Here is a 70,237-nt window from a genome sequence, read left to right on the forward strand (position 1 = left end):
TGCTCATTAAATGAAACAGAAAATTCCATCCCTTGATTATGTTCTTGCTATAATCTGCATCCTTGGTTTCCTCTTTATTATTAAGAGGAATTTTTAAAAATGTGTTCAAATGACTTAAGTGAGAAAGAGAAGGATGGATATGAGTTGCATCCCCAGGAGATGAATGAAGCCTCTGCCTCCTTCATCTGTCACTCAGCTCACCCTTGCTCTCGAAAATGAGGGGACCACACAGCTACGGATAGCCCTTAGTGTTAGAGCATCACAGATGATTACAGCAAACACCGAATTTGTCCCTCCTCGCTCCCTACATTTTCCCAGGGTTGGCTGTGATGTGAGTGGGTGTCACATCCGTCTCACGGGAAGTGGGAGGGCTGGGGAGGTGGGGGAGACTGCTTGAAAAAGACTATCTAGTTAACTATGTAAGTTTAAAAAGCTAAAGCTCTAAACATTCTTAGAAACGATGAACAGTACATATATGTAAATAAAAAATATGTGCAGTTAAAAAAAAAAGAAAAGAAGTGAGCTATCAAGCCAAAACTTAAAAGACGTATTACTAAATGAAAGAAGCCAGTCTGAAAAGGCTACAAGCTATACGATTCCAACCAAATGACATTGTGGAAAAGGCACAGCTACAGAAACAATAAAAAGATTGTGGTTTCCAGGGGTTTGGGGAGAGGGAGGGAGGAAGGGATGAACAGATGGAGCACAAGGGATTTTTTAGGGTTATGAAATGATTCTGTATGATACTATAGTGGTGGCCACATGCCATTATGCATTTGTCAAAACCCATAGAATGTACAACATCAAGAGTGGACCCTAATGTAAATTGTGGACTTTGATTGATGATAATGTGTCCATGTTGGTTCATCAATTGTACCAAATATGCCACACTAATGAGGGATGCTGAGGGTAGGGGAGTGTATATGTGTGTGGGGGGGGCCATGTGCGAACTCTCTGTATTTTCTGCCCAATTCTGCTGTAAACCTGAAACTGCTCTAAAAACAAATACAGTCTATTAGTTGAAAAAGACTATCTAGTGACTACTTAATTTTTATTATCTATAAACATCTAAAAATGTGCACAAATAAGCATTTATAGTGTGACTGAAATATGAAATTTCATCAGGATATTGCATGTGTGTGATGATCTCCGTACCTGTTAAAATGGTGATAAAAAGTGCCATCAGGCTGGCCTGAATCTAAGAAAAGTCCATCAGAATAGGTTTTGCATGACTCTCTACAAAAAAATAACTGCAGGGTCCTCATGAGCTATGTGGGAGGGAGTGATGACTGAATGGAAGGACGAAATGGGTGGATGGTAGATGAACTGATCTATGGAAAAGTAGGTAAGTGACTGAACGGATGAATGGCTAGGAGCCGCACAGATGGATGGATGGGGGATGTCAGACAACTGGATTTGCTGGGCTCCAGAGGTCCCTGGCCGACCCCAGCAGCGACCATATGACTTCAAAGATTATTCGTTTACCCACTGGTCTTCCCCAGGAGATTTTGAGGCCCTCCAAGGTACAACATTAATTTTTACCATTTTTTTGTATCCTGTGCTGCTAACTCAGCATCCTGCCCATTCACGGGGGCATTAGTTAGTTTGTACATTTACACACAGCATCTCCATCTGCACAACGGAACCCCAGAAAGTCTGCAATGTAGCCAGCAGGAAGGGAAACAGAGGAAGAGGAAGGCACATGTGCTTCCTTCAAAAGCAGGACCTGCCAGTGGCACGTGTCATTTGGGCTCTCGCCCCACACACCGGGACTCAGTCTTACAGCCGCATCTCACTGAAAGGCTGCTGGGCAGTCCCGTGTCATCTAAAAATCAGTGGTTCTAAAAACAGCAGAAACGGATATTGGAAGAAGTCTCTGTCACATAAGTAAACAATACATTCTTATTTGTTAAATGAATAAATCAACAAGTGAATCTAACTGACACTGAACATCTATTCTAATGAGAAAAAAGCACACTGAATCAGTTAAGTGAAAAAATCAAAGTAGGATTGACAGACATAGTTTGCAATTATGCTGCCCTTCTTTAGCAGGAGGCATTTTGTTGAGAGTGACAGTGGGCAGGGATAAAACATTCCACTCCCCAGGCTCCCTCCAAATGGCCATGTGACACCACTGTGGCCAATGAGCTACGAATGGAAGGCAGCCGGAGACCTCTGGGAACGTTTTTGCTTTAATACAGGCATCACTTTTCCCTCTTTCTTCCTGCTTCTTCTTGATGAGTGAAATACAGAGGTGAGCGTGAAGGTGGGATGAGCGAAAACCACATGTTGAGTTTGACCGAGCAGAAAGATGGAAAATAGCAAGACAATGGCAATGATGTCGTGAAGATGCTGCCTGGCCTTGACTGCCTGCCTCCAAGACCATCGAGAGACTTCCTGTTGGTGAGAAGCAGAAATTCCCCCTTGGTTAAGCTGGGATAGTGACCTTCTGTTTTATCCAGCCTAACCTATATACATACATACATACATACATACACACATACACACATGCATCGATCCTGAAAATTCATTGAGTACATAGAATATTCCTGGAGGGAAACACAAGAAACTGGAGCCATGGCTGCCTCTCTTGGGAGAAGTCATGAGTAACTGCAGGACAGGGGTGCACAAGAGACTTACTTTTCATTTCTAGTGATACATTTTTGAATGAAATCATGCCATTTGCAGCAACATGGATGGACCTGGAGATCGTCATACTAAGTGAAGCCAGAAAGAGAAAGAAAAAGAAAGAAAAAATAAGCCAGAAAGAGAAATAAAGATATGATATCACTTGTATGTGGAATGTGAAAAAATGACACAAATGAACTTATTTACCAAACAGAAATAGACTCACAGACAGAGAACAAGCTTACGGTTACCAGGAAGAAAGGGGATGGGGAGGGATAAATTGAGAATTCTGGATTTGCAGAGACTAACCACTATACATAAAATAGGTGAACAACAAGGTCCTGCTGTACAGCACAGGGAACTATATTCAATACATAATAGCCTATAATAAAAAAGAATACGAAAAGGAATATATATGTATAACTGAATCACTCTGCTGTACACCAGAAATTAACACAACATTGTAAATCGACTGTACTTCAATTTAAAAAAACTATAAAAGGACATCAAAAAGTTTAAAAAATAAATGAATTTTGGAAACTATTTATTCATAAAAATAAATTAGTAGATGGTACTTCATAAAAGCAGAGGGGTTTAGTTTGGGTTTTTGTTTTGTTTTAATCAGAAGGAGCTTTCATTGTCTCTCCAATGTGTCATCTCTTAAGCTAGGTGAAGAGTATACTGTTCTTTGCCTCATCATTCGCTGTATTTCTTTGATTGCCTGGAATATTTCCTAATTTGAAATTAATTCATTAATTAACCGTGAAAACTCGGAGTGCATGTAAGAATAATAAAGCACTCTCTCCCTTGAATTACAACACGCTTTCTTGACAAGCAGAGACGTGGCTGGTACAGTGAGCCCTCCGAAAATGCACACACCCCACAACTTATCTCAACCTCAGCTGGTGGCAATTAGCCCTGACTTGGCACCACGGATCGTCGTGGGGATTATAAACGATCTCAGTGCCTGTGAGTCCTGATTCTTACAGTTACTTTCACTTTCTTCTTGACCTTACCCATAGATAAATTCTTAATAGGGAAGGAGGCAGCGCAGGTGAATCAAACACAAAGGCTGCATCCACATCGAGAAGGCACAGAAAACAGTCTGGCAGGGGGATCACTTCTGTTAGGAACCCGGTGGCAGCGACGGTCACCGAATCAAACACAAACTGATGGTGCAAGGGCAGTTTGTCATGATCATGGTCACGTCGATGCACAGATTTAAATCCCCTTATAATTTTAAGTAGTAAAATAAGATGAACTCATATTTTTTCTGCAACAGCACGTATTTGTTGCTTTCCTAATATTCTCTGGTGTGAAGATGTGGGGAAAATAAAATTTATTAAAGATACATTTTAATTTAAATAGAGCTGCATATTTAAAAAATTAAGTTGGTTATAATTATGCACTTTTTCTTATAGAAAGACAAGGGTTTTTTTTGAGTTCTCTAAAGGGTTGATTTTACTACTCATATGTTTATGAAATGCTTTTATAAACAGCATGCCAAAAAAAAGTCTGAGGGGCTATTTATTTTACTTGTCTGCAAAATGTTTGATATTCCTCAAAAATAGGTTATGTCCATGAAAATGTGCCTTGTATGTGACTGTCCTTCATTTTGTATGTCATTAGGGTAAAAAAAAAGGCTGAGAAACAAAAGAAAAATCACTACATTATCAGTAAATTCTAAAAAAACTAATAAGATCAGCTATGAACAAAAGGGTCACTGAAGAAGATTAAAGCTGGATTTCTGAGTATCAGTGTGTGTGATAAATTACATAATTATTTTGCACCAAGTCCAAGACTCTTACCATGCAACCCACTAAGCCAAAAAGGGAGGAGGCGGGGATATGGGAATCTGTAGCATCTCATTTGGATGCAGCTTGCTAAGGTACAAAAAAGATATTTCTCCAGGGAACACTGATATTTTTGTTTGGTTATATATTGCTGAATAGACTTGACAATAAAGATGTGTGGGTCTTTTTGAAACAAAAAATCTATTTTAAAAACCTTCAAATAAACCCTAGCAGAATTTAAAAATAGGGTATCTATCTTCCAAATCATAGCAAGATAAAAGCAAACAAAACACAGTCTGCATAACAAAAGGCAGGAAAAAAATAAATATCGTAAGCATGAGCCATAAGCAAGGTTATCAAAAACAAAATGCATAATCAAAACAGTACATGTAAATGCGTTAAAACCCCCGATTAGAAGACAAAGACTCACAGTTTAGATTAAAAAGAAATCAACCGTATGCCTCATAAGAGACAGACTCAAAACAAAGTTATGCAAAAAAGGTTCAAAGGAACATAAATGCAAAAATTTAACCTTAACTTCATGTGAGTTATAAATCTAACTGTGATATTTACTTTTCAATGTTGGGGCGGTGCTGATAAATAACTTCTCGTGGAATAAATATAATGATTAGGTATGGACCTACCTGTTTGAGCAAAATGTTCATGCTTATCCTCTCATGCCCTCAAGACTTCCCTCCTCTTCTTTATGTGCCCAGAAATCCAGTGTGTGTGTTATGTGTGCCTGTGCTGGTGGATGGAGTGAGTGGGAGAGAGCTGCTCACGCCCATCTTTTGCATCACAACCAAATAGAAGGTCGCGTACAGAGCAAAGATCTTTAAGAATATGAAACTGGAAGTTGCACAGTCACCTCCATTCACATGCCGTTGGTGAGAGCTTAGTCAAATGGTCACACCAAGTAGTAAGGTGGGGCTGGGAAATACACTTTCTCGCTGGGTGGCCCAGTTCCCAGGATAGAGAGAACAGTTTACTCAGTCCACCGAAATGATCATCAATGGTCTGTGCAAGACCCCTCACTTGTTCCATTCATTCATTCATTCACTCATTTTCACAGCCATTCCACATACCCTCCCGTATTCCCCGGCAATCACTCTATTGTGTTTAAAGTACATACTTCGGTTTAAAATTTTAAAAATATGTAATTTTTAGTTTTGTGTGCATGTATTTTTTTCCTTTTCAATTTTATTGAAATATAATTTACATTCAGTAATAGTCAGCAGATCTTCAACAAAGGAGAAAGACAATTCAATGGAATAAAGGGTTGTCTTTTCAACAAACAGTGCTAGAACAACCAGGTGTCCACATGCCAAAAAAAAAAAAATCTAGACACAGACTTTACACCTTTCATAAAAACTAACTCAAAATGGATCATAGACCTGAATGGAAAATGGAAAACCATAAAACATCCAGAGGAAGACAGGAGAAAATCTAGGAAACTTTGTATTTAGCAATGACTTTCGAGATAAAACACTGAAAGCATGATTCAGAAAAGAAAAAAAAAATGGAAAAGTTCGACTTCATTGAAATTAAAACCTTCTGCTCTGCAAAAGATGCTGTTAAGAGAATGAGAAGGTCACAGGCTGAGAAAATATTTATAAAACACGTATCTGATAAAGGACTTGTATTCAAAATATATAAAGAGCTCTTAACAGTAAAAAAAGAAACAAACAAAAAAAGAAACAAACAACCCAACTAAACCATACGCAAAACTTCTGAATAGATATCTCACCAAAGAAGATAAACGGATGGCAAATAAGCACGTAAAAGATCCTCAACATCACTTGTCTTTAAGGCTATGCAATTTGAAAGAATGAGCTATATATGTGCATGTATCCTTAACTTTATAAGAAACTGTATTCCAAAGGGAGGCACCATTCTGCCTCCCTCCAGCTAAGTATAAGTTGCTGTGTGTCCTCAGCAGTAGTTGGCATTGTCAGATTTTTCGATATGAGCTTATTCTTCAGTTCAGTATTATCTCATGGTGTTAATTTCTGATTCCCTGATGACTAATCCTATCGAAGATCTTTTTATGTGCTCATTTGCCATCCATCCATCTTATCTGGTAAAGTGTCTGTTTAAACCTTTTCTTCATTTTTTTTTTAGCAGGTTGTGTGTTTTACTTGTTATTGTGTTTTGAGTTTTCTTTATATATTCTGGGTATAAGTCAGTATCAGTCAGGGTCCATTCAGGAGAATTATTAACAGGAGACTGGAGTCATAGGGAGTTGACTCATAAAAGTTCAAGAGAATGCTGATGAATACAGGAATAGCAAACAGGGACAGGCACTCCTGGCAGGGCTGAGATGGAGTGTCCAAGGAGAGGCTCCAGACCTTGCTGGAGAGAGCACAGTGTGGTCCACTGGATGCTGGGCGTGACACTTAGATGGCTCACCAGGCGATACTAGAAATTGGCCATTTGTGGGAATGGAATGTTGTCTACAGGGAGGCGCAGACCTTGGAACTTGCTACAAAGTCACCTTAGGAATGTTTGAAGAAGCTGTCCACAGTCAGGTGACTTGCCAGTGACATATCACTTTGAGAATGTGCTGAGGGAAGCTTCTAGCAGCTGGGCACTGCCCTGGGCTACCAGTACTGGGAGCTGGGGAAGCTGCCCTCTGCAGGAGCCAGGCAATGGAGCAAGCTGCACCCTGTGGGAGCCCAGGGCGGGAGATCCTGCACTGTGCCGGCCACAGGCCACTCTTTCACTGTCCTTCCAGCATCCTCTACTGGCATAACACCATACCAGTGATTGTATTAGTGTAGGTGAAATATTTCCACAGCACCTCCATTATCACAGAGCAAGCAAAGAAGGGTGAGAAGGGTGGATTTGGAGCTGAGAAGCAAAAAAAAAAAAAAAAAAAGAAAAGAAAAGAAAGAAAGAAAGAAAAAAGAAAGAGAGAAAATTAATGACTAGGACAAAATCCTTTATCGTATGTGTGTTTTGCAAATATTTCTCCCAGGCTATGGGCCACCTTTTCATTTTTGTAACAGTGTCTTTTAAAAAGCCAGTGTTTTTAATTCGGTTCAATGTATCAATTTTTTTCTTTAGCCGTTTATTCTTTTTTTTTTAATTCTAAAAAATCTTTGCCTAACCCCAAATCGAAGATTTTCGCCTATGTTTCCTTCTAGAAGTTGTTTTAGCTGCTAGATTTATTTAGGTTTATGATCCATTTCAAGCTGTTTTGTATATGCATTTTTAAATTTTTATATTTATCTTTTTTAAAAAGACTATTATGCTTTGAACAGTTTCAGGTTCACAGCAAAATTAAGAGGAAGGTACTGAGATTTCCCATATACCCCCTGTTCCCACACATGCCTAGCCTTCCCTGTTTCCAACATCCCCGACCAGAGGGTACACTTGTTAACAACTGATGAACCAGCAGTAACACATCATAATCAGAGGAAGGATATAGCTCAGTGGTAGAGTGCACACCTAGCATGCATAAGGTCCTGTGTTCAATCCCCAGTGCCTCCATTAAAAATAAATAAACAAACATAATTACCTCGCCATAGGAATTTTTTTTTAATTAAATGGAAATTGTTAAACACACACACACACACACACACACATCATAATCATCTAAGCCCATAGTTCACATTAGGGTTCACTCTTATTGTACATTTTACAAGTTTGGACAAATATATAAAGACATGTATCCATCATTATGGTTCATCATAACAGAGTATTTTCCCTGTCCTAAAAATCCTCTGTGGTCCACCTATTCATCACCTCCCCCCGCCCCTGGTATGCATGTTTTAAATTGCTAAATAACATACACACAGTATACAAAGATATATGAGTGTACTTTAACTTACAGGGATGGTATTGAAAAATTTATCTCATTCGACTTCTTCCTTTTGTCACTCAGCACTGTTTTTCAGGGCCATTCCTGTTGCTATGTAGGCATCGAATCCCTTGGTTCCCTAACTGCTACATGAGCATCTTCCACACCGTCCCCCTCTGCTCCTCCGCGGGTGGAGAGCTGAATGGGTATGATCGCCCCCTATCAGAATAACACAGCAGTGGACATTCTAATCCACATCCTCTAATGGACCCATGTGGACATTTGTTTGGTATATCCACTCAGGAGGAGATCTGCTGTGTCCTGGGCTATGTATACATCTAGTCTATGCAGTGCCAGACTGCTCCCCAGAAAGCTTGGCTGTCCTGCAACTCCTCCAGCAGCACACAAAAGAGCTCACGTCTCCACGTACCTGCTAACATCTGGCCTTTCCTAGCCTTCCAATTTTTGCCAGTCTCATAGGTGTAAGGTGATATTTCATTGTTGTCATCATTGAACTTCTCTGATTACTGATGGTTTTAAGTCTCTTCATAGGCCTGTCTGAGTTATGAGTTTTATAAATTGCCTGTTGATAAACTTTGCCCATTTTTCTCTAGGACCTGCTACCTTTTGCTTACTTTGGATTAAATTTGCTCTTCTTTTTCTAGTTTCCTGAGATGGAAGCTTAGATCACTGATTTTAGAGCTGTCTGCTTTTCTAACACATGCATCAATGCTCCAAATTCCTCTCTAAGCTCTACTGTTGCTGCATCACACAATTTTTGATTAGTTGTATTTTAATTTTCACTTAATTCCAAATAGTTTAAAATTTCTCGAGACTTCTTCTTTGACCCACGTGTCATTTAGAAGTGTGCTGTGTAATGTTCAAGTATTGTGGGATTTTCCAGCCATCTTTGTGATTGGTTTCTAGTTTATTTTCATCATGGTCTAACAGCAGACATTGTAAAATCTCTATGTTTTAAGTTTGTTAAGGTGTGTTTTGTGGCCAAGAGTATGGTCAGTCCTGGTGAATGGTCTATCTTGATGAATGTTCTATATGAGCTTGAGAAGAATGTGCATTCCAAATTTGTTGGACGCACATCAGTTATAACCACTTGATTGACAATTTGTGTTCAACTGTGTCCTTACTGATTTTCTGCCTCGTTGATCTGTCCATTTCTGAGAGGGGGTGTTGAAGTCTCCAACTATGATCGTGGATTCATCTATTTCTTCCTGCAGTTTTATGAGTTTTGCCTTGGATATTGTTAGGTGCATACATGTTAAGGATCATCATGTCTTCTAGGAGAACTGATCCTTTTATTGTATATAGTGCTTCTCTTTATCCCTGAAGACTCCTTGCTCTGTAGTCTTCTCTGTCTGAAATTAATACAACTTTCTCTTAATTGATGTTATCATCATTAACTTTCTCTATCCCTTTACTTTTTTTTACCCCCTTACTTTTTTCAACTATTTTAAAATTTATTTATGTATTTATTTTACAATATCATATTTTTTTAAATTGAAGTATAGTTGATGTACAATATTACATGTTACAGGTATACAGCATAGTGATTCAGAAATTTTTAAAGGTTATACTTCATTTATAGTTACTATAAAATATTGGCCACGTTCCCCATGTTGTACAATACATCCCTGTAGCTGATTGTATACCTGACAGTTTGTGCCTCTTAACCCTCCCCCTCCATCTTGCCCCTCCCCTTCCCTCTCCCCACTGGGAACCACTAGTTCCTTCTCTACATCTGTGAGTCGGTTTCTTTCCTGTTATATTCACTAGTTGGTTGTATTTTTGAGATTCCACATGTAAGTGGTATCTTACAGTATTTATCTTTCCCTGTCTGACTTATGTCACTTAGCATAATGGAAGTCCAAGTGCACCCATGCTGTACACCAGAAAGGAATACAACATTTTAAATCAACTGTACTTCAGTTAAAAAGCAAACAAACAACCCATTTAAAATATGGGCAGAAGAACGGAACTTTACTTTTAAAGTATTTGTGTCTTTATATTTAGAGTGGGTTTCTTATAGATGACATAACTGGATCATGTCTTTTGATCCGCTCTGACACTCTGTCTTCTAACTGGTATATTTAGACCATTGACATTTAAAAATGACGACTGATATAGTTGGATTAATATCTACTATGTTTGTTACTGCTTTCTATAAGTTACCTCTGGTTTTTGCTTCTGTTTTTGTCTTCTATTTTTTTTCTGCCGTTTGTGGTTTTAGTTGAGCATTTTATATGATTCCATTTTCTCTCTTTTCTTAGCATATCAGTTGTGCTTCTTTTCAAACTCTGTTTTAGAGGTTTCGCTAGAGTTTGCACTATACCTTTACAACAAATCTAAGCCCGCTTTCAGATCGCGCTGTACCACTTCATGGGTACTGCAAGTACTTACAATAACCAAGTATTCTTCATTCCTTCTTCTCATGACTTGGATTAGTGCTGTCGTTCAATCATTTACACATAAGCTATAATCATTGAATACATCATTTCTGTTATTATTTTGAATAAACTGTTACACATTAGATCAATTAAGAATGCAAAAAATGAACGTTTTGATTTTACCTTCACTTATTCCTTCATAATGCTCTTCCTTTCTTATGTAGGTCCAGGTTTCTGACCTGTATCACTTCCTTCTCTCTGAAGAACTTCCTTTAACATTTCTTGCAAGGTAGGTTTGTTGGCAACAACTTCCCTCAATTTTTGTTTGGCTGAGAAAGCCTTCATTTCACCTTCCCTTTTGAAGGATAATTTCTCAGGATACAGAATTCTAAGTTGATGGGGATTTTTTTTCTCTCAAGACTTGAAATATTTCACTACAGTCTCTTCTTACTTGCATGGTTTCTGAGAAATGAGATAAAATTCTTCTTTGTTCCCCTATAGGTAAGGTGTTTTTCCCCCCGCTTCCTTCCATATTTTTTCTTTATCTTTGATTTTCAGCAGTTTGAAGATAATATATTTAGATATAATGGCTTTGTTTTTTTGTGTGTCCTGTTTTGGGGTTTTTTGTTTGTTTGTTTGTTTCGTTTTTGTTTTTGGTTTTTGCATTTATCTGGTTTAGTATACTCTGAGCTTCCTGGATCTGTGTTTTGGTGTCTGATGTTAATTTTGGGAAATCCTCAGTCATTACTGATTCAAATTTTTTGTTTTTGTTGTTCCTTTCTCTCATTCTTTAGTATTCCTCTTATGTGTATGTTACACGTTTGACAGTTTCTCCACAGGCTTTGGCTATCATTTTCTATTCTCTCCTTTCAGTCATTTTTCTCTTTGCTTTTCAGTTTTGGAAGTTTCTACCGACATATCCTCAAGCTGAGAGAGTCCTTCCTCAACCATGCCCAGTCTGCTAATGACTACAGCAAAGGCATTCTTCATTTCTGTTATAGTGTTTTTGATCTTTAATAATTTCTTTTGGAGTCTGCCTTATTATTGCCATCTCTCTGCTCAGATTGCCATCTGTTCTGGCATGTCGTTTACTTGATCCTTCGGTGCCCTTAGCATGTTAATCACAGTTATTTTAAAACCTAGTCTGATAATTCCAGCAGCTCTGCCAGATCTGAGGCTGGTTCCGGCGCTTGCTCTGTCTCTTTAAACTATGCCTTTTGCCTTTAAGTATGCACGGTAATTTATTTTTTGAAAGCCAGACATGAGGTCCTGGATAAAAGGAACTGCTGTAAATAGGCCTGCAGTCACGTGGTCAAATGGGGGCGTGGGAAGGGGAGTCCTGCAGTCCTTCGATTAGGTCACAGACCTTTAGTGAGCCGGTACCTCTGGGCTGTGACATTTACAAGTGTTTCTCAGGTTTTTTGTTTTTGTTTTTTTTTTCATTCCCTTAAGTAGGACAGGATGGCTAGCACTGGCTGGAGTTGGGGATTTTCCTTCTCCACAGGTTGGTTAGACTGCTAAAACCCCAGTTGTTTAGGCTCAGGTAAAAGAGTTTCTTCTGGGGGTGTTAGGAAGAACGGAGCCCTCTGACATATTACAAAATGGTTACTTTTTCTCTCCCCCTGCTGGAAGCATGACCTGATTTTGTCTCTGACATTTGCCGTGAGAACCTGGTAGAGTTGCTGGAGGTTAAAACTCACAAAAGTTTGGGTGCCCCTATAAGCCTGGGCCCCCTGGCGTTTCGAAACCTCAGACATGTCCACGCGGAGCCTCCAGCAAGTCACCAATCACAGTTCAGCCTTGCCTACCCTGTAACTGGTTGCCAGGGAAGTTTCTGTTCACAGGTTTCCGTTCTGGTATGTTGTGAACCTCTGTCTGTGTCTCCAGTTTTTGGAGCAGTGGTTTGCTCTGTGTCCTCAGTTCTCTGACAGATCTAAAAAGAGTTGTTTCTTTTCAGTTTGTTCAGCTTTTAACCTGTAGGATAGAGTGCCAACTTCCAAGCACCTCACTTGCCCACTGGAAACTGGAAGTCTCTCTTTTGCCTTTTGGTGTGTATGAGTTACTAGTATGTTCTATGAATTAATCCCTTATCATTTTTAGATTTACATTCTCTCTTCTATTACATTCTCTCTTCTATTGTCCACAATATCCTCTTTTGAACAGAAATCCTTAATTTTCGTATCAAATTAATCCTTTTTTTTCCCCTTCTGGTTTGTGCTTTTGAAGTTTTGTATAAGGAGTTCCTTTCCCAATCCAGGTCCCGAAGAGACTCTCTTATATTTTCTTCTATTAGCTTTAGTGTTTTATTTTTCACCTTAAGGGCTTTTGTCATTTCGAGTGTACACTTTTATTTGGAATCAAGGAGGAATTCCATTTTGTTTCTCTCCATCTAGTAAGCCGGTTTTATTGCCCCTTCTTCGTTGATGTGTGAAGCTTCCCAAGCATATACTCATGGTCTGACTTTTGAGTTTTCTCTTCTGTCCCATGGTCTGTTGGTCTGGTTTTGTGCAAATCAGTGTTGTTGTTTTAATTTGTATGGCTTTTTATATAGCTTTCCAGTGTGCTGCTCTTTACTCTTGTAAGGCTGACTTCATCTTGTTCATCTATATAAATTTTAGAATGAGTTTATCAAGTTCCTGAAAAACATACCTGGAATTTTTACAAGAATTTCATTGCATATATAAGTTAATTCATAAAGAACTGACTCCTGTATAATATTAAGTCATTTCATCCAAGAGCATAAAATTTCCTACCATTTATTCAGGTTAATTTCTACATCCTTTTTTAGAGTTTTAACGTTTTCTCCAGAGGTTTCTTGTATATTCTTGGTTAAGTTCATTCCCAGGTTTTGTACATGCATTTCTGCTGCTATTGTAACTAGAGATTGGTTACTGCTGGTGAAGAGAAACGTTATGGATTTATTTTCTTAGGTTAGTATCGTATCTAGTGATTTTACTGAATTCTCTTTTAAAAAATTTTTTATTTTTTTCTCCTTTTACAGTTTTATTAGGTAGAATTATTACAGTACAACTGCACATACACATTATATTGCATGTAAATACACATATACAGTATACTGCACTTTTTTTTAGTTTACATAATGTACCAATTATTGTTTCTAGGAACAGATTAGATCTTTAGCTTTTTTAACTTACACAGTTATCAAAAGAATAAAGCCAACTACAAAATAAGAATCAACAGAATGCAGTAATCCAATTGTAAAGGACAGTCAGATGTGCTTACCCATATTCAAGAAATCAAAATAATAATTAGTTCATTTGTGTTCTTTTTATTATTGTTATTATTTTTTAGGTTCCTCATATAAATGAAGTCCTCTGGCATTTTTCTTTCTCTTTCTGGCCCACTTAGAATGACAATCTTCAGGTCCATCCATATTGCTGCAAATGGCATCATTTAATTCTTTTTTATGGCTGAGTAGTGTTCCATTGTATATATGTACCGCATCTTCTTCATCCAGTCATCTGTTGATGGATATCTGGGTTGTTTCCATGTCTTAGCTATTGTATATAGTGCTGCTATGAACACTGGGGTGCATATTGAATTCTCTTAATAGTTTTAACAGCTTATCTGTTGCTTCTCTTTGTTTTTCAAGATGAAAATATCATCTTTATATAATGAGAGTTTTCTCTCTTCTCTTCTAATTATTCTATTTCTTATTCTTTCTTCCCAATAGCTTTGTCTAGACTCTCCATTATTATATGTTGAATGGTAACAGTATAGTTGGAGTCCTTATTTTTTTCCAGACCTTAAAAAAAATGCACTTAAAGTCTCTTCATTAAGTATAATGTTTACTTTAAGTTTTTGATATATTTCCTTAACCAAGTTAAGAATGTCTCTCCTATATCCAGTTTCCTAAATTATTATTTAATCACAAATAGGTGATAAATTTTACCAAATGCTTTTTCTTCACCATTTGAGATAACTGTATGATTTCTGTCCTTTATTAATGAGGTGAATTCTGGTGCTCAGCCAACCTGAAACTCCTGGAATAAACCCTATTTAACTAAAATATATTTTTCAAAATATATAACTCGCTTATATGACTGGGTTAGTTAGCTGATATTTTATTTAGGATTTTTATCTCTACGTCATAGTTGAAACAAGCTTTTTTTTTTTCATTTATTGCTTTGTTCTTAATGACTCTGGAACCAAGATGACACTGGTTTCATAAAATGATCTGGGCAGCTTTTACTCTTTTCTCATTTTTTGAAAAAACTGATATAAGATAGGAATTAACTGTTCCTTGAAAGTTTGGTACAACTCCAGAAGTTCATAAACCTTTTACTATCATGATTCTTCCAGCCTCATTGTTTTCTACTGTCTACCCCATGTTTTGAAAGGTTTGGTTTCAGTGAATAAGAGTACAGCGTTTTCTTTCCCCAGGTAGCTTCCTGCTGTGAAGTACACCCAGCCCTTAAGAACTGTGCCATCGCAAACTCAAGGTCGTCCACTACAACTGGACTGTCAGCTCTTACTCTCTAGCAGTAAAAGGGTAGCATTCCTCAGCCCCTCAAGTCTCCTCCTTAGCCCTCACCTTTTACCTTTGAAAAGATGACTCAGCCTCTTACTTTATTGAGCAAAGGGGACTCCTAGGGACTAGCTCTCTTGAATCTCACCCACCTACTTACAGTGACCATATATCCACATCCATTCACACCTTTTTTCACCAGTCTCAGAAAATGAGGTGTCTTTTCTTAAATGCAAGACAATTCCTGTAAATGTGCTTCAAAATGTGCCATCCTTTCTACCAGGGACCTCACTCCTTTAGACCTCCTCTCTCTCCTGAAATTTAAACCCTCCCTCCCTACAGGGCTCCTTCTCCTCAGTCCAGCAACATAATCAAATCTCACCCATCCCCAAAAAATCCCTCCTTTGTGCGCTGTGGGACAGGCATTCCCACGCACTGCAGGTGGGAGGGTAAATTGGCAAGATCCTTCTGGGAAGCAATTTGGTAACTTGAATCAAAAGCCTGAAAAACATTTGCACCCTTTGTCCCAGTAATCCTACCTCCAGAAACCCCTCTAAGGAAGCAATCAGAAATGCTGACAAGGAGAGATGTTTAAAGATGTTAATCTCACTGTTATTTTAAGAGCAAAAATTGGAAACAATCTAAAGGTTCAATAATCGCAGATAGGTTAAATAAACTGTTCTTAAATATAATAAAATTGTGTGCAATCACTGAAAATATCATTTTTAAAGAAGAGTTGACATGGGAAATTGTTCATGAAGCAACACTGTAAGTAAAAACAGGAGCATATAAAAATACATATATAGTGTGGTGCTGAATTTGTTATATATATAAAATAGTGAACACTTCTGGAATGTTAGCTCTTATATCCACTCTCTCACTCAATCTTCAAATCATTCCTTTACAGTTAATACTGTTATTCACGTTTTGTAGAGAAAGAAAATAGCTAGAAAGAAAAACATCAATGTCTACGGGAAGGCAAGGGGATTACTGATGAATTTTATTTTCTTCATACTCTTGTATTTTCCAACTCTTTAACGAGGAGGCATTACTTTTTGTCAAACAAACAGTGTATCATTCTTTTCCCTTCTGGTGTATATATGTGAGGAATGAATAATTTGAACAATCCTCCCTCAGACTACTATTCCAACCACCAGAGCCCACTGTGGGCAGTCTGGCTGTTTTCTGTTTGCTTTTCATTTATATTTGGCTTTGGTATTTATATTTGCTTAGAAATTGTGTATGTAGACATATACACGTTAAAAAAGCAAATGTGATCATCTTACCATGTCAATACTTAAAACTCAGCAATGTCAGCCCTTTCAGCCACTGCATTTTGGTTTGCGCCCTGAGGGATGTCCAGGGACCCTCTCTGTTGGAGTGGCCCAAGTTGGACCATCTCCGAGTGTGTCTGGCTTCCCCAAGGGCTCCGGGTTTGCGTCCTGGAGAACTGAGTTCTTGTCCTATTTCTGCCATTTACTAGCTGTGCCACCAGAGGCCCATCACTTTTTCTCTCGGGGGGTGGGGGTGGGGGTGGGGGCTGTTTCCCCATCCTTCCCATGATTCAGGGCGGTAACAGCTCTTGCCAATTTCAAGTTGGCTCCAAATGGCAGATGAATGCGACTTGTCTTAAATGCTTCCCCCAATGCTTTGGGGCTCTTTGCTTTGGCTCCTTCCCACTCGTCTGCTGCCTCAGAGACACTTCAGCTCGTCTCAAGTAGAGACGGAGGCCAGGCGACAGCGATGCGAGGAGAGACATGTCTCCATACAAGTACCATAGGGCCCGGGGCTCGAGGCTGGCTTTGGAGCCCCTCTCCAGTTCACTCGAGAGACTTCTGATGGGCACCAGCAGGGGAGGAATCTCTGGAGGCCGGAGCAAAAAAGAAATGCCTGGTGTGCAGCGGCGTGTAGCCGGGAAAGGCACTGGAGGGGAGCTGGGGAAAGCGCTGGCGGGCTGCAGACGCTGCGCAGCGTCCACTTCCGAAGCGCCTGCTAAAGGCTCTGCAGGAGTGAGTCGGCGCAGAAGCCAGGATCTTCTTCCGCGAAGCTGCCGCCCCCTGGTGGCCGCTTGTGGACATTACAGCTGCTCCATAGGCCCCCGCCTCCCCGCGCAGGTGGGGAGGGGCTGAGTTGCCACTCACAAGTCCAGCAAATGAGAGACACTTAGCGGGCTCCTAACCTCCTGACACCTGTCAGAAAGGGAAGCCACGCCTCGGTGAACCAGCACTGTAACCCGGGACTCCAGATGTCCCACCCCATGGATGCTTACAACAACTTCTGGTAATCGTTAAAGCAAAAGGCACCAGGCAATAAAGGAGATTCTGTTCCGGCTATTGCACTAGGGAGAAGGTTCATTAACGTCTCCAGGGAAGAGCCCTGAGGTTTTAGACAAGCCGGTGAACCAACGAGTCATCAGCCAGTCTCGTGGGAATAATAAAAAAGGGTGGAGACGGGTTGTTTTCTTGGAATAGGTGAGCGCAAGGTGGTCCTTTGCAGTTAATTTCCCCAGAAGGGAAAGAGGTGGGGAAATGTCTTTTCTTTTTTTTTATCCTGCCTCAGGTTTATTTGTACAGGAGGACATGAGCCCCGCGCAGACAGCAGCCTGGGGGGGGGGTGTCACACCAGTCCTTATATCCTCATATCAGCAGATGAAAGCTTTAACTCTAGAGCCTTTGTGGTGGGCTGGGCGCATTTGAGACGCGGAGCCTGAGCTGCTGATGCAGGAGCAGCTGAATTTGTGGCCTTGGTTTGAGCCTTGTCCTTGCCCTTGGGCCAGCGGAGCCTGAGACCCTTGACGATGCCGCCCAAGCAGGTTTCCCGAGCTTGGGGTGAGCAATGTAGGCAAGTCAACTGAGGTTGGGGCTCTTGCCCTTTCCCTTTGGGATCTTGGGCTTGACCTCCTGGGCTTTAGGAGAGCCTTGACAGCCTCCTCACGTGCGCTCGTGGCCATGCCGTTGTTGACCTGCATCTTCTTCAGGCCCTTCTTGTTGTGCTTCTTGGCAAAGCACATGTTCTTCAGGAACTTGGGGTCCACCCCCTTAAGAGATTCATGTTGTTGTGATCGGGGTTTTTTTTTTGATGCTGTTTCTGTGCCACTTTTGGGACTGGTTGTGCGTGGTGTGGTTCTTGGACTTGGCCATGTCTGCACTGTGGCCAGCAGATCCTGAAGCCCCTATGACCAGAAGAGCAGAAATGGCTTAATTATCGCTGCCTTTCTGGAGCACAGGACTCAAATTAAGTTCAATATTGTCATCATAAATGGACCCCGCTGCAGGATGACCATGTAAGAGCTGAGGCCGGTGAGGTGATGTGGACACACTTCTGTTGGATCTGGGTGGACCTTTATAACGGCCCCAACCAACAGGCAGAAGTGACCCTGAATGATTTCTTAGGTTAAGTCATCAAAGTTAATAAGACTTCCACCTGGCTGGCTGGCTGGCTCGTGCTCTCTCTCTCTCTCTCTGTACTTGCTCTTGGAACTCAGCCCCTACTTTGTGAGGAAGTCCAGGCTCCACAAGATGCCACGTGGGCAGTTCTGGTTAACAGCCCTAGCTGGGCCCCAGCTGGGTGACAGCCAGCACCAACCAGATGTGGACGAGCCTTCAGATGATTCAGGCCAAGCTAGAGACTCAAGCTTTTGAGCCTTCCTGCTAAGGCCTCGGACATCATGGAGAAAAGGCAAGCCACCCCTGCCATACCCTGTCTAAATTCCTGATGCACAGAAACTGCAAGAGATTATAAATGATTATTGTTTCTGGCTGTTAAGGTTTTGGGGGGTAATATGTGCAGCTGTACTCACTGGAACATGCAGCATTCAATGTAAATAATTGTCATAAACATGATTAAAATTTGAATGACAAATTCCAATTGTTCAAAAAAGAAAATATAGCTTTTAAAAAGAGAGATGTGATAACTGAGCCTTTAATAGAGAGGCATGGCAGTAGGGAGCTGGAGAATTTCTCACCTTACATCATAAGGGAGGCAAAAATTACAGATTTTTCTTGAATCAGACAGTTGGAGAAACATGGGTCCAAGAAAGTGTTTTGCAATCATGAAGGTGTCAATGGAATTAAAAGAATAAGCTGTCCACTTTCCAAATCACAGAATAAGATAAAAATAGATAAATCGTATATATCACAGAAGGTGAGAAACAAGAGAAACAAAAAAGAGAAAGCATAGACTAAAACAAGAAAATAAAACCCAAACATTAAAAATAAGACCAAACGTGCCAGGATAAATATAAACGCATTAAACTCCCCACTAACAAAGACCTTCCAATGAGCTAATACAATTTCATTACTACAGTGCATCTATATTACTGTATATACGGTATAGCTAAATAAAAATATACCCTTTCCATCTGTAGCATCTTCACATTGGGCAGATGTATCTTCCAGACGGCCCCCTCGCCGGTGCCACCAGCTCCCTGCCTGGTGGGGGCTGAGTGATGGTCTCCAGCGGCACGTCGGGACTCGGGCTAACGGGGGAGGGGGCTGGTGGAAGTGACCCCCGCGGGCAGTTGTACACGCACGGTGGGAGGCACTGTCCAGTTTTCTGGCTGGAGCAACCCCGAACGGGACGTGCTCCCACTCTCACCTGCGTGCTTCCTGTCCGAAGGTTCTAGGCCAGTTGAGTGGGCAAGGCACGGGGCACCGACCGTGCCGCTCTGCCCAGCCCCACTGGCCCATCATTAGGGGAAGTTCCTCCGGGACTCCTGCCTGTAATTGACCGCTTTTTCTGAAAGGTTCACAATTTCTGTCTTTTCCTATGTCTGTCTTAGTAAGCTTTGAAATTGGGAAGCTGGGAGATGGGATATCAAGGAAGGTTGTTTAATGCCATCTTAAGTCTGAAGTCTTATCTGTCATTTTAACAGGAGAAGCTTTTTTAAAAAGCTTAAACAACAGGGGCTCATGGTCTGGGAACTGGGCAGGGAGGCAGACACCTAACTCTAATTCAAGGCAGAAGGAAGTAAGCGCTAAATATAGGCGCTGCCTGGCAAGAATAGGGAGGAGGGAGCAATAAACGCTGATGGAGAAATAAGAGAAGGTTCTGTGATGAATCTGCAGGGCCGAGCCTTGCTCTGAGCCCACAAACAGTAACTGTTAACGGAGGCAAGTACTCTCACCCACAAAATGCATGCTTGGCATTCAAAGCCTGGTCACCAGGGGGCAGCTGAGCCACTCTGAGGGCAAGGCCCCCTCCCCCGGGGCAGGGAGGCTGTGAGAGTGCGGAGGGCGCAGATGAAATGGCTCACATTGGGTTCAGGGGAAAGTAGTGGCCCAGGACAAGGGGGTCCTGGTGCAGGGGACCCCAGCCCTGCCCTGAGGACTTCAAGATTTCTGACGTTACCTAAGGTGAAATGTTGCAAATGATCGGGGGGTGAATTGTGGGCCTTCTCTCAGTCCCAGGTTGGAGAGGAGGCAGGGGCCAGATGAGGGGGCTGCATGAGTCCTGCCCCAGAAACAAGGGTGGGAGTCTCAGCTAAAAGGCGGGGGGAGGTGGGGACTAGAATTCATCACATGCCTCCTCCATGCCAGGCCATACAGGGCATTATCTTATCTAATCTTTGTAACCCTGAAAATGTTTCTTGAGCACCTACTGTGTGCCAAACCAAACAAAAATCATGCTCCTCATGCACAAGTAAGCATTTGACACAATCTCAGTGATAAACACCTATCACTGTTAAGTACTACGAAGAAAAATGAAAGGGAAAAGGATGAAAGGAAGTGCCACTGTCAAGAAGCAGTCAGGGAAGGCCTCCCGGAGGAGGTGACATCTGAGCAGAGACCCCACTCAGCAAGCGAAAGAGCCTTACAGCTTCCCCAGTCTAAAGATGAAGAAACAAACTGCAGAGAAGTGCAGTGGCTTTCCCTAGATCACAAAGTTCCTAAGACTTCTCTAGGGAGGGTGTTCCTCCCGAGATTCTGGGCTCAGGTGATGTCCTCAGAGGCTGCACCTGACCCTGAGATGCTCAGACCCTTAGACCAACCCACTCAGTAAGAAATCATCAGTTCTTTCTCTTTATTTCTTCCCCTCCCCCTTCTCTCCCACCCCAGAAGCCTTCCTGTGTTCCTTTCCCATTTTGGGGGCCATTCATGGTAACCCCTTCCTTGTTTTTCTTATCATTTTTTACAATCTGTATGTGTGTAAACAATATAGTTTAGTTTTGCCTATGTTTGAACTTTATATAAATAGTATCATTTCCTCCTTCCTGACGCCTGGAACTTGGAGCTCCTGCAGCCATCAGGGACCATGAGTTTTGGCCCTAAAGGATAACAGATCTTGCCTGGCTTTGTGACAGAGTGGAGCCATGAGACCAGACCTTGAAAGACAACTTGTTTCATGCAAGAGAGAAATTAACCTGTCATCTTAAAGCCACTATTCGGTTTTCTATTATATGAGGCACAATCTAAGCCTGATCCTTATGGAAAATAAATGTTTTCAGTTAATTATAAACATCGGTTTGCTTGAGCTAAGTTTTCTGCTTCCATTAAAACCACTTTTGCTGGTCAGCAAAATTATATTTAAATATCCACAAATTTTTCAAATAGCCTATTGGACCGGTATTTCATGCTGATATGAATAACTGAGATACAGTGTCTTTCGCTATAAAAGTAGATATCCCCTAAGATAGTAGATATTCCTTACACATAAGAAGCTCTCTGATTCATGACAGCTACAGGTAAGAAAATGTCAGGGTACTCAGGAGGTAATACATTCATCCTTTTTGAATGGAATTAGCAGCAAGTAGATCACAGAGAATTTCCTACGTAAGTTAGCCAGGTTGCCTCCTGTTCAAAGTGAGACTTTCAAGTCATGGTCCCTACCCTCCGTGCCTGGAAAGTGATAAAGATACGGGTTGTAAGGAAGTCACTGTCAGGTAGCAGGTTATTGTGTTTGGTCACGGACTCCAAAGGCAACAGTTTTGTTTTCTGTTTTAGAAGAGCAGAGCATGGGGAGTGCGTGGGGAGTGGTGAACACTTACACCCACCTACGCACTCACTAATGAGGGGGCTACTGGGGTTTAGGAGTGAACACTGTGGATTCTGACTGTAAGGCCTCATATGAGTCAGAGCCTCAGTTCTTCATCTGGAAACAGTGGCTTATAACATGGATGTATTATGTGGATTAAATGAGAAAACGCATATAACATAGTGGCATAAAGGAAGTGCTCCATAAATGTTAGATAAAGTGGATTTGTTTTATTTTTAACCTGTCAACAGGTTAAGTGGGGTCAAAAAGGACCAATGTGTCCCTTTGGCAGAAGGCCTTATTCCTTATTCCAGCCTCAGCCCCCAGCCAGGCCCCAGGCGGAGAGGCCGCTGAAGGCCTGCCCCTGCCACCCAACCCTCGAGAGGGTCCCAGGGCCCCTCACCTCCCAAAGGCAAGGACACTCCGCATCACCAAAGCTGAGAAGAGCTGGGTGTAAGTACACATGACATTCCCGTGTTTACTTAAAGATCCTAATCTCTGGGCGTTTATTTGGGGGATTACAGGGGTGGCTTAAGCTACTTTAAGACATTACAAGTTGAAGTCTTTCCTTCACTTGGCTGCTAAAGTTTAATTCAGTCTAATTATTTCATATAGCATGGACTATAATAGTTTCATAATTTCTAGTATATTAAGCACTTAATATGTTGTGTCATTTGAAATCACATATTAAATTCAGCAAAGCACATTTTAATGAGAGTTAAGTGGTGTGAAAATATTAATACGATGTGATGGTTCATCCTGGTGCTCATATTTTGTAGCTCTGTTCCTGACGCACAGACGCCTCGCTCACCAGGTAAGGGGAGCATTTAACTGCCTGGGGCTCCAAATGGGTGTCTGAGCAGACAATACTCGCTACCTTTTGCTGTACAGCACTTTACAGTGGGATTTCTCATTGGTGCTCAGGACCCAGGAGAGCAAGTAGGGAAATCATTATTTCCATTTTAGAGACGAGGAAACTGAGGCTTACTGCCAGGATGTCACTATGACCCTTCCTGGCTCAAAGCCATGGCAGTTTTTCCCCCTGTTCCACGGCTGCTGTCAGTGTAACCTGGGGGTGAGTGATGTCTGGACTCTGGGGCAGCAAGGATTTGGAGGTGTCACACGTCTCCGACTCCGTCACTCCACAGAGAGAAACTGACAGAGCCACAGACAAGCTGGCCGACTTTGGACTTGGACTTGGCATTTCTTTGTGCCCTCTCTTTCTGAGCACACCCCACATCACAGCGAAGCCTTAGACAGTAACAGCTCAAAATAATGATGCATCAATTGCAGGCTTTAAGGCAACAGAGAGAGAGAGAGAGAGATTTGAGAGAGCTTCCCTGAACTCTTCAAACTGTCTTCCCATATTCCTTCTAGGTGCAAAGTTAACCCTTGGAGTCAGAGAGATCTGAGAGCGAGCTCCAGTGTCACTGACCAGCTGCGTCACTTTACCTCTCTAGGCCTGAGTTCTCCCCATCAGTAAAACAGGAATAAACTCCCCTGTGCTTCCCTCTCAGAGACGTTACAATGAAGTAGGAAGAGGGTAACAGGTCAGTGGTAGAGCCCACGCTTAGCATGTATGAGGTCCTGGGTTCAATCCCTAGTATCTCCGTTAAAATAAATAAATGAACCTAATTACTGCCCCCCCAGTTTTACCATTAAAAAATAAATAAAATGAAATTGGACGCGGGAAGGCCCTGTGTTGATCTGAATTAAAGGGCAAGGACTCATCCTAAGCTGAGTGAACAGCAGTTAGCGAGTTTATGTGGTGTCCCTTCTCAGCAACATAAATGGGTTTTTAACCAGGGCCTTTAGTAAATCAAACCCAAAGGGCTAAGTCCCTCTGGGTGACAACAGTGCCTACAGCAGCTCAGAAAAGGAGGCAAAAAAAAAAAAGCACCCAAAAACCTAAGAAAAAAATTCTATAGTAGCTAAGAAACAGTCCCCATAGTAGCCTAAAAAAAGAGGGAAAAAAAAGGCAAAAAAAAGACACCCTCTCATCACCTCCCACCCTCCCTCCATGCTGGGCCTTCAGCGCTCAGGGGCAGCGGGTGTATGGTTCAGTGGGCCCCTGTGGACTATTCGTGGGATCTTCCGTGCTCCAAAGATGACCAGCATGCTCTGCTCTTCTGGAACAGAAAACAAAACTAGTGTTGAATTTTCACATCTGGCTAATTACAGTCTTGAAAAAGCCCTCATTTACCCGGATACAAAAATCACAAGGTCAAAGCTGACAAAGATGTTAAAGAGCACCTCTAGGGCATTTCCCCCACTTTGCAGAAGATAAAACAGGATCAGAGAAGTCCAGGAAGTCGGCTAAGGTCACACAGACAGGCGCAGGGAAGAATGGGAACTAAAATTCAGATCTCTCTCTTCTGTACCACAATTGCTCAATTAAAAAAAAAAACAACAAAAAAACCGACAAACAAAACCTCACCTCTGGCTGAAAATAACACACGCACATGCAGCCAGAAATGGTAAACAACCTGCTCCCTCTCCTGCTGGTTTCCGCAATAAGACAGTTATGAACCCACGAGCTGTACCTGTCACCGCGACACATGTGTGCATCAACTGTGTCGAAAAGGCTCGCCTTCTCAATAAATGAATAAAAACGTGGATGCTAATTGAAGACTAGCATCATCTCCCATCAATGCTAATACGCTTTTTGGTTATTTGCAATTCCCTTTTGTAAATCTGAGAGAAACATCATTGCCCAAATCAGCTCTTTTCGCTCACTAATGGCCATATTAGCATTCTGAGGTTTGTGTTTGCTGACTGCTTATTTAGAGAGAGGTCAGATGAGAAGCTGGGCTACCTACACCTGACTTCCATTTCACTGAAGACAGGTGGAGAGGTGGGGCTCCAAAGTCCCCTTGGAAGGCCAAGTTGGGTGCTGCCTGGCTGGGCCTGAGTCAGGCTCACAGGGCAGAGCCAGAGCTCCGCCTGGAACACCCAGTAGCTCCACAGTGGCTTCCCGAGGGAAGGATTGGCCCAGATGGGTGAAACTGACCCAGGTGGCTCCGAGGTCTTCCTCTGCCTGGAACTCTGACCTATCCTCTCAGGGCTGCATCCCTATCATCAAGTGACATCCCAAATGTCCCCTCCCTGCTGTCCACCCACTGAGTGGCCTTTATTCTCCAGCCACGCTGGATCCCACCCATTCTTCCTAGTGTGTCTCAGCACTGAGAATTCTTGTCCCTTGCTGGAAAGGAAGCTCCGTGACCCCAGCAACCCTACCACTCGTTCACTCCTGCAGCCCCAGCGCTCACGTCATAGGGGCTGGATATTTGCTGGAGGAATGAAGGCAGGAAGGAAAGCCCGAGCTGATAAGGCCTTGGGAGTATTGTTTAAGAGGAAAAGGGGCAGGCTACACTCCTGGTCCCAAAGCTTTTCTCTTGAGTTCCACAGTGAAGAGGAAAAGATCAGTCTTTGAAACCAGACTTACATCCTAATCCCAACTTCTTTCACCACTGGCAGGATAATTTTGGCCTTGAGAGTTTAACCAACTAGAACCTCAGTCTTCTAACCTGCCAGCTGAGGACGGGACACCGATCTGGCTTAAGTGCCTAGCCCAGGGCTGGATCAAAGGGTGGCGACTTTTCCCAGATCGCCACCCAGCCCTCCCCGAGTCACTCTGTGCAAAGCCTGGGCCCCAAGATGAACACCCTCCCTCTTCCCCTTTGGCTTCAAGAGCCGGGCGCAGGTCCTGAGAGCCCCGGGGGAAGCAGCGGCGCGCCCTGACCCCGATCGAGCTGAAGCCGCAGCCCTCGGCCGCCCCTGCCCAGCCCCTTCCGGTTCACGGCCGGCGGCTCCAGCCCTCACAGGGGTCGCCGGTCCCAGCCCGGCCATCTGGCCGCAAACGTTTTGGGGGTCCGGGACCGCACTTCCGTGGGGACCTCACTGGCACCGCGGCCCCCACCCCGCAAAAACATTCTCGCCGCGCAGACACTACCCTGCGCGGTTACGGGGGGCACTTCCCGGGGCGTTCTCCTCTGCCACGAGCCGGGAGGGCCCGGGCGGGGGGCAGGCCCCCGCGCGCACAGCCCGGCGGGCACGGAAGAGGCGCGCGGGGAACGCGCAGCACGTGACCCAGCGTGCCTGCCCGCGCTGTCCGCCAGGCGCACCGAGGTCGGTAGGGAGGAGGGCCAATTTCCCATGGTCCCTTCATTTGCATATGGGATGTAACAAGGTTAGGGAGACAATTAGATTTCAGCTAGTCGTAACTACAAACAGATAATGACAGCATGTGTGATACAGAAGGTAGTAACTTCTTAGATACTTTAGAATTAAAAATAAAGTTGACAGTAAGATCACCATAACCGAGAAGATTTTGATATTCTTAGCTTTATATACTTCACGAGCGAGCCTATTGGTCGTGCTCGCTTCGGCAGCACATATACTAAAATTGGAACGATACAGAGAAGATTAGCATGGCCCCTGCGCAAGGATGACACGCAAATTCGTGAAGCGTTCCATATTTTTGTCCCTGAGACTCCCTTAAAAAGTGTTTGCATTGAGCTGCAAGCTGAACAGGTTCTACTTTTTGACACAAAGGAGTCCCTGGAGATGGAATAAAAGTAAGTGTGGGTGGTCAGATTCATCGCTCTGCTGTGCTTTTTACGTTTGGCTCTTGGGCCTCAGTCTTCAGTCTTTCAAATCTTGCCTCTGCTTCCCTCTGAACTGAGTTCTGCACTCAGAAACGGCCTTGCTAAAGTTGATCCGTTTCACCTCCAAAACATAACAGGACCTTAGTGCTACCATAAACGTTAAGCTGTACTATAACAGGAACTTGGAACAAGACTGACTCCTCAAGCTGCCTCTGAAAAAGAAAGAAAGAAAAGAAAGAAAGAAAGAAAGAAAGAAAGAAAGAAAGAAAGAAAGAGAAAGAAAGAAAGAAGAGAGAAAGAAAGAAAGAGAGAGAGAGAAAGAGAGAGAGAAAGAAAGAGAGAGAGAAAGAAAGGAAGGAAGAAAGGAAGGAAGAAAGGAAGGAAGAAAGAAAGAACCCACTCCTTATTGAACATTACCATGTCCTTCACAGAGATCTCATTTTTAATACTTCCGACAGCCCTGCCTTGTGGGTATTATTGCCACCATTCACAGGAGACACTGAGAGGTAGAGCCACCTGGGCATGATCATATAACTAGTAAGTATCTGAAGCAAAGCCTGATAAGACCTTTAGAGGCATAGACCCTGAAAAGACCTGGGTCCTGCCCCCAGGTAATTCAACTGCAAATAGCACAGTCCTAATTCGTAAGATGAGAAGGGTGGGGAGGAAAGGCCAACAAAGTTCAGATTTCCTGTGATGCATTTGTCAGTGTTTTTGAGATGCCATTCTTTCCAGGAGAAAACTGCACATATACTTTCCTGGTGCCTGAACACGCACGCAGTCAGCCTGACAGTCCTGCAGTCACTGGGAGCCTGGTTGGTCTGCTCCAGCGTCCTCACAGCGCCCAGGCTCTGTGCTCACCTCAGTCAAGGCAGATGGACAGACATGGAGCCCCAGGACCTCCCCACCCAGAGCAGTGTTGGGTCCTCTGCTGGCGGGTGGTCAGAGCCACCCACCAGCGTTCCAGCAAGGATCCATTTCTGTTCTCTTAAGTGGAGGTAACAACCGAAAATAAGGATCTGTGGTACCTCTCGTTGCGCCTCCTCGGCTCACCGCCTCCAACGCATGGAGTTAGAGGACGATCTTGGTTTTCCTTTCTTCCCCCCAATATACCTGGTTCCTTGGAGGCCACTTGGGCAATTGGATGAGTAGTTTCAAAGGTTTCTTTCTGGGATGCCCAACAAGGAAATGACCAATGTTGGTTTGGCTCTCTCTCCTAAAGAAACTCATCCTTCTTCATCCTTCTTGACATAACCCTTGCCTCAGCAGAAATCAGGAAAGACACAGGAAATTCCTAGTGCTGTAAAAGCCAAAGACCCAGCTGGCTGTTGCAGTTCTGCACAGCTCTATGAGGTAGGTATCCTTTTTGCGTCATAATATTCATGAGGAAGCTGAAGTACAGAGATTCAACAACTTGCCCACACATCTAGTCAATGTCAGAGAAGGGACCAAGACCCAGGAAATCTGGCTCTAGAGCTTGTGCTCTTAACCAAACACTATATTCCCCCTGGAGGTGTGAAGTGGGAAATGAGACAGTTTAGAATAGTATAAAGAACATGCAGGTCTGGTTCTGCTTTTGTTAGTGTTCAAGGACAGGAGTCACATTTTTGCAAAGGATCAAGGCTAGACTTTATATCAGGGTAGCTGGGAATGGGTGGACAGGAATGCACCCAGTGACCTTGCAAAAGTAGATGGGGTGAAGGATCACCCTCTTTGGGATGCAGTTGGAAGGGGAAGAAAGCTTTCCTGTCCTAGGTTGACAATACTTTACCTGCCCCCTGCCCCCTAAAACTAATCCTATTAATGAAGGATCTTCTGAGCAGTAAGCCTGTATTTAATTAACTATGCCAACGAACTTAATTACTTCCCAGTAGCTATTGTCCAGAGCACCTAAGGATTCCTTCTCCCAGACATTGTCAGTACCCAGATGAACCACAAAGATGGAACCCATTCATCTACATCTGTTGAGTACCTGTGATGCACTGGGCCCTGTGTTGAAGGCCACAAGGAAGAGCAAGATGTGGCTTAGTTGCAGAGGCACCTACAGTCCTTTGAGAAACAGAAACACCCGACCTAGGTTAACTCAGGGAGGTGAGCACCCTATTAGCTTCATGAACCAAGTACCACAGTAACACAGAGGTTACTCCCAGGAATCCAGGGGTCTTCCAAGGGTCATCTGCTGACAGATTACCCCAATGTGCAGAGGAAATGGAGGTTGGGAGCAACTACTGGTTTCTCCCAGAGGAGTGAAAAATCAAGCAGCTTGACACTGTCTACGCCTGCTCCTCCCACCTTCGCTCAGTTTATCACCCTGGATTTTCCGGGACAGGTGAAGATAGAGACCACCAGCCCTACCCCAGCTCCTCATCAGGGGTCTGGAGTTCCTCTGCTGAAAAAGGAGTGGGAGGTTGAAGAGGCATGTTTACCTGATTCTTCACCCCCAGACCTCAGTCTCCAGATCCCGACCTCCTGTGGGCACCGCCGGGGCCGAGATGTGGAACAAACAGCGGGGAAGAAATTCTGTGCCCTATAGCTGGCTCCAGATTCCCCAAGCCCCACTCTTTCTCCCTAAAACAAGACGCCCCTAGTCTGAGGCCTTCGGACGTTGGCTGTAATGCCTAAAATGTGTCGCAAGGTGGCAACGTTGTGGCGAGAAATAGACTTTTTTAAAAAGCTTGGATTTTTTTTTCCAAAACATATTTTCCCTATTAATGTTTCATTTAACTTAATTAGAATCTGGTAAACTAATTAAAGTAGCTACGAGCCCCGCAATCAGCAATAATTCGTATAATTATTGATAATTACATCCATACCAATCGTTTGGTTATTAACATTTGGGGGGGAACAAACCACTTCTGAAGGGAGTCGGAGCCCAGGAGGGCTTTTGCGACAGAGCTTTCTGGGTCGCATCCGCCTACACCTCCAATCCACAGAGATTCCGGCAGATGGGTCGCCCTTTCCGGCAGGTCCCAGACGCCTACGGCGCTTTCCCCGTTGTTTGGGGAATCCGGAAAGGAAAGGTGAAGAGGAATACTTGCCAGGCTCTTCAATGTGGGCCGCAGCCACGGAACTTTCTGGGTAGTAACAGTTGATCCCATTTTACAGAGAAGGAAAGTGCCGCTTCCAAAGAAGCGGCCCCGCCCAAAGGGAAAAGGCGCGTGCACTCTCCCAGCCCGCGCTCCCCGCAGGTCCCAGCTCCGCTCGCCCTTGGTACGCCCTGGGGACGCGTGGCTCTCCTCTCCGGACCTGTTTCCCCTTTGGTACACTGAAGGAATGATCCCGTTCCCTGCAGGGTCCCTGTCGGGATAATCGCGTGTCCCAAGGCGATTTCAACCCTTGGCGACACCTCACGGATTACCCGGCGCCCGCACCGCCATTCTCTCTCCTGTCCCCTCTGGATCTAGTACCTCGGAATATCCTGGGACATGAGGGCTCCGAGCCCCAGCGCAGGGTGTCCGGGGCCTGGCGTCCTGCCTGTGCCCCTTGCGGGAGGCCCCGATGGCGCCCTTGCTCGTCGACTCCGCCCCGGGTCCTCTGGACGACCCGCCACGAAATTTCCGCACCCTCGCAACCGAGGGCTCCCGGGCCCCGAGCTGCTCGTCCGGCGGCCCGGTACTGAACGCCCGCCTCCAGGGTCTCCGTCCAGGCCGCCCAGCGCCGCCAGGAGACGAGCAGTGGGGACCCCGGGGCGTCGGAGGGCTGCGTCGTCGGGGTGGGGGTCCGGGCTGCGGAGCGCTGCCCTGCGCTGGCTTCCCTCCCACAGCGCGTCCACGCGCCGGCGGGGACAGAGGCCTGAATATTAATTTAGAGGCCGAAACGGAGGCCTAGGAAGAATTAAGGGCAGGACACAGCACTCCTGCTAGTCAGCTAAGGAGGGGAAATTGGAAGCCAGGACTGAATGACTCCCGCGACCATGCGCTTTCCCACTCGAGCCGCACTCTCCTCCCGCTCCAAAGAGCGCGCTGCAGTTTCCATCCTTTATCTGCAGCCCAAGCAGCAGGTGCGCTGTGGAAACTGAGGCCGAAGGGAGGAGGGGGGCAAGGTAAGGCCTCAGCAACCGCGGCCGTCCCCACGGACTCCAGCGGCCGGCGTATCTCACCTTCCTCCTCGGGCTTCTCGACGTCCTCTATCCCCCTGGGACTAAAATGGACGGAAACTTAAAAACCACCAGGGCTTCCTCCCTCCGGGTAGCAGCGAGGCAGGCGGCAGGGCATCTGCGCACAAGCGGAGAGTCTCCCGCGAGCCTTCCAGGCCTGCGGGACCCAGACCCACCCCCACGTACCCTGTCCCTCCCGCCCCTAGGCCAGGCCGACGGTGCCCGCGCCTCCTGGCAGTTCTGGTTGAACCTGGAACTTCGGGCTGGGCGAGAATTCGGTCCCTGACACCCTGGAGGTGTCTTCCCCGGGGGGGGGCAGGTGTGCAAATGGGCACAAGTAAACTCTCAAGAGTCAGATACTTGCGGTAGTTCCTTTTCCCGGCGGAGGCCCCAGGAAGGATCCTAAACGTGGGGCGAGGGTTGCTGCTGGGCAAGCTGGGTGTGCCTGGAGGACTGGTGGAGAGGTCGGGGTGTTCGCCGCTGCTCACCTGAGCCGGCGCGATTTTCAGCTTGAGCGCCCCTGAACCCGAGCTGCGGTCCGCACATCCCACCTGTTGCGTGGCCCTCAGCCTGCCTCCGCCCCCCGCCCCTCCTCCAGCCACACTCCCACCTCCACAGCCCCAGGAAGTGACAGATTCACTTTTTTTTTATTATTAAAAACAAAAGTCACGGATACAGGGTGGTCTCCCCAATCAAGGTGGTTTCCATCTTGTGAGTCAGTTGTCGCCCTTTTTAAAGTGCTGTTACATCAAGAGATTACAACAAAAAATAGACAAAGCAAAACCCAAGGGGGAATGCAAAATGGACTTGGAAGTAGGTCCAGGAGAAGGAGGCAAAATAATTTATAGCATAAATAAATTAAAGTGAACCCAATACTGAACCAAGAGACTCACAGTACATTTATATCCATTGCACATAGCCACTTTGTCGTTAGGAACAAGTTTCAGAAGTGGACGGGGCGGGGAGCGCGGGGCCAGAGAAGTTGCTACATTGTATTCACAATAGGGGTTCCGAAGCTGTAGGGGGGCCCCTCCCCTTTTTTTACCCCCTTCGGTCCAGTTAACCCCATGAAGTCCGATGCCCCGGAGTTCAACCGTGGGGCGAGGTGATATTTACATTTGGAAATGAAGAAGGGGTCCTGGGCTGGGTCGCCCGGGAGGGGGCGGCCAAGGCCGAGGCGCCCGGGAGGAGAGCGGGCGGGCGGGAGGCTGTATTTACATCGGTCCGGTCTGAATGGCTTGTATCTCGCTCTCGGCCGCCGCGGCCACAGGTATTTACAAGAAGAGAGCAGCATGGCTTGAGGGCGCGTGGGCGCGGTCGGGCCGGCCCTAGGGCAACAGCGGGGGCTTGAAGGAGCAGTTACCAGTGCAGTGCCGGGGCGTCAGCATCTTGCAGGAGAAGTGGTGCAGGGCGTCGTGGGCTTCTGGGGAGACAGCCGAGTTGGCCCGTTGCGCGCCTCGCCTGCCTTACTTTGCCTCGCCTCACCCGAGCGGTACACGCGCCACCCCTCTACCCGTCTATGAGGGTCTCACCCACCCGCTTCAGCCTCAGGAGCTCTCAAGGGAGCGGATCAGAAGATGGGAGGGCAGTGGAGAGATCCTGGCGATTCAGAATCACTGCTCAGGTTCAATAGCTCCATTTTACAGAAGAGGAAACTGAGGCACAGTAAGATCAGCCCAAGACCAGATTTGGAAGCGATGACCGACTTCCCAATGCCCAGAGCTCAAGGGCTCTTTCTCCCTAGCCCACCGTTCGAGAATCATTTCTCCATTAAAATCAATTCCCATTTCTCTCCTCTCAGCTTCTGATCCATGTAGACCTGGCCTTCCCTTTTCACTAGCCACGTCGTGCATTCATTCATTCATTCATTCATTCGCCGGCACAGCCAGCGCCTAGCACCCTTCCTATCTTTATCCCCCGGCTTCCGCACCTTTTAATTTCTGCTGGATGGCATAGCGTGCCTTCCGCTCTTGGTCAAGTTCGTTACACAGAGTGTCTGGAAGACATGGGAAGTAGCTGGTGAGGAAATGAGACCACCTTAGGGCCCATTGGGGTCACAGCCCGGGCCTCACCCTCTTCTCAGAGCTCAGCCCCTGGCAGAAACAAGTCCTGGGGACCGAGGGAGGGGGCGTCGAAGCTCCAAACTGCAGCTTGGCGGAGGGAGGAAATGGCCTGGGATGGCGCTTAAAGGCAGACGGATCTAACCAAAATTAAAGCAAACTTAGGCATTACTTCCCAGGTAATTTTACGCCTCGATTTTTAATTTAGAAACCATGGAAATTGCCGCGATAAGAAGTTCAATCACTCCATGTAATGATGCCTGCAAGCCGTTTGCTGGGCTCGCTTGCCATTCTGAGGCTAATCCGAGTATACAAAGGATATTAAATAAAAAAAATAATTGTTAAATTACCTTCAATTTAAATCCAAATGACTGAGCCAACATTGCGGCTCCTGCCAGACGAGAGGCAGTTACGGCCCGTGCACGCGCTCACCTGACTCCCGTCTTACCTCTGACAATTTGCAGCTGTTGCACCATTTCTTCTCGATAAGCCAATTCCCTCTTCATTTGATCCTGAAAATTATCTGTGCAAATTGATTAAGTGAGAGCTGTTACGCACAGCCCCCTCCCTCGGTCCTATTTCCCCACTCCCCACTCCCCAGCCCCAGCCCCACCCCCTCCGTCGTTGGCCTAGCGGGTAACCCTGGGAAAGGGGGGAGTTCGGCGGCTCCGGCTGCGCGCGCAGCGGCAGATGCCTGCACGGGGGTCCTGGGGCGAGGCCGGGGCGTGCGGGAAGAAGGCTCTGGAGATGAGGTTCGGGCGGGTTGGAATGGGGGTACCTTTGAGACTCTGAAATTCTCGCTCCAGCTTCTTTCGGAGCTCCATTTGTTCCAGGAGCAATTTTTGCAATTCGTCTGTGAAGGGGCCAGAGTGGGAGGTAAAGGAGGAGGGTGGTGGGACTCAGGGGGGCCTATAAGGCAGCCAGGTCCTGTCCTGGCCGGCAGCCCTGAGATGGGAGCTGAGGAGGGTGGGACTGGATAGTGGAGACCCTCAGCAGTCAGTTTTTCTATCTGCATCCAAAAGATTTTGCGCAGGAAATGGGGTTAGGGGATGAAGTTGCCCAGGAGAATCAAATTCAGGACAGCAGAACGCATGCTAGACTTCTAGGCCCTGGCCCCAGGCACTAACCAGCTTTGTATCCATTCTAAGTTGTTCCTAACTCACTAAACTTAGAGGTTGGCCCACAAAGACTCAGTTTACATCTTCAAATGACAGACCTAATCACTCCCTTCAACGATACAGACCAGGGAGAATCCAAAGTCTTGGACCCCCGCCCTGGAAAAATACACATATTCACCACAGTTTACAATTTCAAAAGGTCCCAGGACCCCACATCCATATTAAGAACCCTCATATACAGCACTAAGGATTTTGAAGGTAATTGCATAGACTGTAAACTCCATAATTAAGAAGAATGGAAGAGCAACAATGCTTCTCTCCCTCCTCACACCAATTTCCAAGTCCAACCCCGGGTAGGGGGGGAATTGGGTGTGGAAAGCCTCGTGGATGCCCTCAAAAGCAGCTCCAAAGGAGTGGCAGGGAGCTGCCCTAACCATGGAGCAGTTGGTATCTGGGTCCTCCACATGGGGAGTTTCTCTGAGAAACCCTCCCTTGGCAGATGCTCCAAAAACAGAAAAATGGGAGACAGAAGAGCAAAGTGGGGTGAGAGGCTCCTCTTTCTGTGCCTCAAGCCATCCTCTTTCCCTTGCTTCACTCCTAGGATCCCATTCCACCAACAAGCTCCATCCTCACCCCATTTAGGGTGGGGTGGAGTCATTCTGCATTAATTTCAGGGAAAAAAATTAACCTCTCAGACGTTCCTAAAGTAAATGCCTCCACAAAATCTTGCTATTCAGAAAATGTCATGTTTTCCCATGAGGTTGAGAGACCCAGATTGTCCCGTCTGATTGTCCACATGCATCAAGTTCTGAGGATCATTACTCATTGCTCATTCTCAGAAAGGCTCTTATCCAGAAAGTCTGGACCATGGGAACTCCAGGGTGGTTGACTCCCTCTCCCCTCCCCCTTACCCCCCCCCACCTCTGTGCCAGGATAATGTGTCCAGGGGAGTACCCTTTTGGCTCAGTGAAGACTGATTTCCCCAGGAGCCTTGTTGTCTCACACTCACTCCTACAGGAATAACACCCGCTACAAGAAGGCCCGGTCTCCCCCACGCACAGCATATACCCCATTTCACAGGGTTAACCTCACCTCTGGCCAAGTTCTCGATATCTTTCTCCACTAGTTGAGTTCCCGTGACATCTAGGGTGAGTCCATCTTCACCTGGGACACAAGGGCAAGCGAGAGGGGTTTTCTCCTGAGCGAGGCCTTAGGAGCGGAACCGTGAGCTTCCTGGGAACTGCACTAATTTGGGGACCAATTTCAGACTCTGCCTTCAGAGAAGACAGTTACAGGCATCCAGTATTACCCACCTTTCAAGGCCTTATTTTAGGGGCTACAGCCAATATGTTAGAGTGACCCACTGGAGGAGAGTGGACCCAGGGAAAACAGGCTACCTTAGGGCAGGAAGTGCCCTTTGACCTGTTTTATGTGGGTGATGATGCTTATTTCCTTCCATTAAGCCTCCTTGCCTTACCCGGAAGATCCCCGAAGCCACCAAGGAGGCAAGCAACTCAGAAGGAGTGCCAGAACCTTGCCCACGCTGTTTAAATATTTATCTGCCAGCCTCGAGAGGGGACCGGCAGCCCCTTAGGCTTGATGGGAAACCTTCCTCGCAAGCCGGAGCCAGTGCAAACCTGGGCGACCTGGGCTCTAGCTCTGGGGTGGGGGTGGTGCGTGAGGGTCCTAGGGCTCACCTCGGTCTGTATTTGCGGGACTTGGCTGGGAGATACTCCTTTGGTCTGGATAGGATTTCCTCGTTTCCAAATCGTCGGCGGTCGAATGATTGTCTTCCTTATCCGGCTCTTAAAGGCAATAAACCGAGTTTCAAGGAGAGGCAAAGAAACCGTGACCCCGATACAGAGCTGCCGCGGTCGGGGCGCCCGAGCCCTAATTAAAAGCTTCGTGGCCGCCGCTGGTTGCCGGCTGCGCGCCTGGGCCCGCACCCTCAGGCTTTGGGCCGGGCACCCCCCTCCTTCACGCGCGATCTGCTCATCTCCGGTTCCACGCCCCCTCCCCAGCCCCTCGGAAAAGAGCGAAACGAGCAGCCGAGCCCACCAGGGACGAGCGACCTACATCGCGCGCAGATACTGGGGCACCGCGAGCGCGCGTGGCCGCCAGGTCTACCTGCGCCAAGAACGCGGTCCAGGCGGCGACCCGCCGGGTAGCCTCAGCGGGGGAGACACCCTCCCGGGCTCGGCCTGCCCGGATTTCTGCGACCCTCAACCCCTCCTTTGAGAGCCATTGGGTCCCGCGCGCGCACGTGCTGGGCTACCGCCGCGTTGGGCTACAGCTACCACGGCGTTTCAGGGGTACCCAAGCGCGCCACCAAGCGCCCCCACCTCCGCCCGGACCAGGCCTCACCACAGGGGAACTTGGGGCCAAAACACTTGCTAAATAAACGAAAGGACTTTAAAAGGGTGCCAAGAGTGTCTTTTAAAAGGTTTAACCCAGTGAATGAAGTGTACGTGAGCGGTGTCTGTGTTCTGGGGAGGGTGGTCTGTTGTTAAGTAACCAAACGATGCAAGTTATTGGGAGTCCTCGCTTAGCTTCCTTTTTCTTTCTCTGGTTTTCTTTCCCTCTCCCTCTTTCTCTCGTTTTCTCTGCTCTTTCTTTCCTCCTCCCGTTTTTCCTCGCAGGCCTCCCCTGGCCCCGGCCCTCTGCCCGCGGTCCTCCTATCACGGTTGTCCTACGACCTTGGCAGGGGGGCTGGGGGCGTTACCGTGGGCCTCGGGGGTGCAGAGGTAGGAGGCCGCGGGCCCCAGCGCCGCCGCCGCGCTCTTCACGTGCTCGTCCCGCTCGGGCGCGTACACCTGCGGCGGCCGAGAAATGACAGGCGGTTAGGAGGGCGCTTGGCGGAGCCTCGGTGCCGCCCAGCCCTGAACCGCGGCCGGAAGGAAACCTGAGGAGGTGACTGAGGTCAGTTTGCCCGCGGGACCGGAGCACCCCGGGCGGCCGTGACGCACGCGGCATAGCCCTGCGCCCTAGCCCTGCGCCCTCTGAGGCCGCATCACCACTGTAGATCCCGAGTAATTATTACCGCCCTCGAGAAAATTACCCGAAATACGAAGCGGCTTCCAAGCCAAAGGCTGCTGAAAGCCGCCCCCACCCTCTTTGCCGGCCTCCTTTTCGTCATCTTCCCTCCCGCCCGCGCCCAGTCCTCGGCATAAATGACTCCTTTAGCATGCGGCTAATGATTCCTATTTTAATGGACCGAATGGAAATGTACAGGTGTGCGCACCCATTTTCAAACGGCCAACGATTCCAGCTTAGCAGCACACACACACACCCCACCCGAACCCGCGTCCCTGCCAACCCGAGATCCCCTCTTTCGCCCCGAAAACCGTCTCGACAGTTTTCTTCCAAGGAACCCTGAGGTTCCCAAGTTCGAAGAGACTCGGAAATCTACGACTTGGGTCAGAGGAAGGTTCCGGGTACCCTGTATTGCGGTTTGGGGGAAAGGCCGCCCTCTCCCCTCCTTTCCCGCTCATCTTCCCCTGAGCTCTGATCCCCATCCAGGCGGGCGTGCTACGCCCTTCTCGCTTTTCTCTGGCTTTTGGTCCCTTTCCCTCCTCCACTTTCTCCCTCCAGACCCATTGTATTTCTATCTGTCTCTGTGTGACAGCCTGTCTCTACCTGTCTCCCCATTCCCATCAACAAAAACACAGCACACACATTTCTATCTTATGAAACCCTCAGTCGGGGGGTCCATGGCACTCCCGAAGCTGGGCCTACCGAGAGCAGCCGGGGCCTACTGCTGTAACATCCGCTCAGAACTAAATTCCGGCTCCCCACCCGGCCAGGACTCGCCCCACATCCCCAAGCTGCCGAGGGATAAGCGAGGAGACACCACCAGCCGCAGGGGCGCGGGGCTCACCTTGGCGGGCGCGGGGCCCCCCAGCGGCCCGCAAGGCTCTCGCAGCTCATAGCCGCCGCTCGGCGGGCTCGTCTCAGGTCTCCGCACCATGTCGTCGGTCGCCAGGTCCCCAAATGCGGACCGGCTGGTTGGGGGTAGCCCCGGGCGGCGCCGGGGGCGAGGGCTGCCGCCGTCGGGAGAGTCTGTGGGGCCGTCAGCGCCTGAAGAGGTGGTAGACGGGGGCCCTGCGGGCTGTTCGCCGTCCGGGCCGCCTCCTGTGCTGGGCGCGCCGGGCACTCCGGGCTCGCCCTCGTCCGGGGCGCCCTCGTCGTCGGGAAAGCGGTTGGACTCCACATCCACCTCGGGCTCGTCAGCAGTGTCCACGTCGGGGGAGGCGGAGTGGTAGCTTGAGCTGCCCTCGCTCAGAAAGTCTGGGCTCACGTAGCCGCCGCCGGCCCCTGCGCCCGGCCCAGGCCCACGAGCTGGCCCGCCCCCGTACGCGTCACGGGCGCTGCCGTAGAGCTTCGCAATGCTCTCGGCGTCCTTGACCACAGGCCGGAAGGCCGACACGTACGAGCCTTTGCGTGTGGGCGGCGGGGGCGGCGGGGGCAGCGGAGCCAGCGGTGGCGGCAGCGCCTCGTCCGTGCCGTCCTCGTCCAGTGGCCCACGGGACAGCGCGCTCGGGCAGCGCTCCTCTGCGCCCAGGCCTCCCTCCTTGGCTGGCTCGGCACCGTCCAGGGGCTCGGGGCCGCCGCCACCGGCAGCCGCCGCCGCCGCCGCCGCCGCCGCCGCTACAGCAGCCGCCACGGCCTTGGCCTGACTCTGCGCGGCAGGATAGGGCGGCACCGGGAGGCTGCCTGCCGCCGGCCAGAACATGGGAAACGTCGGGTATACAGTGGCTGCAGCAGCTGCTGCAGCTACGGCCGCGGCGTCCTTGGCTGCCCCGGAGGGCTGGTGACCCCAGAACATGGCCCCGCCATTCGGGCCAGCCCCCGCCCCCGGCGGCAAGTGGCCGGTGCCTGGGCCGCCCGTGCCTCCGCCGGTGCCCCCGCCCCCGCCGCTCCCAGTGCCTGGGCCGCCCTTGGGTTCGCCAGTGCCTAGCACGGGGTCGTCCTTCTTGGGGCAGAGGCCGAAGGCCGTGGGGAAGCCGTAGGGATGAGGGAAAAGCGGCGGGGGCAGCTTCTGCAAGAGGCCAAAGCCCTTGCTGGGCACTGGGATCACCGGGTAGCTGCGTACGCCCGCGCTGCCACCAGGCCCACCAGGGCCCGCGGGGCCGCCGGCTCCCGCCGCCAGACCGAGTCCCCGCTGCGGGTGGGGAGGAGGCGGCCCCGGAGGCCCACCGGCCTCATCCTCGCCACAGCGCAGGCTTTTGTGAGGCGGCGGGCCTGGGGCCATCTCCGCGCCGCACCCCGGGCCGCTGCCGCCGCCGCCCGCACCACCTTTCCCCTGCCCACCCGACCCGCCATTAGAGCCGCCGCCGCCGCCTCCTTGCAGAGAGAAGGTCCGCTTGCGGGTACCTCCATTGAACATGGCCTTTACGTCCTCCCAAGCGTGGCTCAGCTCGTCTGTGGCCGACTTGTCACTGAGTTTGAGGTGTCGGCGCCACGAGTTAAAGTTGGCTGCGTCGGGCTGCGTGTACTTGGCGTCGGGTGTGCGATGCGAGTGGAAGATGAACTTGTTAGGCGAGAAGTACATGCTGCAGTAACCGCATTTGATGCACTTGGCACGAGAGCTGTTGTAACGCGCGGGGATGAAGCTGCCACGCGAGCCCCAGGCGCACTCGTGCACCACATCGAAGGCGAAGTTCTCAGGCAGTTTGGGTGGCTTGTGCTCGCCCAGGAACGACTTACACAGGCGTTCGGCCTCGCGCTTCGTGATCATGCCGCAGCGTCGCGACGAGATGGGCATGGCCCCGGCCCGACGCAGAATCTCCAGCTGCACCGGCGTACACTGCACGCACGTGATGCCCAGGGCCACGCGGCGGTTGTGTATCTCATTGTAGCTGTAGTTCTTGAGGAGAGTGTTGGAGATCTGCGCCAGGCATAGGCGCTCCTGGCCGTCGATGACCAGAGACACGATAGGCACCCCGTACAGCGACGTCTCGCCCACCTGGTTGGGTTTGAGAGCGCTGGAGCCCGAGTAGGGCTGCAGCTCCTGCTTGGAGTTGGGTGAGGAGTTGCCCTCGCGCCCCGGCCCCAGCTGAGTGGTGAGAGCCTCCATGCCGCCGCTCCTGCGAAACAGAGAAAGTAGAGAGCCGATAAGCCATTTTCAGAGCCTCCGCGGCTCGGGTCCGCCCAGCAGGGCACGCCGAGTTCGGGGCGCGGAGAAACTTGGCAATGGGGAGTTCAAGCTCATTCGCCCCCTAGACGGGGGCTTTTTGTTATTTAGACATATGTTGGCACCGGAACAAAAGCCCGCGGGGTTTGGAGGAGGAGGAGGGGTAATTGAGACCTCATGAATGCCCCCAGTAGCTAGGAACCCAATCCCGTTTTCGGATTGGGGAGAAGGTGGGGCCCAGAGACGGAAAGTGACTTGCCCAAGGCCACACAGCAAAGCCATCGCGGAACCCAGGCTTCCTGGCACCCAGATCTGTGTGCCTTCGGCCACCCTCGCAGCCTACCCTACCCGCCCGGGTCCTGAAGCCGGGACTTCGGGGACAGGCCGCTCCTCTGCTCAGCCGCGCATGCACGCGGGCGGGAGGGGGCAGCGCAGGGAGGAATAGGGAGGGGGGAGGGGCGGTCACTGCCCATCTCCAGACGGCAGGGGGCGGGGCGGGGGGGCAAAGAGAAGAGGAGGGTCTAGAGGCCGTGAGGGAGGCGGGGAGAGGCTGAGGAGACCGCTGTTCGCGGTGCTGAACCCGACTCTCTTCAAAGCATGCCTTATGCGCCCAGCCCCAGAGCTGTCCCCACTGCACCCAGCTCCGTGCCAAGGCGGCTCCCCGGGATAACAGCTACTTTCCACAAACACTTGCTTCTCCTCCTACGCTCGGAGTCCCGCGTTCGTTGAATAGAAAGATTCTGGCTGGAAGTGTAAACCGTTTTTGTTGTTTTTTTTTTCCCCAGCCATCAGTGGGATCAGGGTCAAGCAACTCCTAACCACATTTCCTGAATTTTCAGCTGCATTCCAGACCAAAGCTGGCTTCCCTCTGGGTCAGCACGTGGGACAGAGAGGTTCTCAAGGAAGTTTCTCAGAAGCCACTTCTCCTTTGCTTCTAGCCGCCCACTCCCTAAGTTTTCCTCCTTCAGGTATGCCTTTACCACTATGGCCAAATGCAGTCTCTCCAGACTCTGGGCTTCCTCTTTGAGGGAGGGGCCTCTCCTTTTTGAGTATCCTTCATTCCCGGCTGTCTTGATTCATATGGGCTGAGAGGAATCCTGGATGGTCTCTGAAGCCACCAAAAGGCTCCATGTCAAAAGTTACCGCCGATCCCAAGCTTTGCTTTCTGGCTGAGGCCGGGAGATAGCCACGACCGACGACATCAGCAGCGCGAGGACCTGGGGACTGATGCTTGGGGCCCCTAGGTGGCCCAGCCCCGCCACGTGTCCTCCGACACGGAAAGCTCCCATCCGGCCCATGGCTGCAGGTGCTCCTGCGGCCCAGGCAGCTCAGTCCTGACGACCCCTCCTCTAAACTCGGCAGCAAAGGCAAATTCATTTTCAGAGGGGCAGCTCCAGCAGGACAGGGGATCCGAGCTCAAAAGCCTCATCAAAGAGACTGGGATCTTCTGTCTCCCTACCTCCCTGTTTGTCTAGGTGCCCCTCATCTGTCGATCTTATCTGTCCCTGAGCTGTCTGTCTCTCCCAGGTCTCTCCTCTTTCTCCCATCTGTCTTCATACCTTCTTCAAGTATCAAGCTATTTATTTGTTACCTGTCTGTTTCATCTTTATCTCCGTGGATCAAATTGAAACTAGTTGACCCTCCTTTTGCGTTGAAGTCCCCTTTAACATTTTAGAAAGTAAAAACGCTGTCCTAACTCCCCAGCTGAGGGATCAGCAAGAAAAGCCCCACATCCCCGCTGAAGGGCTCTCGGGCAGGCCAGGTAAGTGGCTGGAGAGCCTTGGCCCTAGGAAATAACGAGGTCTTCTCGGTTTCCCGAAATCGGCAATTGTGTCCTGCCCGCGTGCAGTGAAGAGAGCGCCTGGAGCCGAGGGCGTCCTCCCCAAGCTGAGGGTCTGGAGTCCCCCCGGGGTTTCCCTGAGTGGGAGGAGGGGGCTCCGGAGACAGGAGAAGGGGGGCCCTAGGAAAGGAGTCGAATTTCGAGCGGAAAGCCGGGGCAAAGGGCTGTGTGCAGCGACAAGGAGCAGCGGCCAGGGTGTCTCGGGGAGCCCTCGCTGGCTGCTGGGGCTTGAGGGGTGAGCGTGGAGAGGGCAACGAGGCAGCAGGCAGGCAGCAGAGAGAGTGAGGCGATGGAGTCTTCAGGTATAATAATAAAAACAACCACCACAAGAACCCAAATCGGAACTAAACGAAAAAAAGCTGTAGGGACAGGGCGCGAGGGCAGCAGGCGACCGAGAGCGGGTACTCACCGTGCGGCGTTGGCGGCTGGAGCCGGGCGAGCGGTGAGCCGAGGTGCGCGGCGGGAGGAGCGGCGGGCGGGAGTCCGGGATCCGCCGGGCTCTCCGGGTGACGGCGCGGCCCCTCCCCGCGCGCGCGCACAGCCGCGCTCCCGGGCTCCCGCGCTCACACCCGCGGCCCCGCTGGCCCCTCCCGCGCTGCGCGGGCTCTCAGCAGGCGCGGGGCTCCAGGGCCCTGGGCGCGGAGACCTGTGCCCTGCGCCGTTGCCCCTGAGGCCCCGGACAGGCCCGAAACGGAGGCCGAAGCCTGGAGCGCATGGCGCGGCGACGGGCACGGCGCGGTCACAACCCGAGTGATGAGGCCAGCGCGGGGCTGGCGCGCCTGACAGCTGCGAGCCGGGGCGCCACACCCACTGATCGCGCAGTCACTCGCGCCCTCCCGGGGTCCTCTAGCCCGCGGGCCACGCGCCGCGCCCGCCGCCTTCCCGCAGCCCCTGGGCCTGCGCACCCCAGGTAAGCGGCCGCACACCTGCGCCCTGCGCCCGGCACCTGGGGCCCGAACAAGCTAAGGGGGCCAGGAGGGAGGAAGGACCCGGGGCCACAAAGTTTGCCTCGAAGAACAAAGTGGAGCAATCCCAGCGCTCCCCACTAAGGGGCCAGGAGCGAGCCGGGCTAAGGCTGAGTGTTGGGGCTAAGGAAGGCTCAGGACACGGGGAGGGGTACTGCAGAGTAGTGTGGGGAGCTGGGGCAGAGACCTGGGTGTGGGGTACTAGGGGATGGCAGCTGGGAAGGGGCAGAATCAACTCTCTCACAGCTTCTGACTTGGATGGGAGGTGTCAGGACAGTTCCAGCCTGGGGAGGGGTGACTTCTGCCTTCTTCACTGAGGTGTGGACTCTGGAACTAGGTTTGGGAGGTCCCGGGCTTTGAATCTCCCCCCACCAACACCAACCATCCAGGGCTGGAGCCAAGTCATCTCTGGGAGATATCTGGGGCCAACTATTAGTTGACGGCTAGATTACTCTCTTGCTCTCCTGTTAACTCAGTTTCCCCGTGGTGGGGGTCTAGCCCCTGACGCTGCAGACGCCTGTGGCACCTTCCCTCTTCCCAGAGCTCCATCTCTCTCCACCCTCCCTTTTCTCTCTGTTGATTTCTATCTTCACCATTCTTTCCCCTCAGTACCCCAGTAGGTCAGCTTCTTCTCCTTCTCTCTCATTTAAGTTGCCTTTACTTCATTTAAGTTGCCAGTCACACTCCCTCTCTCTTTGCCCGCACCCAGGCGCCCCCTCGCATCCACCCGCCCCCCACCCCCCGCATTAAGTGTCCTTAATGGACACGTTAATTAAACTGTAATTAATCATACTGTCCGGCCCAAGTTTGAACAATTACCCTAATCAAACAGAAGTTAATAATGGCAGGCATGGCCCGGGGCGCGGCGGGCCGCCCGGGCAGGGGGCGCAGCGGCCACGGAGGCTACCGACTGTGGCAGCAGCGACGAGCGCAGCCTGTCCTTGGAACTCGGGCGGCGCCATAAATCTTCCGCGGCCAGCGGCGCCGGGTCGCTCTCGCCCCCACCCCCTCGTTTTCTCTCTTGCTCCAGGTTACAGGCCCTCTCCCCTCCTAAACTCCGGTTCCTCTGGGGTTCGTCTCCCCTCTCCTCCACTTCTCCCTTGTGCTTTTTCCTTCTCCGGGGGCTCAAAGGGACCCTGGGAAACGCCTCTGAGGATGCAAGCGGATCTCCCAGGCCTACCTGCAGAGAGAGGGGGTGGCCAGGCCTGAGGACTCGTTTGCCACCCCCTTCTCACCTCGGCTAACGTGTTTTCCAAAGCCGAGAAAGCTACCCCTCAAGTTTGAGGGTTTTGTCTCTGCTGCAGGATCTCTTCTAGAGGGGTTCTTGCTCTTTCTCCTTCCTCAGTTCCGGGCTTTCTCCCTCTCGGATTTCCCCGCCTTTCTTCCCTCCCAGAGCCTGCTCAGCCCCTTTTCTCTCTGACTCTGGCCCCTCCATTGGCGCCTCTTTTCCAGGCTCTCCCTCTGTCCCGTTCTAACTCTGACGATCTCTACCCTCTCACCCTCACTTCCCTAGTAGCCTGCTAGGAAAACAGGAACCTATTTTCCACCCCAGTCCGGCAGCTGCCCCCAGCCTCCACCTGCTCATCTCCCCTCCCTCGGCCAGTCTCCCCACCCATAATTACAATCCCGTTCGGTAATTATTCTTAGTCTCCTAATGATTTTTTTAAAGGCATCTCAGAATTCAGTATGGTGGTGACAACGATCGCGGAGCCAGGACGCCCCGGGGGTAGTGGGGAGTGGGAGAGAAAAGAGGATGGGGAAGGTCCCCCTAAGCAGGGCCTGTCTGTCCTGCCTTCATTGTACTGTGAGGGCCAGCAACGCCTCCAGGGCATTCCCGGCAAACCGGCTTCGAGCCCTAGGGAATTCTCAGACAAAAGTTCCCTTGATGTGTTGCCGCACCTGGGCGGTGCAGGGTCACCCCTGCGTCTCCGTTCAGCACCAAGCTGCGGACAGCTCCCCGCGCCTCGGTCCGGCCTCGCAAACCCACCCTGCTCCCCAGGCCGGGTCTGGACCGGAGGAAGACCGAGGGCGCGCTGAAAGGGGCGGGGGAGGTGCCGCCGCCGCCCGCCTGAGGGGCAGCGACCTCCAGGGAGCGGGTCTTGGGGTCTGGCCTGGGCTCAGCTCTGGATCAGTGTCCAATGGGTTAGTAACACCGTGGAGAGCATTTTACAGTTTGCTGAATCCTTTCTCACAACGGCCCTTGAAATAGGTAGAGATTATTTATTCCCATTTTACAGGGAGGAAACTGAGGGTCAGACGGTGGAAGCCAACCCACTCAGGTGCCTTGGTCAATAAAAGATGCAGGCTGATCTCCCATACACCGTTGCCTGGAGGGCCTCATTTAGTGAAGGGAGTGCAAGGAATGTGCAGCGCCCTGTAGCTCACGAGGAGCTGCTATGACCGCCCTCGTAACACTCCAAGAGAAGGAAACAGGCCTAGCAAAGCCAAGTCATTTGCTCAGATGCAGGCAGCAGGTGCCGGGCAGCCCTGGGACTTGAACTCAAGCTCAGACGAGGGAGGGTGAGACTCCTCCTGCTCAGAGGGGGCTCTGAGTCCTGTGGCCTTACCCAGAGCCTGGGGAGCCCGTCAGAGTCGGTGCCCTGGGCCTTTCTGACCCCCACTGGCGCCGATTCTCTCTCTTTAAACCGCTGCGGGGTGCCCCAGGGTCGGAGGGTCAGAGGGCGGGACTCCAGATGAGGAGCGCGCCTGGCGTGCTCCCCCACCCCAGCCCCAGACGGGTCCGTGCTGCCTCCACGTCCCCGGCGTCGCGTCCACGCAGCCGGGCGGCCTGCGCCCATTCGGGCTCTGGCTTGGGCTTGGGCTGGGGCTGGGCGGCCGCGCCTCCTCCGCAAGCACATATCTTTTACCAGTTGAATTAACGGCAGTTTTCGTCAGTTAATTAGGTTTAATTTACATAATTAGTACAGTATAAAGAGGATTGGGGATAATCATGGGGTACGTAGCGCTTACTGTGTAAACACGTATTCTGAATTAAAAATCAGATGTAATTAAGGCGCGCAGGCCCTGTTTAGGCAGGGTTTTAATTGTAATGAATTTCTAATTAACACTCAATGATTGCCAAATGCAAAGGGCTGTAAAATTTTCTTGTAGTTTTGCTAATTTATTGTTTACTTAATATCTGGATATTAATCCGACGGCCGGATAGATCCTAGCCTCGCGCTGCGGCCGGCCCAGGCCCAGCAAATGAAGGTGGCTGGGCGGGGCCTGCTGGCCGCAGCCCTGAGCAGAGGAGAGGTTGCTGGGAGGCAGGCACCACAGATCTCACGCGAAAGTGCTGAGAGGTGCCCACCTCGCCCTGCTGCTGGCGGGAAGGCTGAAGATCCTGGAGGGCCCGAACTTGCCGAAGGCCACGCACTCCTGGTTCCTGACACCCAGACCCGGCTCTTGGGGATCAGAGGCCAGGCCAGCGCTCCTCTCTGCGGAGGACTCCTCACTCCTTGAGACATCAAAAGGAGGCAGAAAAGTCGAGGCCTGGATACAGTTCTTCTGCTGACCCCTTGAGTGACCATAGACCTCGACTTGGCCTCAGTGTGTGCATCTGTAGGATGGGCACACTGACCCGACACTTTGCCGGAGTGAAGGATTGCTTCACTTGGAGGCCCAAGAGCGCGGCAGGTGAACATCTCTCTCCTGCAGCCCTGAAGGGGTGGCTGGTGGGGCTTGGACTCTGCTTGAGTGTGGGTTGCTTAAGCTTGGGGGAGGGGAAGAGCCAGGGGACCCTGAGGATGATTGGAAGGCCTTTTGGTCTGACTCTACCCACCCTGGGGCAGACTAGGAGGCGCCCAGGGCAGACTTACTTGCCCCAACCAGACATAGAAGCCTCCAAGGCCTGAGCAGAGGTATTTGCTCTTCACCCTCAAATTTCTAGTTTAGTCCCAGCTGCCTCCCTTCTCCCAAGGGCTCCCCTCCTGACAACCCTAGCTTAGCCCCAAGGGGCTAATAAAGTCCTTAGCACAGGGGAACCTCTGGGTGGGCGCTTAGACATTCTCTGCCAACCCAAGGAAACACACCAAGGAAGTTCAATGGTTCCTAGAGGCTTCTGCCCCTTGATTTCTCTTCCCAGTGCCTGCCCTCAAGAAGCCTCAGCGGCCCCTTCTGGACACCACGCAGGGCCTCCTCTAAGCCTGCCTGCTTGCCTGGACCCCTCATCCCTGTCTGTCTCATGCTATTTTATTTTCATCAATGGATTGTTCACTGGTTACTGTTTCCTGATTTGTTTGTGAGTGTTATCTGTCGTTCCCACTGGAATGTTCTGTTTGCTATTGTATTCCCAGGGCCGAGCACACAGTAGGTGCTCAACATATTTCTTAAATACATGAGTGAATAACACTTGAATGTAAAGGCTGTGAGCTGGCTTGCTGGCCACAGTGATTGAATGGTGCCTTTGGTGTCCAGTGGCCAATCTGGTTCTTCAAGAGTTGAAGGCTCTGGGATCCCCGGGGGGAGCACAGTGGGTCTTGGGGTTCTCACCTTCCACACAGATGCGGGCCAGTCTACTCAGGCAGACCCTCCGAAGGCTGGTTCTCCCAGGAGGAGGGGTTAGGCTCTGGCAGGCAGGGGGGGAGCAGCTGGCAGGCTGGCTGGGCTCTCCCTGGTGGCGAGGGCTTCCTCCCCAGGGCTTCTTCCACATGCATGGTGGGGGGAGGGGGTGGAAAGAGAACAGACTTAAGAGCCAGCAAGGTTTGGGTTCGAATCCCAGTTCTGCTCTGAGTCTCCAAACTTGCACCTGTAAAGTAGTTCTTGGCCTCACAGGGTCAGAGATATCCTGGATCTCACAGGATGTCATAAGGATTAAATAAGGTGCTGGGTATATGGCCCATAGGCAGGACCAGGGTAGGTTGAGTGGCCAGGGCACACAATTTAAGCAAGGAATCAGTCTCAGGCTCCTAAAAATCCTCTCTCTAGTCCCAGCCCTGCACAAAGCAGATGGCACAGAGTAGGTGCTCGGCACCTGTTAGTCCCCCTTCCGTGGCAGACTAAGATCAGCTCTGGACAGCTGCCTGAACAAGGGTGGAGTCCAGTCTGCTTGCTGGGACAGCCTGAGCTTTTTTGGGATGTAATTCACATACTATAGAATTCACCTATTTAAAGTGTACAATTCAATGTTTTTTCCCCCCACATATCCAAAGAGTTGTGTACCATCACCACTATCAGTTTTAGAATATTTTCGTAACCCCAAAGAGAAACTCCACACCCATTACTTATCACCCTATCCCCCGCCCCCATCCCTCATCACCTGGCAACCACTAATCTACTTGCCTTTTCTGGACTTTTCGTATCATTTGGAAATGTGCAATATATGGTCTTTGGTGTCTGACTTCTTTCACTGAGCATGTTTTTAAGGTTCATCCACGTTGTAACATGTATCAGTACGTCATTCCTTTTTTATTGCCTAATAATATTTCACTGTATGGCTAACCCACATTTTGTTTATTCATCCACTAATGAATATGTGGGTTGTTTCTACTTTTTGGCTATTATGAATGAAGCTTCTATAAACATTAATGTTTTAATTTCTCTTGGGTATATACGTCTAGGTGTAGAATTGTCATGTCATGTGATGTACTCTGTGTTTAACCTTTTAGGGGACTGCCAGACTGGTTTTGTACCATTTTACATTCTCACCAGTAATGTATGAGAGCCCTGATTTCTCCACATCCTGGACAACACTTTTTAAAAATCTGTCTTTTGTATTATACCATTCTAGTGGATGTGAAATGGTATCTCTTGTGGTTTTAGCTTATATTTCTCTGATAAGTAATAATTTTGAGCATCTTTTCACAGGCTTATGTAGTCATTTGTACATCTTTTGAGAAATGTTTATTCAGATCCATTGCCCACTTTTTCAGCTTGGGCTACTTGTATTTTGATTATTGAATTGAAAGTGTTCTTCATATATTGTAGAAACAAGTCCTTTATCAGATATTTAATTTGCAAATATCCTCTCCTGTCCTGTGAGCTGTCTTTTCATTTTCTAATTGTGTCTTTTTTTTTTGATGGGGGGAGATAATTAGGTTTATTTATTTATTATTTTTAGAGGAGGTACTGGGAATTGAACCTGGGACCTCATGCATGCTAGGCATGCACTTTACCACTTGAGCTATACCCGCCCCTGCTATCTAATGGTGCCTTTTGATGCACAAAAGTTTTTAATTTTGATGACATCCAATTTATTTTATTTTTTGCTACTTGTGCTCTTGTTGTCATAACTGAGAAGGCTTTGCTGAAGTTGGGTGATAAGATTTATTCCTATATTTTTTTCTAAGACCTTTATAGTTTTAGTTCCTACCTTTCAGTCTGTGATCCACTTAGTTAATTCTGTGTGTACGATGTGAGGTAGGGATCCAAATTTATTCTTTTGCATATGGATAATCAGTTGTCTCAGCACCGTCTGTTGAAAAGATTATCCTCTCGCCATGAAATTGTCTTGGCTTTCTTGGTCTGGAGAAATGACTGTCTTCCTTTCCCCAGGAGAGATGGAGCCTCCCCAGAGAAGAGGCCCAGCCAGCCTCCTCCCTCTGCAGATGCTCACTGCTCAGGAATCAGGAACCTGCCGTTCCTCAGCAAATACTGTTGAGGACTTTCCCCTTCCCGCATTGAGAATTCTCTTCTCCCTTGCCTTCTGATGTGTGTGGCATGTGCCTTTATTATGGCTCGTCCTGGGGTGAAGTGACAATGGAATGGTCCGTCTCTCTTAGTGGCATAAGAGTTCTGACAGAACACTGTCTGCATCTTACAGGGAGGCAGCTATTGCTACAAAAACAACCTTCACTTAGGTCTGGGTTTAAATCTAATGGCTCCTACTTCCTGGTTGTGTGGCTTTGGGTGAATCGCTTCTCCTCTCGGATCCTCAGCTTCCTCATTCATGAAATGGGCATGCTGGCATCATAGGAATGTTGGGAACATCAAAAGGAGAGGGTCCAGCCCAGAGTCTGGCATGCAGTGGGGGCTCCAGTTTTCTTAGCCGGTATCAATGGAAATAGGAAAGTGACCCTCCTCCCAGCACCGCTGCTGCCACCCCAGCCCTAATCCTGAGCTGGAAAATACAGCGGAGACATCCAGTTTCTCATTGTTGTCATAACAAATGACCCCAGTGTTTGAAAACAACACGAAATGTATTATTTTATAATTCTGGAGGTCAGGAGTTAGAAATGGGTTTCACTGGGCTAAGGTTAAGGCATTAGCGGGGCTGCCTTCCTCCTGGAGGCTCTGGGAGAATCCATTTCCTTACCCTTTCAAGCTTCTAGAGAAGCCGCCCGCATCCCTAGTCTCCTGGCTCCTTCCTCCATCTTCAAACTCAGCAGTGTAGCATCTTCAAATCTCTCTCTGCCTCTCCTCTCCTCTCCTGTCTCCCTCTTCCACTCTAGAGGACCCTTGTGATTACACTGGGCTGACCCCGACAGTGCAGGATAATTTTACTTTAAGGTCAGGTGAGTAGCAATGTCAACTCTCCTGTGCCCTGTAACATAATATATTCATAGATTCTGGGGATCAGGATGTGCACATCTTTGGGGGGGCTGTCATATTCTGCCTACCATAGATGTCTCTCCAAAGAGAGGCCCTGGGAAGCTGGAGTGTGTGCAGGGAACTTGATTACAGTATCAGGATGAGAGCAGGTGTGCATCCGGGTGGCCGCCTGAGCTACTGCGGGGAATCCAGAGCTTTGCTCCTGTTGCATGTGGCCAAGGCTGAGCCTGGAGCGATTGCACTGGGCTGCACAGACCTCCTGGGGAAGCTGAGGCAGGCCTGAGTGTGGGCTGAGGATCACGCTGATGGGGGTCAGCGTGGTCACCCATAGGCAGAGCCGTTCGAGTCCAGAGTGCTCACGCCAGGCCCTCACATCAGATGTGCAGTGGCCCTCGCTGGTGGTGATGTGTCTGTCTTACATCCTCATCCCCTGTCCTTCTCCAGACCTGGAGGGCAGGGGTCAGATGAAAAAATGGGGAGTCCCAGGGATCGAGGAGTGGCTGTGTGGGTCTGTGTCTATGTGGGGCAGGGTGCCTGGCAGGAGGAAGGGGGAGGGAACCAGGCCTTGGGAAGTGTTTTGTGCATGTCATGGTCAGCCTCAAGGATAATTCAATGACACCAACCACCCATTTGATGGACACTGTCATGACCCCATTTTACCAATGAGGAAACTGAGGCTTATCCAGAGAGGTTAGGCATCCTGCCCAGGGACACACAGCAAGTCCAGGGAGGAGCCAGGTCTGTGTGACTCCAAGCCCATGCCTTTCATTGCTACATTCCATCGACTCCCACACAGGATTGCCAAAAAGAGGCCGTGGAGGGAGGAGAAGGGCTTGATTTGGGTGTCAGAAAACTTACAGAAGGTTGTCTCTCTCACCAGAGATTTAAAATACCTTTAACACAAATTATTCTTTTTTTAAAATTTTTTATTGAGTTATAGTCAGTTTACAATGTTGTACAAATTTTTCTTATAAAAATTATACATGTTTGTTGCATTGTGTTAGGAAAATGCAGCACCCCCACTCCTTTGCTGCACAGTGTTACCAGGGTCTTGCTCCTGGATGGAAGGATGGTGGAGGCCAAGTCACTAAGTCCTCTGAAGCCCCATCGGCCCTGCCAGCCTTCCTTCAATTTATTTAATCACGTTTCTTAAGCATCTCCGGAAGCTCGGCAGTGTCCCAGCTCCTGCCTTCCTGGGGCTTTCACTGGAACAATGTAGACAAAGGATGCAGATGGTGCAAGAAAACCCACAATGACGGGACCGTGAGGTCGGGCAGGGATAGGGAGTTCTGAGTGATGGGCCAGGTGGGGTGTCGGGGAAGGCCTCCCCAGAGCATTGCAGCCAAGTCTTGAAGATGAATAGGAGCTGGGCAGGGGAAATAGGTTTAGCAGGGAAAGGTATCTGGGGCTGAGGGAACAGCCTGTGTGATGGCTCAGAGGCGGAAAGGGCTCAGCTTACTCAAGGAGTAGAGCATCACCCCTGTGATGGGAACATGGAGTGGGAGACAGAGGTGGGACAACCAGCCCCCTGCTCTCGTAAGGGTGCTGGGAGGACCAACCAAGGCGAGTGTGAAGGCAGTTTGCTGCGCCCAGCTGATACTGCAAGACAAATTCTCTTCTCTCTCAGAACTCAAGTGATCTGGACACTAGAACTCCAGGTACCCGCCCTGCTCTTTTCCATCCTGCTGATCTCACTGCTCCTCTCAGTGTGCACCCATGCTGCTCTCCCTGCCACTTCCTCACCACCTCTCGAAGCGGGGAGGAAAAGATAAAATAAGATAAAAAGCAGATTCTTAGGAAGAACCAACAGTACAGGCTGGCTGGATGCTTTTAACTAAGTCTGTGGGCAGGAGAGACTTTTTATCCCTCGCAAGTTAATGCAAACTGTTAGGGAGATAAATAAATGTCAGAGCTGCCGATGGACTGTTGGGCTCAAAGGAGGGAAATTTGTCTCACTTTAGAAGAAGGACCTGGAGGGCTCAGCCCCATCGACTCGTTCATTGTGCTGTTATCTGCCAGAGAGGTGGTGACACCACAGCAATTAAGACAAACTTTAGTCTATAAGTTCGTGCCTGCAATCTCGTGGCTTCAAAATAAGATAAATGATACTGCCAAGGGAGGAAACGAAGTCTTTCTCAGACTCCGTCCAAAGTCACAGCGAATGTTTGTAGTTGTTCAGCAGAATATGTGTCATTACGAGGCCTGGGCTCTGCCGGCTCCCCCTGCCCCGCTTCATAATCCATCCCGGTGGCCTTCGCCGGCCTCGGCTGTCTCTGGGACTCCCCCTGCCCCCGCCGTCAGAGCTGTGCCCACCTGTCTGCCTCTTAAATTTTGGGCATCTCAGGTGGATCAGGACGGGGTTTCTGCCAACTGGAGAGGGGTCAGGACGAAGCCGGAAGTGCCATCACGCCCAGCCTTGCTGCGAGGGCTGGTGACCTCCTTCCAACCCGCACAAGCAGCCAGCGCCCGCCAGGACCAGGCCTGGGGCTCGGGCCCGAGCCGCTCACTGCTTCCGCTGGCCCCCGCCTGCCCCCTATCAGCACAGCTGTTGGCCTTCTCCCCATGCCCCTCAGAGCTGATCCTGGCCTCTGCCTCCCACCTGTGTTTGGGTTGCAATGCTTCTGGGGGCTCGAAGTGAAAGCACCCCAACCCCTCAATGTGGAAGTTGGGACCTGGCCCGGGGACCATCTTGGGTGTCTGTCTGGCCTCAGGTACGGAGCCAGGACCCCGCTGGCTGCCCGAGCTGCTGTGGGCTGTCGGCGCTGGCTCCCTTGCGCCCTCCTGCTCCCACTGCTCCACGCTTCTCTGCTGGCGTGCCTGGCGCTGCCTCCCTCCCCCATCCCAGGACTCGTGTTCTCCCTCCCACCCTCCCCCTGCTCTGTGAACACAGGCTCCCATCCTAGGACAGCCCAGACTTGGCTAAAGGATGAAGCTCCAAAGGGGAATTGGGGCAGCAGACAGTGGGGACGGAGGACGCCTTTGAGGCAGCATCACGGACCTCTCCGGGCTCCCCCTCCCCACGTGGATGTAGTTGACCACCCCTCTTCTAACCAAGCCATGTGGTAGAGGGGGTCTGGGGAGCTGCTGGCCTGTGTGCCTGGCACCATCCCAGGACCTCACTTTGAGGCTGTTCTGACCTTTAGCCCTGAGTGTGCAGAGGTCTGGAAGCACAGGCCTTCCCCCAAAGATTCGGGTCTGTTCAGCTCGAGCACGAGGCCCCAGGTTCCAGGCCTGCAGGCAGGGCACCCACAGCTTCCCCGGCCGGGCTGCAGTGTCCAGCCCGCCCTGCACTGGCCTGACTGCCCCCAGCTGGGCTGGGCCCTAGGTCACACCGCTTTGGGTCACAAGGCCTTTGTCTGACCGCATGTGGGGAAGAAGTGTCCCAGCCTGGCCCCCCTGGCCCCACTGAGGATGCTCAAAGCCCTGGGGTCCCACAACTGGTACTTCTCATTGGGCAGGAGGGCAGGACAAGGAAGGTCCAGTGGGCTGAGTGCTGAGGGACTCCTCGCCTCCACGTCTGAGCAGCGCCCACCTTCCAGCATGACCTGGGGGCTCCATGAAGCCCAGCCTGTACCACAAACAGCCCCCTCCTGGCTTCCCTGAAGGTCTAAGAGGCCCAGGGCTGCATTCCACGGGGATCTGGTCTCCAGGAGGCTCTGGTTAGAAGGCCAATGGGTGTCACTGAGGCTTGGAGTGAGAGGACAATGATGAGGCCTGGGGAGGCGGCCTGCGGGCCTGACCCTCCCGCCCTGTCAGCCCTCCCTCCGGCCCTCCCGTACCTCAAAGCACCTTCCACATGCTGCTCTGGCCAAGCCCTGGGGTGATGCACCCCAGGAGCCTCACAGTCTGTACCTGAGAAGGTAGAAAAGAAGCTTCCAAGAGGAAGTGCCCTTTGAGAGGGTCCTCGAGGGAGGGGTGGGAGTCGGCGCACGGGCAGGGGGATGGTGGCTGAGGTGGCATCCTGGGCAGCGGGAAGAGCTCATTCCTGCCCCTCTGTGTTCCAGGTCTCAGTCCTCCATGACCCTGAAGGCAAGGGCAGCTTGGCCTCGGGGCTGTCAAGGGCAACTAGGGGGATGACCGAGCCTAAATGGGCCAAAGAGGGCCCTGCCCACTAGGCAGAGGTGTCTTTGCAGGAGAGCCCTCAGGGGTCGCCCAGCTCCCCATCTTCCCAAGACTGAACCACAGAGGAACTTAGACCTTGGGGCCAACCCAGAGCTGGGGTGTTAGGCCTGGCGCCCACCAGTGAGTGGGCCCCAGGGGCTCCATGAACCATAAGTTGTGGACAACACTGTGCGTTTGTATGTGTGTGGGTGCACATTATTCTCGGGCAATGGTCTGCCACTTCCGTGGGATGCTCGTGGTGGTCCATGGCCCCAAAGGGCAAGAACCCCGGTTCGGGAACATCAGGGCTGGGAGGAACTCCAGGATTCCGCAGAATCAACCCCTGCATTTACCGATGAGGAAACCGAGGCTCAGTTGGAGGCGTGCTTTGTCCAAGGTCACCCTGGAAGCTGCTCTCCAGGTCCAGGGCCTCGACACACCCTCTAGAGCAGTGTTTCTCAGTGCTGTGGGAGGGGGCCCTGCCTCTGTGTCCCGGGGGTGCCCACCGAGCAGATCCCTCGGCTTCACTCCAAAGGAACTGATACATCAGAGTTTGTGCGCAAACTGTTACAAAGGACAGGGTACATGTGTACTCACATATACACATGCAGTGCTTGTGGAGCTGACTTCTGGAGCCACGGTTAAGAGTGTGGCTCTGAGTTCCAAAGGGTACTTTGCTACTAACTTGCTGGGTGTCCTTGGGCAAGTCTCTTGGCCTCTCTGTGCTTTGGTTTCTCCATCTGTAAAATGGGCAGATTAATGATACACCTACCTCGTGTGATTGATGCAGAGATTAAACAAGACAAAGTAAGCTCTCAGCACAGGGCTGGCAGGGGACTCCTGCTCATTTTCCTTCCTTCCCCTGGCTTAGGGCTGGGGGACAGGCTGGCTGGGCATATCTCCTCAAAGCAAGGATGAACTTCACGTCTAGGTGGTGGCTGGCTCACGTTCTGGGCTGGGCAGGCCCTGGGGAGCACCCTTCCTTGAAAAGTCTATAACACATGCCCCTTGCAGCTCTCTGTGAGCACTGACCCAGGGAGCAGCCGCCTTGATGGGCCGGGCCTCACCCACCCTGGGACCTTCCCAGCCCCAGGGACGCAGCAGGCACTCAGTAAGGGGGTGGACGCTCTGCCTGATGCCCAGGGGCAGCTGGAGGCCTCTACCACCTTGAAAAGCGTTACCAAGAACATGACAACTCTGCCCCACGAAACAAAAGGATGCCTCACGTGGGCTGAGCCCTTCATGGGCAAAGTACTGTGCAGCGCTGGGAATCACAGCCCTGCCACTTGCCACTCTGCCCAAAAACGCTTACTGGGCACCTGTGAGGTGAGGCTCTATTCTTGGCACTGGGACGGGGGTCGGGGGGTAGTAGGTACAATGTGAAGAAAACAGAAACAGACCAGAGTCTGCACTTGTGCATCTGCAGCTCAGCCTTCCCCCAGCTCCCGCCACGGTCATTTTTCCATTTGGCAGGAGGATGGGGAGAGGGGTCGCAGAGAAGGCACACCTGCATCTTAAGCTTCTTGGCCAGGAAGCAACGCACCATCTGCTTCAACTGACAAGAACCAGTCCCGTGGCCCTTGTGAAATGAAAGGGGGCCTGGGAGGTGTGGTCTGGGGCCGGTCAGAGGCTTCCCCACAGCCCTACACTCTGGAGGGAGCGCTTCAGGGGTCAGTGGGTATCTCTGCTGTGGCCCTGAGCGGGGAGGGTGCTGGGTTGTTCAAGGACCAGTAAGGGGGCCAGGCGGCCAGAGTGCAGCGGGAGTTGGGGGTGATGGGAGCTGAGGTCAGAGATAATGGGGCAGACTGCACAGGGGCCATTGCTGGGTCTCTGACTTGTCTTCCGAGCCAGCTGGAGTCCCTGGAGGGGCCACGCCGGGAGGGCCATGACCCGCCTCCTTTGAACTGGCTCCCCCTAGTGTCTGTGGAGAATAGACCGCAGGGGGCAGGTGGGAGCAGGAGCCTGGTAAGGAGGCTGCCGCCGCAGTGGTCCAGGCGCCTTGGATGCGGTTGGGAAGCAGTGACATCAGGACACTTTGAAGGCAAAGACAACAGGACTTCCAGGTGGGCCGTGAAGGACAAAGGCGGCAAGGCCACGCCCCAGGGTGTCAGACTGGACCCTGGGAGGGTGGAGATGGGAAAGTGGTGGAGGAAGTGAGCTTCTGGATGTGTGTGTGGCATCCGGAGGTTGCTTCTGGCTGTGCTGGGAAGTCACTTAGACCTCCAAGCGGGAACCTGAGCCTCACTGAGACTCAGTTCCTCACCTGTAAAATGGCGGTAACACACTCACCTGTCGGCTCACTGAGAGGGTTACCTGACAGGATGGCTGTGAGTGGCCGGAGGTGAATGAGGTTCGCTGGGTGTGGGGTCAAGGGCAGGGAGGGGCAGCCTGCTGTGGAGAGGAGAGGTGGTGGGGTGTGGGGGTGGCAGGGAAGAAGGGCCTCTCAGAACCACCTGGGGCCTTTTGCCAACTCTTGGTCTCCTTCCTCACCCACGGCCCCAGGTCAGATCACTGCTGGGACTTCCTGGCCCTAGAGGGTGGGGACAGACCAACTCCAGCCCAGCAGGGAGCACATGCCGGGGGTCCTGAGAGCTCAGCTCCCGTGCTGGCTTGGCCACTCCTCGCGGTGGGTGGGACTTGGTTCAGGGGCCTCCATGCCTGAGTTTTTCATCTGTCAAACGAGCCAAGCCAGGCCACGGGCCTCATCATGGAACTGCGGGAAGCACTCCCAAAGCTTGCAGGTCCCCGGGGAAGGGCAGGCCCGGCCCAGGGGGCTGGCACTGCCACACACATTCCCACTGAAATGAGGTCCCCCACCCCATCCCCGCCCCTGGGTGGGTCACAGACTCCCCGCGCAGCCCAGCCCTCATGGGGGGAGGCGGTCACAGAGCAGTAACACTTTTATTCCCATCAGCGATGCCGACGGGGCCTGACCTTTTACAAACAAGAATGTTAGGGGAAAGAAAGAGGCGTGAGGGCACAGGGGCCTCCGTTCTCGATGCCCCGACGCCTCTGCCCACCCAGCCAGCCAGGCCTCCGGACCTGAGGCAGGTGAGGGCTCCCTGGAGGGCTCCCAAGGCAAGACCATCTACCAGCCGAGTCGAAGGTGAGAGCGGGGAGGCCTGGGTCCAGCAAAGCTCTTCTGGCGCAGACAGCAAACGGAGAAGGGCGCAGAAGGTGGCGTTTCCCTTGGTAACCAGTCCTGGGCTCTCGGGCGCCCCCTGCAGCCTCAGGGCGGGCCCTGCTGGCTGCGCCTCTCCTCCAGCGCCCTGCACACCCACATGGACACCACGGTGGCATTCCCATCGTTGAACTGCACGATGAACGGGTGGCCCTGTGGGGAAGAGGAGGAAGCGGTGATACCCATTCCCCTGACTCTGCACCTCACACTTTCCAAGGCCTGTTCTCAGCCTTCCCCAGCGGCCCTGTGAAGTGAGGAGGACAGCTCCAGCCCCGTTCCACAGCCCAGACGACCGAGGCCCGAGGCGGAGCATGGACAAGCCCGTCTGGGGCGCTCACTCAGCCTGGTGCTCCGCTACCCTCTCCTGAAACTCCAGCCGGCCTGGAAGGTCCCCAGGACTGTGGGCCCGTCTTAACTCCTCACCGCCTGGCCCTTCCTCAGCCCAGCATCGCTGTAACAGCCGGCCAGCGAGGCCTGGCTCCTGAGTTGCCAGCGGTCCAGTCCAGCTGCTGCCCAGAGACGAGGATCACCTGGTTTTCAGAGGCTGCATCAACCCCTCCCAGCTTTCTTTTTTGTCTCAAGCTCTCCTGGGAACAAATCACCATCTCTGGGGTGGAGGGAAGGTAAAGAGTCAGGGAGAGGAAGGATGTGCTGGCTTAGCTCCTGGCGGGAAGCTGGGGACCGGGGACAGGATTTTGGAGGGCGACGCAGTCTCCCCGAGGCCATCTCGGGCTCCAACCTAATCAGCCCGCAGGCAGGCCAGGTTATATACTTAGTCAGCCCCCTCCCCTGCTGCCCTGGAAAGGAAGATGCCTGCTCCCAGTCTGAAGGCCTCCTCAGCAGATTCCAGGGAAGGTCGGAAGATAGCAGGGGTAGCCGCGGGCTCACCCTGGCCACAGGTCAAAGGTGAAAGGAAAATGGCAAAGCATTCTCTTCACTCTGCTTCCCCAAGTGCTTCTCTGCTAAGGAACGCACACCTGGCAGCCTCCTCCCCTACCAAAAGCTTTGTAGCCTGAGGCTCAGGGAGCCACGGTGGGCGGGCGAGCAGAGAGAATGGGGGACCCCCAGCCCCTTCTCTCCCTTCCATCCAGCTCCAGCTTCCCCGCTCCCTCCTGCCTTCTGAGCCCTCCTTGGGTCCCCTCTGGCCTCCCCTCTGGCCAGGCTGGGCTTTTGAGGCAGCTTCCCTGTACATTCCAGTCTTGACCTGCAGCCCTGGGGACAACCAGCCCCTGGCAACCTGCTTGAAGCCCCCAGCTGTCCCGCAAGGAGCTCGTCACACGGCTGGAAGCGACTGGGCCCAGGGCCCAGATGCCCAGGGTGCCCAGACCCTACTGTCTTTGGGAGCAGTCAAGGACCAGGGGAGGGGAGGGAAAGGCATGGCCAGACCTGAGCTGTCTCTGAGGACGGGAAGGAAGGACATCCAGGCGTCCTCACTCGGGGCTGATGCCGTGTCCCTTACCCAGTTTCCCCAATTCAGACAAGGAAAAATCAGCCCCAGAAGCATCCTGCACGGGTGTGGCTCACAGGCACACGGAACACTGTCAAGGGAGCAAGGAGGAAGGGAACTCGGCTTAGAGGATGCAAAGGGCACCCAGCCCAGGGCAGGGCCTCACCAAGGCCACAGGGGAGCTGGGCCCGGTGCCCGGCTGGGTGTCCCGTGATCTGCACGAGGCTCCCAACACACCTGCAGGCCCCCCCCCGCCCCCGGCAGGGAGCAGGTGCCCAGCGCAGGCTGCCGCGGGGGAAGGGCGCTGGGGGTCAGCTTGGGTGGATGCCCCGCAGGAGGCGCAGGCCTGGGTGGGGCTCCGTCTCGTTTCTCATATGCTCTCCCTCCCCCCACCCCAATATACATAACCCCACCTTGTGTGTGCCCCCCTAAACCGGGGCCTTGACAGAGGGGGCTCTTCCTGAAGTCAGTGTGCACGTTTCCTTTCCAGGAGGCTCAGAGGAGGCGACCTTGCGCCCTTCTGAAGAACAAAGGGAGAAGCTGTGCTCGGGAGCCGACGGGCCCCTCCCCCCCAGCCCGGGGTAGCACAGTGTCACTTTCCCAGAATGCCTGGTGACTTTGGGGGCCATATGCTCCATCTCTGTTATCATCTGTTCAGCAACAAGCAGAGCGGAACTGCAGGAGGGGAGAGAGGAGGCTCCTCCAGTTACGGGCAGGCTGCTGGCCGCACGGCAGGGAGCGCTGTGCCCAGGTGCCCGGGGCAGGGGAGGAGGAGAGGGTCGGCCTCCCCCGCTCTGGTGGAGACTCTGCCCCTTTCCTGCCCGCCTTGCCTGGGAGGCGACCCTCGTCTCCTGTGTACCCCTGATGCTCTAAACCACCCTGTACGGGAGTGACCTAGACAAGCGGTTTTGTCCCCAGCCGCTGTTGAGGGGTTCGGGGGGCTGGGAAGGGGAACCCCAGCGGGAGGAAGAGAAGGGAGAGAGTCAGACACGGAGGGGAGACCCCAGCCTCTCCAGGCATCCTAGCTGTGCCAGGTGATCTTGGGAGCTGTAGGCTCCTGGCCCACTATGTGACAGACACACTGAGAAAGCCACTATGTGGGGAGTGAGCACGGAGAGTTGTAGAGAGGGAAGCAGAATGGAGATGGCACTGTGGACCCCAGGGGCCAGGCCTGGCAGCATCTCTGTTCCAGGGTCCCTGTGCACCTCACGATCTGGGGTGGAGGCACTGAGTCACATAGATGGGCACGACAACCCCCACTTTGCAGAAGAGAAAGTGGAGACCGCAGGCTCATGGTAGACCCGCCTGGGCTCCCACAGCTGGGACTGGATCACAAGTCTGTAACCCAAACCCACCACCTGGGGCTCTCCCTGGGCTGAACTGGGGCAGGCAGAGGCAGGAGAATCAACATCCAGGTTGCAATTCCCCCTCGCCTTATTTCTGCCACGTGATTCAGGCCCGCCTGGCACGAGACAGGGTCCTGACCTCTGTGAGCACCACCCTTGGGACACCCTGGGAGAACACTCTGTCGCTCTGACTTGACTCCCTCTCCTCCCATCAGCCCAGCCCTGTGTGGGAAGCAGGGAAAGTATACCATCACCCCATTTTACAGACGAGGAACCTGAGGCCTGGGGAGGGGATGTGACTGCTTAAGTGCTGGGGCTGAACTCCGGTCTTCTGGTTTCTGCTTTAGTACATTCTCAGGGTACATCACCTGTGACCCTGACGTGGCCCCATCTCCCTGGAGCCAGGACACCCACATCCTGCTCATGAAGAGCACCCCCCACGCGAGGTGACCACCCAGGACACCCAGGCCTCCGTCTTCTGCACAGACAGCGGGTTAGCCGCTCCTCTGCAGAGGCCGGTGGGGCGCGTGCCAGGCTGGAGCTGCTGAACCATCTCACTGGCCTCGTCACCCGGCAGTGGGAGCCACTCTCATTTCCCAGATTCTCTCAGGGCCAATTGCGACAATTAAACCGGCGAGGGTTGAAGTATAATGGTCCACAAACTTCGCCACAGAAGATGGAGACATAATGAAGGGAAAAGGATGGGATTGCAGGAGGCAGGATGGAGCCAAAAGTGGGACACAGGGGAGAGCGAGGGAGGCGACGCAACCCCCCCACCGCGGGCCGAGGAGCTGCCGGGGCTCGCCAGTAACTCGCGAAGAAGAGGAACCGGGTGGTCAGTCCATCTCCTCTCCTGGGCTGTAGTCTCACCAGAGTTTGGCTCCCCACTTCCGTAATAACGTCTCCAAATGATGCCTGCCCGTTTCATACGAGATGCCTTCCTGACAACTGACCGCAGGACCTCCCTACGTGGACAGCAGCCCTTGGGCGCACAGGAGGTGGAGGCGGGGAGCCATCCGCCGGGGTGGGGGGCAGGTGCGGCCGGAGGCTGAGGCCAGGGCTCCTTCACTGACACCTCACTCTCTGCCCGTAGCTGGGCTTCGAGTTCCTTCCCAAATGGGAACTGACCTATTTGGGGTCTCTGCAGTTTCTTCTCTTGCACAAGCCCCTGAACAACTCTGTGCATGTGAATCACTTCATCACTTGCCAGTGTGGCTGCCGGCCTGCTGGAGCACCTGGCACGTAGTAGGGCCTCAATTAGCCGGAGGCTTGCGGCAGGGAAAAGTCACCTGCCGGTTCTGTCGGCATCTATTCACCGCGCCCTTCTGGCTGCCTTGGTTACAATGGCCTTGAACCGACCCAGCAGGCCCATTCACTGACAGAGCAAGCCAAGACACCAGTAAGGGCGACCTGGGGCGAGGTCTCAGAGCGCAGAGTGGCAGAGCTGAGGCCTGAGCCCAGGACGGCGTTCTGCCACGGGGACACTGCACTGCTGTGCCCAGCGAGGTCGGGCACAGTGAGTTTTACATTTCCACTTCTTAAAAAGAAAATGTGGTTCATTATTTTTAACTAGTCATTTTTTAACCGGCAAACTGAAATTCTGCTGGCAAAAAGGCACACTGTATCCTCCCTCCTCAAAGTTGTGCCAGGTACTGCTAAATCAAGTAATTTATTTAATACTCATCAACTCTATTAAGAATTATATCGCACCCATTTTATAGAGGAGGAAGCTAAAGGCACAGAAAGATGAAGGAATCTGTCCAGGACTGCAGTGCCTGAACGTGGCGTTTTCTCCAGAGCCCAAGCCCTCAGCTGCTATTCTGTCCGGCTTCACCAGCGCCAGGGCCGGAGGATGGTGGCGTTCACCCCGCAGGACAGCTGACCCTCAGAGCCGCAGAAGCAGGCAGCCAATAGCCCCAGCTTCCCTGGTTTTCAGTGGGTCTAGAATCTAAAGAAGCACAGGAAAGTGGAGGGAAAAATTTCCAGGGCTACAGAGACTACATACCCTAGAGATAAGGGAGGGAAAAAACAATGAGAAATAGGATGCCCGGCAGGCAGCACACTGCACCCCAAACCCAGGATCTGCTCGGCGGGGCCTTTCTCCACATCTCCTTCCAGCAGGTGCCATCTCTCCCAGAACAGAGCCGTCCAAACAAGAGCACACTCTTGTTCTGCCATCTTAGCATCATCTGAGTCCTTCTTATCCTTGCACGAGACTGGGAGCCACCTGAGGGCAGGGCAGTGCTAATCACAGAGGAACCACCAGGGGAAGTTGGTTGGATGGACGGGTAGGTTACGGTGCTTCCCAGGAGAGATGCACTGTGGGTTGGGGTGGGAGGGCCCGGAGAGAAGGCTCCACGAGCGGAGGCTGCTCTAGGCTCCTCGGGGGCCTCTCTGGACCACAGGACTCCCCTCCCTCAGGACGAGCTCCAAGTCACCAGGCACCTCCTCTCCCACCAAGGATGCTGCAGGGGACAGAATGCCAAGGACCCACGAGTCCACTGAAGCAAGAAAGCCCAGCCCAGCTGCACCCTGGCCAAATCAAAACCAAGCAGAGACCAGCAGGCACCCCAGCGAGGAGCAGGGCCAGGCCCGCCATCAGCAGACGTCCGAGGCAAGGCAAGAGGCACCTGAGAGGCCAGAGGGCCCGATGCCCACGCACTGCCCATCACTTCGCCTTCCCGCGCTGGGCCTGGGAGCCTTACTCGAAGGCTCTCTGTGTCCCTTTGGGGGTCCAGCCTTCGTGGCAGGGGTAACACTTTGTTCCTCTCTCGGCAATAGTGTAGGCTTGGCAGGATTGGATGGGACCCCAGAGACCAGCAGGGCTGTAAGGTGTGAGGTGTGTTGGGGCTTCTACAGATGTTTGACTCAAATTATTAAGATATTTTAAGCTATACTTGTTAAAAAAACTAATTAAAAAAGAACATATACACTCAACTGTGTTCAACTCTAAATGTGACACTGAACAGTGGTCACGTGTCGCCCGGCATTGCGATGTTAACCGGTTTTCTGCAGCCCTTAGAACAGTCAGCCTGCTTGTGAGATCTCTGGGAATGACTGACTTGCTTATCCCCGAGCTGGCCCCTGGGAAGACTGTGGTGGTGCGCTGGGCATCTGACAGAATGCAAGGCTGTGATGTCCACGCACATTGCACGTAGCTATAAAACTGTGCGTACCACACCGGGGCCGGGTGCACTGAGCCCACAGCGCATGTGTGTCTGCCCAGCCGGGGGTGTGGGTCAGGCCCGCTCTGGAGTGTCCAGTGGCGTCAGCTTGGAGTCTCTCTTGTCTGACCTCCTGATTTACCATAAGCAAGTCATAAACAGCCACTACTGCTGCCAGCAAGGAAACTCTACCATATCTTTCCTGCTCTTCCTTTTTCAAGCTTCTATATGAGTTTAACAAATGCCTAAGCTGAGAAGGCAAGCAGGTGAGTCAGGATTTCTTTGCTACGGGGCTCCTGAGACGGCATCACAGAGAAGCAGAACGCTGGTGCGGGTATCAGACTGTGTCCATCACCTATGACGCCGGCTCCCAGATTTGTGTGTCCTTCAAGAGAAGTCTCACGGATGCCTTTATAAAGAAGTGTCTACAACGAATACTACCACATTCATGCTAAAAAACACCCCCACTTCCCTCCGCTATGTTGAGTTTCTGTATCCATTTTACGTAAAAAGCATTCCACTGCAAAAGTTTCCATACTACCCATCTAATCCCTACCTACCCCGGAGAGAACATCGGATCAGAGAAGTTAAATAATGTAGAGAAGGACGCACAGGTGTCCAGTGTGTGCCAAGCTGCTGACAAGTGGCGGGGCAGTGGGCAGCCGTCCTATTAATCACACGAGCTAGTAAGTCACGACCGTCCCTGGGGTCGGCTCTTCCTTCCAGGCTGGGCTCCCCTGGGCTAATCAACGGGGAGTCAGGGAAGGAGGGGGCTGGGGTTGAGGCTGCAGGGGAGCCCCCCAGGGTGGCTCTACAGGGAGAAGCGAGGCCCCTCCACAGCAATCCTTCCACCTGCCCCAGTGTGGGGTGAGGAGCCCCGGACTGAGTCAGCAAGCCTTCCCTCGCCATCCCGGGAGTTGTGAGGGCTTGGGAAGGGCTAGAGGGGAACCCCGACTCCCCGGCTCCATCCTTCCCCGGGGAGGGACTCACGCCGTCATTTCGCGTCTAAGCCCCGCCCCCGGCGGGGAGTGGCCACGCTGGGAGCGCGTTCCCGCAGGGAGGCTGCTCACCTCCCGGCTCTGAGATCAAGTCCCAGCAAGGCCCGTCAGGCCACACCCCTAAGCACACCCTTCAACTCAGATTTCGTCGAAGTAAAGCTGACGCTTCCTCTCCGTCATGTCCTGAGGCTTCTCGCTCAGCTTCTCAGCTGGTTTTGAACGCGGGGAGGTTGCTTGCTGGCCTCCCCGCTCCCACCGAATACCCTTGCTCGCTCTGCCTCCTGGGTGGGTTGGGGGATTGCCTGTCGGCAGACACAAGCTGGGCGTGAGTGATGGCTGTTACTCCTCCACACAGAATGCACCTGGGGGAGCTGCCGTGAGATGTGGGCGTGGAGCGTGGCCTGTGAGCCAGCGTGGCATCTGCCCACCTGCCCAGCCCGGCTCACCTGGGCCGATGCCCCAGATGCAAAGCTTTCTGGGGCACCACGTTTGTTTGGAAAATGTGCCTGCTCAGCCTCTGATTCCTAAGGCTTTTCCATGGCTGGGGGTCGGGGCCCCCTTCCAGCCCTTCATTCATTTTCTTTTTAAGACCTCAGAAACGGTTTGCAGCTGTGACATGCCATTTCAATCAACCTTCCTGAGTTTATTCTGCACAATGACTACCGAAATAGATGTTTTGTCCCAAATATTCAATTATTAGCAGCGAATTGCTTACCTCTAGCCATCCTAGACGGTACACAGGCATCTGTGGGGGTCAAGGAGCTCTCTCCCTTTCATCTGGGCAGATCTATGTGCTCCGACACAGAGCAATTGGTCAGAAAATGGCCCATCGGGAGAGCAGAGGTCTCTGTGAGTCATTCTGCGGCCCGTGTGTACAAGGCAGCCACAGGCCCGGAGCAGTGGGGGGCGGGGAGGGGGCACAGGATGATTTCAGTGGCCACCGTGAAGAGGGTAAACACTGGGACGCCAGCACTCATGAGTGTGTGTCGGAGGAGCTGACTCATGTGAGTGGCTGAACGGTGCCACCAGCCCTGTTAGGGGGCCTGTGGTGGCTACCTTGTAGGGGACTCAGATGGGACTGGTGGGGTGGGCAGGCAGCAGCCTGGGACTGAGCAGACACCCAGGCAAGTCAGGATGTGAGGGTGCCAGAAGGAGAGTGGGGGCCTTGCTCCAATAATGCTGAGGACTCCTGTCCGAGAGGCCGAATCTGCAGCAGGTCCAAGCAGTGAATACGGGGGCCAGTTATAGGCATTTGAATATTCACAATTTATCCTTTGGTGTGATGGTTACGGGGTGGGGAAGGTTTAAAGACACAATGCTCAGAAGGATGGATTCTCTCTGCCCTCTTTTTTCTTCCTCTTCCTTTCTTAAACTCTGAGACCTGGGCTGTGTGTGTAGGTGCATGTGTGTGCACGCACATGTGGGCATGTGAGTGTGCAGAAGGGGAGGGAAGAGACGGCGAGCCCCAGCAGTTTCTGGCCACATAGTGGGCGCTCAGTAGGTTTGCTGAACATAACAGGATGGAGTAATTCCGACAGCGAGTGAATGAAGAGATGACAAGAGACTGAGACAGCCTAAAAGCCCTCCCCGCGACAAACTCCGAGCCATGCCAGATAAAATGGAACTTTTTTGAAAAAAGCATAATAAATGAACTCGTAAGAAAGAAGGAGATCTACAAGTGCCAAAAATGAAGAGGGAGCTGAAAACCAGAAGTAGAAATGTGTGAGTGGAGATCTTGTGCCCTGAGGGAGGCTGTCGGTCCCAGGAATGTAAGACGTGGGAAGTGTGAAGAATTAAGTGGAAGCAGGATGCAAGGCCCACCTGGGGAGCTGGCCTGGGACCCTGAGCAAGGCTGAAGCTGCAGTGGGAGTGAGTGAGCAAAAGTCTGCCCATCAGCAGAGGGGCTGCTGTGTAAGGTGGCTCTGAGAGGGCCACCCCAAAATACAGAGAGCAGGCTGAGCCTCGTGCACGGTGGGGTCCCCTGGACCACTGTGGCAGGATGAGGATGAAAGGCCACAAACTAGCGTAACATTGATGCTGATCCAGCAACAGTCTGGAGTGTGTCTCAGGAGCCTGTGAAAAACCACTCCGGGGCAACACTTCTGGAATTCAGCTGTTGCCTTGGTAATAAGCCCCACCTAGCATAAGCTTAAAATAGAAATTCCAAAATGTGAGGAAACAATTCACCATGGACAAGAGTCAGCAGCCATGACACACAGATGAGAGCTCTCAGAACTGAGATAACAGAAAAATAATTGGGAAGAAAATGTTTTAAAAAGTACACTTGAAAAGACTGAAGATACAAAAGAAGAAACTGAAACACTAAGAATGAGATATTATGACAAAGAGAACAGAGATTTGAAAAAAAAATCAAATACACCTTACAAAAATAACACATATAGTGACTGGAAAAAAACAAAAGAAACTCTTCATACAAGAGGCAGACAGCAGGTTGGACACAGCTGAGGAGAGGCTTAGCAAGCTGCAAGAATGGCCTGAGAAAATTACCCAGAGCAGTACGAAGTAGCAAGAGATAAACTAACAAAACAAAACAAAAAATAAAATAAGACACAAATTTTTTTTAATGTGAAAGAGAAAAGGAGGAAAGAACGGGAAGTGCCCAGACCCAGCAGGGTAGGGACAATATCCAAAGAGGCAAACAGCTGAAAATTCTGAGAACTGGTGAAAGACATGAATTTTCAGATTCAAAAGTCACAATGACCCCAAAGAGAATAAGTAAAACAAAACCTACACCCAGACAAATTGTGGGGAAACTGCACAAAACCAGGAACAGAGATGCTACAAGCAACTAGAGAGAAAGACAAATTGCCCAGAAAGGGCAGCGGCTGGACAGCCAGCAGATTCTCACCAGCAAGTGGAGAAGCCAGAGGACAACGGAGTATCTGCCAGGCCCTGGGAAAAGCTGTCAGTCTGAGCTTCTCAATGCAATTTAAATAAGAAGCAAGAGTTAGGGCGAATCCTGGGACACAAACTCAGACAGTTTTACCCTCACTGACAGAACTCTCAACGTACCTCCAAAAGGAAGAGAAACCATAGCAGGAGGAAGAAAGATCGGACAGGAACGAGGAGCACGTAACTGGTAAACATGTGGATAAATTGCAGCAGGCCCTGATTATATAAAATGCCAACAAGAGAAATGGCTAAGTGGGAAGATCTAGAAACAAGATGACAGTGAGGTCCTAGGCTCTGATGATGTGACAGAGGAAGGGACTGATCAGACGCTTGTAGGGTCCTTCTGTCCGGGGGAGAGAGGCTGTGGCAGAGGCTGCTAGCTGCCTCTCAGTATCCACTCCCCCTTCCTCCTGAGTGATTCGAATCCTCATTTTAACAAGGAGCAGTGTCACCCAGCAAAGCAGCCATGTGCCCAGCCTCCCTTGCAGCTAGGTTTGGCCAATGCCATATGAGCACATATGCTGTGTGCCAATCCTAGAACTGTCCTCAAACGAAGGGGTGTTTCCACCACCCTTCTTCATTCCTGCTGGCTGGAGCTCAATGCCCCTTGGCTGTAAAGATAGAAGAAGCTGCCAGCTGGTCTGCGTACCCTACTCCCTGCCTTCCTTTACATGTGTGGGAAATACCCTGCTGTCTTATTTAAGCTGCTTTTTAAACTTTTTTTTTTATTGAGTTATAGTCATTTTACAATGTTGTGTCAATTTCCAGTGTAGAGCACAATTTTTCAGTTATACGTGAACATATATACATTCATTGTCACATTTTTTTCACTGTGAGCCACCACAAGATCTTGTATATATTTCCCTGTGCGATACAGTATAATCTTCTTTATCTATTCTGCATATTTAAGCTGCTATTTGCTTTCATCATATGCAGCTGAAGCCAGTTCTACCTAATATAAGGGTAAGAGATTGAACCTAAGGCTGCGTATTGCTGGGGAGAGGGGTATATTTAGTGATTAACCTTAGGCTTTGCTAAATTAAGTTAGAAACTTAGGGATAACCAATAGAGGCTTGAAATAGAACATAATTTCTAAACCAATGGAAAGGATAAAAGGTAAGAAAATTAATCTAATAGAGTGAAGAAAGGAGAAAAAAAGTCAAAAAAGTACTGTAGAGAAAAAGTATAAAACAGGATAGTGGGAAAGAATTCAAGTATATCAACAAGCAATAAAGAGAGATGATTAAAGTGATCAATTAAAAGAGTCTTACATAAAATTAAAAACATCAATAGCAAAATGCAGAGATTCATTTAAAACAAAAGAACACAGAAATGGTGAAAACAAAGGGGTTGGAAAACACATGGCAGACAAATACTGACCAGAAGAAGATAGCGTGGGTATATTAATATCAGACAAAAATAAAATTTAAAGCAAAATGTATACAGAGAGTCATTACATACAAATAAAAGAAACATTGTTAAGTGAAGATGTAACATTTTGATATAGGCCCCTGACATCACCACCTTAAAGCAAATAATGACAAAACTGCAAGGAGAAATAAAGCCACAGATTCTAATAGTAGGAGCTTTAACACAGCTCGTCCAGAAATTGAATAGATAAAGCAGATAAAAAACTAGTAAGGCCACGAAAGACTTAAATAATACAATGAACAAATCTGACCTAAAGGATGTAAAGATGACACTGCATTCAACAATTAGAGAATCACATTCCTTTCAGGCAAAGAGAGGACATTGAAAAAAACCTCCACGGTGCAGCAGAGCAGTCGCAGCAAATAATAAAGATCTGACATTATCCCAACCACGTTCTCTGACCACAATGCATGGAAAGTAGATGATTCAAGATAACAAAACGTCTCTGAGTATTTGCAAATAAAAAAATACTCCTAAAGCATTCATGGGTCAAAAAAGAAATCCTAACTGAAATTGGAAATTACTTGGGACTGAGGACGAGGAAAATACTGCATGTAAATATCTGAGGGACGCAGCTAAAGCAGTACTTAGAGGGCAATTTATAGTTTTATATGGCTACATTCAGGAAAAAAAAAACCTGGAAATTTACGAGTTAGATGTTCGATTCGACAAGTTATAAACAGAACAAAAAGTAAATCCAAAGAAAACAGAAAACTGAAAAAAAAAATGAACACCAAGGAATCAAATAGAAAGATAGCAAAGAGATGGTCAAATCAATAAAATACTGGTCCTTGAAGAAGATTAGTAAAGAAGAACTAACCTCTGACAAAATCAGTAAAGAGAGGACAAAAGCAAACATCATTAGGAATGAAAAAAAGGATATGTAACTACAAATCTAGCAAAAATTTTAAATAACACGGGTATACCAGATGAATGATATGAGGCCAACGTAGCTGAACATGCAGAGTGATGACTTGTCAGCAGACACAGTGAGTCAGTGAGTGTGTGTGTGTGTGAGTGTGTGTGTGTGTGAGAGTGTGTGTGTGAGTGTGTGAGTGTGTGTGTGACAGTGGGGGCAGTGGGAAAGGTGACAATGGTGGCAACTGGAAGGTGCCAATGAGCACTGACAAATCCTCATGCTGGCAGCTGAGTCACAGGTTTCCAGCCCTGGTATCACACTTCTAACTTTTCAAGACACTGCATATCCATTGCCCCTTCTCGTTTCAAGAAGCATCCAATTAAGGGCTGCTACCTCTTAAAATC

General features: G+C 50.6%; 2 protein-coding genes and 1 non-coding gene across 7 annotated transcripts in view; 1 reads left to right on the top strand and 2 right to left on the bottom strand.

Annotated features, from left to right (window-relative positions):
* The first annotated feature begins 26,461 nt into the window (after positions 1 to 26,461).
* LOC140697220 (U6 spliceosomal RNA) lies at positions 26,462 to 26,568 on the top strand. Its single transcript, XR_012074079.1, has one exon. It is a non-coding gene; the product is annotated as a U6 spliceosomal RNA (small nuclear RNA).
* Positions 26,569 to 31,670: 5,102 nt separating this feature from the next.
* On the bottom strand, positions 31,671 to 40,475 carry SKOR1 (SKI family transcriptional corepressor 1). Of its 2 annotated transcripts, none has more exons than XM_072963912.1 (9): positions 40,275 to 40,475; positions 37,845 to 40,053; positions 36,690 to 36,780; positions 35,665 to 35,772; positions 35,060 to 35,131; positions 33,628 to 33,702; positions 33,298 to 33,372; positions 32,720 to 32,785; positions 31,671 to 32,212 (listed from the first exon to the last, which is right to left on the bottom strand). In XM_072963912.1, the coding sequence occupies exons 1-9, from the start codon at positions 40,277 to 40,279 to the stop codon at positions 32,118 to 32,120; spliced, it is 2,796 nt and encodes a 931-aa protein (XP_072820013.1). In that variant the 5' UTR covers positions 40,280 to 40,475; the 3' UTR covers positions 31,671 to 32,117. The 2 variants fall into 2 exon arrangements, with proteins under 2 accessions (XP_072820013.1, XP_072820012.1); XM_072963911.1 differs by having other exon boundaries at positions 37,845 to 40,068; positions 40,291 to 40,382.
* Positions 40,476 to 57,379: 16,904 nt separating this feature from the next.
* Positions 57,380 to 70,237, bottom strand: part of MAP2K5 (mitogen-activated protein kinase kinase 5) — a 235,857-nt gene continuing 222,999 nt past the window's right edge. For all 4 annotated transcript variants that reach the window (XM_072962192.1, XM_031679537.2, XM_006209626.3 and 1 more), the window contains one exon: positions 57,380 to 57,828. In XM_072962192.1, the coding sequence (XP_072818293.1) occupies positions 57,724 to 57,828 (105 nt within the window). In that variant the 3' untranslated portion in view covers positions 57,380 to 57,723. The remainder of the gene's footprint in view (positions 57,829 to 70,237) is intronic.

Source organism: Vicugna pacos, chromosome 6 (genome assembly GCF_048564905.1).
Source record: "Vicugna pacos chromosome 6, VicPac4, whole genome shotgun sequence".
Lineage (NCBI taxonomy): Eukaryota > Metazoa > Chordata > Mammalia > Artiodactyla > Camelidae > Vicugna > Vicugna pacos.

Excerpts from the sequence above, each read along its gene's own strand:
- SKOR1 (XM_072963911.1), bottom strand. The coding sequence starts at position 40,382 with ATGGCTTTGCTGTGTGGCCTTGGGCAAGTCACTTTCCGTCTCTGGGCC. Across the intron at positions 35,773-36,689 it reads CTGCACCCCCGAGGCCCACG|AGCCGGATAAGGAAGACAAT; the intron begins GTAACGCCCCCA and ends ATTGCCTTTAAG. Across the intron at positions 33,703-35,059 it reads TATCGAGAACTTGGCCAGAG|ACGAATTGCAAAAATTGCTC; the intron begins GTGAGGTTAACC and ends GCCCCTTCACAG.